This window comes from Apteryx mantelli, chromosome Z (assembly GCF_036417845.1).
Source record: "Apteryx mantelli isolate bAptMan1 chromosome Z, bAptMan1.hap1, whole genome shotgun sequence".
NCBI classification, from domain to species: domain Eukaryota; kingdom Metazoa; phylum Chordata; class Aves; order Apterygiformes; family Apterygidae; genus Apteryx; species Apteryx mantelli.
In genome coordinates, this window is record NC_090020.1 from 2,302,787 (window position 1) to 2,370,499 (window position 67,713).

The following is a 67,713-nucleotide window of genomic DNA, read 5'->3' on the forward strand; positions in this document are numbered from 1 at the left end:
GCGGCCAATGGTATCCTGGGTTGAATTAGGAAGAGCATTGCCAGCAGATTGTGGGAGGTAATTCCTCCTCTTTACTCAGCCCTGGTGAGGCCACATCTGGAGTACTGTGTCCAATTCTGGGCTCCCCAGTTAAAAAAAAAAGACATGGACCTGCTAGAGCAAGTCCAGTGAAAGCCTACTAAGAGGATTAAGGGACTGGAGCATCTCTCACATGAGCAGAGGCTGAGGGAACTGGGACTGCTTAGCCCAGAGAAAAGAAGGCTGAGGGGGGATCTTATCAATGCTTTTAAATAGCTGAAGCGAGAATGTAAAGAGGACAAAGGCAGACTCTTTTTGATGGTGTCCAGTGACAGGATGAGAGGCAGTGGACACAAACTGAAACACAGGAAGTTTTGTCTGAACATGAGGAAAAACTTCTTCACTGTGTGGGTGACTGAGCACTGGAACCGGTTGCCTGGAGAGGTTGTGGAGTCTCTATTCTTGGAGATACTCAAAAGTCGTTTAGATAGGGTCCTGGGCAAAGTCTCTTAGAGGTCCCTTCCAATGTCAACTGTTCTGTGATTCTGTTTTCCTTTTCACTGTAAGGAAAACATTCCTATTTATTCTGCAGTCAGCAAATGCCATGAGACCATGCACTGATGACCATCCCTTTGAAAGATGAATGATTCCTTGTTCTCAGTGTGTATTGGGTGTTCTTCCCTTGAAAATAGATACCTTCAGCAAGAACTACTGTGAAGCAGGAACAGCCTTTCTTGTTACTATGGTATCCTCTTTGTGAAGGTCAGAGCCCCTAAAATCTGCATCAGTGATGATGGGATGAGGTCCAGTCAGTTCTGCAGCAGGTATCTTTCCTTTTTCCAGAATCTACTGGACTTAGAGAAATCTGCTATGAAACAAGGCCAGGCAGTGGCAAAAAAACAGTAAGTATCAGAAATTTATTAACACATTAGAGCTTGAGACATGACTCAAGCCAAGATGATGACTAAGATCGGGCGGAATCCAGTGATTAGAGGGAGGCATATGGGCATTCCTTTTAATTGACAGCACCTTTTTCCCTGGGTAGCAGCTTATTTGGGATAACTTTGGATTCTCAGCATGGAACCAGCCTGGATTCACACCATGTCTGTTCATGAGGTCAGACCTACCATGTTTTTTTCTAAGTGGCTCCATAAGCCTTTACCTAAGAGAACAATAGACGGATCTTTCTCTGTAGCACATATAGCAGTGGCACATTCTGAAAGCTGGATGAAGTGCTTTATGGATTACTGCTGGAACTGACTAAAGAATTACTTTCTTGTTCCCAAAGAAAAATGTTGCTTTTCTTTAATGTTTGATTTATATTCTAAATAGAAACTGGAAAAACGTGACTGAAAACCAGACAAGTTTGGTGTTATAAAGTCTGTGAGGGTCTCCCGGGGGGGGGGGGGGGGGGCTGCAGTTTTGCCTCCACATGTCTGCTACTCTTCATGACACAGGCTTTTTTTTCCTGTGATTCCACTGCTGTGTAAAACACGGGCTGAGAGAGAATGGTATCGGAAAGCTTGGTGTTGGAGCATCACAGAAAATGTGCAGAGACTTGCCCATCACAGTGAGTGAAGGCAAGAGGTACCTGAAACATGCTTCCCATCAAATATTCTGGTGGCATTTGCTCACTGCAGAGTTCCAGATTGAACTGAAACAGTTTGGGGATGAAAACCTAGACTTTCAAGTTGGGGGGGGGGGTGTATGCACATGTGTGCATATGTTTTGGTTTGGGGTTTTTTTTTGTAATGATGTCTTGAAATTTTGCATAAAAAGTATGTATGTGATAGAGCAATATAAACTTTAGATGATGCGACACACGGTGTGCACATTGGGTGGAGCTATCCCCCGTGCACCTGGTGCTGTAATAAAGAGAATGCCTGCTTCTTAATATTGCATTGGTGTTAAGGAGTTTTTCTCCCAATTTTGGTGACAGTGTCAGCTTCTATATATAAAAACTGGATTTCTTACTTCTTTGTTTTTAAAACATTGGGTAATTTACAATGATCACATTCAAATAGGAAATGAACATGAAAGGAAAGATTAGTCAGCTGGCCTGAGCAGAGTAGGTCTTTGCACTATAAATTTTGAAGGTGGAGAAGGATTACCCTTTCCAGATTTGACCAATACCTTCTCTCATGCTATAAAGATTAGATGCGTGAAGACTATCTGTGATGTGCAAGAGTCATCTGGTCCAATCAAGGGGTCCATCGCCTATGTGCACCAGTGCACTTTGCTCTATCATATACATATGCATTAAATTTCCAAGAATGATTATACATATTCATTCTATTTCCTAGAACTAATTACTACATTTACATAATCATTATGCATGCGGTCTGAGTCTCTGGGGGTCTCTAGTGGTCTCTGAAGAGGTGCCACTCAGTGTCTTCCCATGAACTTTGCTCTACCTTTCCATACATGGTCTCAACTTGGCTTGCCTCCTTGTCTGAGGAAAGCTGTCTCAGTCCTAATCTTGGCTCCAGCTAGCTTCTGCTGGTTTGTCTGTACCTTCTCAGGATGTATCAGTCCCAGTTGCACCTGTGTCCTTGGGAATGTTTGTCTGAGGCTCCTGCTCAGACTCCTTCTTGTCCGAGCTGGTAACAGTTACCCCCCCCCCCCCCCCAAAAACACCTTTGAGACTCCTTCTTGTCTGGGGCCTTTTGGTAACATCACTGTTGTCTCTGGCACTGCTGACATTCACCTCTTAGTTTCATTAACCCAAGCTTTTCTCCACATGGGAGACAGCAGAAGTCTGGCAGGACTTTGCCACCCTGCATAAACCTCAGAATCACTAGTCTATCAAGGAGCCAAGAGATCCTTGAAATGCCAGCAACGCCCATGCCCGAAGCTGCCACACCTCTGAGCCAGCAGCAGCAGGCACTACTCAGAGGTGGAAACTGCTGCTGGCCCCGTTCCTGTTAGCTGCAGGGCTGACATCTCTGGCCCTGACAATGAAAATGCCCCACTGTAGACAGAGAAGGTCCATGGGGGACTTTGCCTTCGTTTATGGGATTAAAGTAGCTTTGTTGCTCCAAGGACTGGATGGTTGACCTTGCTCCTTTGAACTTACTTCCTGCTCAGCCCTGATAGACTGTCATGGACTCAGCTTGTCTGCCGGGGAGCTTGCCTCCTACACCAGTGTTGCCTCATGAGCCTATTCATAAGGATTTAATGATATTTATTTTGCCATCCATCTCAGTTTCTCCTTTGATCCACTCTTGGTCCCTCAGCTGCTAAAGATGCCTAAGTCCAGGATTTAAATGTAGAGTTTCTGAATATTTTCCTCACTTCAGTCCTTCCAACTAGAGGCAGGATGCAAGAATTCTATGGCCTTTTTTGACTGTTCTCCTCTGTTTTCTGCTCCATTGGATGAGAACTGAGCTTTTATCTTTTTTCCTACACACATGCCCACCTCCATGAACAATGAGTCGCAGATATGGGAAGTGGCATCTCTCCTCAGATGCATTGACTCTGTCATAGTAAAAGTTTTAGGCCTCTCATTGCTTCCTGTCTGCAAATGAGAAACATAAAGGTTTAATGACTGGCCATAGAAGCACAAATGCTGCCATCATAGACCAAATAGGCCTCAATGAGGTTCTTTCAAATTACAGGTGACAACAATAACCAGCCTTCTAAGCACAGAGCATCAGTCTGGTATTCTTAGGGCTAATAGCACGGGCATTCACATGGGGTGGACTGACAGTCACATCATTCATCACTTCTTGCTAAAGCTGTTGCTATGAGATATACCACCTTCCTACTAGAAGCAGAAGGTGGGGGGGGGTTACCATGAGGAGGGGTACAATGGAAGGAACTTCAAATGATCCTTCAGTGACAGCCAGTCTGCAACCAGCTGCAAAGTGCAACAGATAGAATCTCTCCTGGCCTGATATGGCTGACACCAGGAAAGCTGTGTCTCCACTGATACTGTACGGAGCCATACACTCATGGCCAAATGCTAAGTGACAACTCTCTGAAAAAGACAGTGTAGGACATTCAGTCAAGATGATAACCTTTCTTAAAGAACAAAGGTATGTTTCAGATCTCCAGTCTGTTACATCATCTATAGATGAAAAACCTGGGGGGAAAAAAAAAGAGAAAAAGAAACACAGTATGCTGACCTAACTTACAGTCTTACTGAAGAAAGTATTCACAACCTGATATGAGGCCCTAGACAAACAACACTGGAGTCATGGAGCCAGAAGGGGAAGGATCTCGTGTTAACACTTCACAGAAGAGGCTTAGGTAGGTGTATCTTGGGTGGAAGAAATTGTCTTTTATTACTGTGGGGTCTTCTACCAGTCCCTGGTCCACACAGAAGTTCATCTCAACCACGGCCAGCACAAGGGAAATTGTTATTCCTTCTGCCTGGTATGAGGCAGGCTACCACCTGTACTGCTGAGTGCAGTCTGGGCTCCCCAGATCAAGGAGGAAGTGGAGAGGGGTCAGTGCAGGGCTACCAAGGTAGGCAGGGGTCAGGAGCGCACGTACAATTGTTACCAAAGGCCCGATTTCAGTGACACAATGAGGAGAGGCAGAGGGAAGTGGATCCTATTAGTCTGTCAAGGGGGGATCTAACAGTAGCCCACAACTACCTGAAGGGCATTCAGAGCCAAACCCTTCTCAGTAGTGTCAAGTGATACAAGGGGAAACAGCACAAGCTGCAGTTTGGCAGGTTCAGGTGGGTATCTCAGCGAATATTTTGCCCAAGAGGATAGTGCAGCCCTGGAGCAGGTCACCAGGAAAGGGGAGTGTCTTCATTCATGGGGGGGTTTCCAAGACTTGGCTAGACAAAGTAAGGGCTGCCCCGATCTGGTCCAGTTCTGAGCAGGAGGTTGGGCTGGAGACTTCCAGAGCTTTCTTCCACCAGCACTTCTGGGACTCAGTGACATCAGACACCATTCTCCTCAGTCTTGTTTGCCATTTGTGCTCATCAGAAGAGAAACTAGCAGCTTCTTTTTGTACCCTGAACTGTACTATTTGTGATTGTCCTAGAAAAGAAAAGGCAAAGGTAAATCCAAAGTGAACAAAAAGCCTCCTAAATGTCAAAATCCTTCAGCCCCATTGTGCAAAGGGCCTGGCAAGCAGTAGAGTGTGGGCTTTATATCAGCTGCTTTGAGAGAGACAATCCAGAAAAGTCCCCGGCTCAGGATTCCAGCAGTGAGTTAGAAACATGTTAATATCACTGTGTAGATTCCTAACTTTGTGAAAACCTACTAGCTTGAAAAGGTGAAGTCAGCTGAGGCATCAGAGAAACCCAAACCTCTTATCTTATGATTTTAAGCGTTAACTTTGGGATGTCTCATACATTATCAGGGCTAAAGTTATTTTGGGTAAATAATACAGCTTGATCTAGCTTTTTCTTTCAGGCTTTGTGGCAGTTCTTCCCTGAGAGCTGATGTTATTACTCAAGGAAATATTTTGGCAACCTATACAAATCTATGTTAGGATTCATGTCACTGTACTTTTTATATATATATATATATCCCTGCTCTGTATCTTGCTAAACCTGTGCAGAGCTCATTCCACAGAATACAAAATCTGTGCCTTTATTTTTGTTGGTTCAATCCTCTGGAACCATCTTCAATTTCTCTATCATTTATCTGCACAGACACATTCCTGAGTGTGATGAACTTCCAGATCTGCTCTATACCAGTTTACACAGAGCACCATACAGTTCAAAGTATTTGTTTCACCAGAAAAACTAAAAACTCTGTGAGCGTCATGACCAACTGTTGACATGGGAACCAGGAAAAGATCTGGTTGCAGAAGCTGTCAATTGCACAGAACCTGGGGAGGGAGATAAGAGTTTAGTTGCAAATGTGAGACAAAGCACAACACGCTCTGATTTGATTCTTACACTTTTCTTCCACTCTCTTCCCCAATCAAATCAGCTCAGGACATCCTCAGGTAGCAGTTTTCTGGCTCAGAAAAGTTGCTTCACACAAGAAATCTGCAGCAGAAAATGCCAAGCACAGAGACAAGCCTCAGGATTGTTAAAAATTCTGCTTGAATTTTAATAACTTTGAGAAGGATTTGATGTTTAAGTTCCAATCATCCAATTTAAGCAATGCATGCTTACTAATTAGTTAAAAATACTATTTGAACAATTTTAAACTTAGGATCAGTACAGACACCTCTGAATATGATATCAGCCTTGGAGCGTTCAGAATGTATTTTCTCATCTGAATTCAACACCTGGGGATGGAATGAAACTAGAATCACTTTGAAATTATCCATGAAAAACTTTTTTTGAGGAAGAATAGAATTTTCAACCAGATGATTTCTTTCCTGAAAACTACTTTTTATGCAAAATTTCAAGACATCATTACAAAAAAAAACCCCAAACCAAAACATATGCACACATGTGCACACACACAAACACACACCCCCCCAACTTGAAAGTCTAGGTTTTCATCCCCAAACTGTTTCAGTTCAATCTGGAACTCTGCAGTGAGCAAATGCCACCAGAATATTTGATGGGAAGCATGGTTCAGGTACCTCTTGCCTTCACTCACTGTGATGGGCAAGTCTCTGCACATTTTCTGTGATGCTCCAACACCAAGCTTTCCAATACCATTCTCTCTCAGCCCGTGTTTTACACAGCAGTGGAATCACAGGAAAAAAAAGCCTGTGTCATGAAGAGTAGCAGACATGTGGAGGCAAAACTGCAGCCCCCCCCCGGGAGACCCTCACAGACTTTATAACACCAAACTTGTCTGGTTTTCAGTCACGTTTTTCCAGTTTCTATTTAGAATATAAATCAAACATTAAAGAAAAGCAACATTTTTCTTTGGGAACAAGAAAGTAATTCTTTAGTCAGTTCCAGCAGTAATCCATAAAGCCAAAGCTGGAGACTTGAATGAAGAGTAGGTCAGAACCTTCTCTAACCCACACAACACAGCTCCTTACAGAGGAACTGGGTCATGCAAAGGCAGGGGGCAACGGGGGGGGGGAGAGGGCGGTAAGGGGAGGAAAGGGGCATAAGCTTGTGTCCAGCTTACTTCCTGACACAAAGGATCAACCCCCCCCTTGTTTCACCCCTGCCTGAAAGGGCTATTCTGATTATTCAGGCTGCCCTTCAGTGTAAGAGAAGCAGTGCATTCATGCCCTGATTACATTTGAGTGAACAATTACACAAAGCATCTGGTGATCTCTCTTTGGCACACGGTGAAATAGCTTGGGTTTCCCTACTTGCAGAAGTAACACTCTAATGTTTAGTAGCAACCTATGACTAAGCTGCGTTAGACTTCAACTGGAAGGTGAACAGTGAGATTGCCCAGTCCAATACTAAGAAAAGCCATTATATACACCCACAGACAGCAGAGAGGAAGTCTAACTTGATTTGAAATAACAAGTTGAGCTACTAAAATGATAGGCACAAATATCTGAATGGACAGCTCTGTTAAGGTTGGACTTAAGGTTCTCTGAGCCCTGTCTCTGTCTTGAAAAAGAAAAAAAAAAAGAAACAGCTTTTTTTTTAGTTTTTGCAGTTCATCAACTCTCAAAATAACATTTCAGAGGTTAATGCAAATGTCTTGAAAAAATTAGAGCCAGTTCCGTAGCTTTATTTCTGTTTCTTTTATTAAGATGATTCTGTGAGTTGAATGCAGTATGATTCTCAGCATAACAAACCCAAGGGAGTATGTGGTTTTCCACTCTAATAACTTAGATGCAGTTTTTTGAGAAAAATCTCAAGGTTACATGTCCTACCTTTGCTCTTTTCTATCATTGTGACTGAAGAGAATGAAGCTGGATAAAGAGCTCCAAAGTTTACACGACAAAATTTAATGTTTACTAGTACAAGGAGCTGATCCTAAATCCACAGGCTTGATTTCTGTGCAGTTCTGGGTATGTTCACTAAGCTAAACATCCAGTGTAATAGGCAATGGTGTTCTTTAAGGAGCCAAAGCAAAACCTGTGGAATGATAATGCAATCCAGTTGCAAGAGAGATTGTTTTTTCACCCCTCAGAACTAATCCACTCACATTTATAAAAGGCTGTTCCAGATAAGAAATGACCAAGTGTTGGTTGAGCTAATCAATGATTGACATTGTCAAAACATACTCTGAATTTTAAAAATATTGTTTACAAACAATATGTTTACAAACTCTCTATAAAGTTTCTGCATGGAAATCTGGGGAGAAAGACATTTTGACACTTATAGAGCAAATCTTGTGACAGCCTGTTCCCTGGGATGGGCATTTGGCAATTGTTCATGTATCTGTGACTGAGAGTGTCTGTACCAGCAACTGGAGCAGGGCTGTGAGCCTTGGATGCTCATATGTCCACATGCTGGTATCTGAGGAAACCTTGTTTTCAGGAAGCAGATACTGGCTAAATTGTCTAAGGCCAGCTATTAGAGGCATCCGTAATGTATATATGCATATATTATCCATTATGGATCTTCATACCAATCAGAAAGAGAGAGGAACAGAATGAGGCTGTTGCCACTGTTTATGTTTGCGTTCCTCGTGTATCCTCTTGCTGGTTGGCCGTGTATATGTGCATATGTATGCTGTATACATGTGTTTGCCTATTCGGAAAACATGCTCAGCCTCACTACTGGTTGGACCAGGGGGCATTGAGCTGAGGAAGACATTTCTCTACCAGGCTTTGAGATTCATCCACTTTCTAACATAAATGAGCTTAGGAAAGCTGGCAGATCTTTAAGGGAAACCTTCTCCCAGGGCAAGAATGATCTATCCCAATACTCAGGAAAATAAGTCATATCAAGATACTAAGCAGAGAATTTATCAGAAAGCTCGTCCAAAAAGACATTATAGAGGAGATTAAAACAAGGATGAGCTAGAAAGGAGGAATATAAAAACATTTCCAGGCATGCCGGAATGATTTTTGGCAAGCAAAAGTTTAACTAAAGTTGATTCTTGCAAGGGACATCAAGGGCAAAAAGATCTTCTAACACTGCATTAATAGTAAAATGCCAAAAGAAGAAGATATAGTACTGTTGCTGAATGAGGTAAGTGATTCAGTGGCACTGAACACAGATACAGTTGAGATAGTGCCTTCTTTGTCTTAATGTTCAGAAAAAAAAGGGTTTCCCAGGCCTCTCTGCTTAGAAAAACATGCTGGAAGTGGATGAAGGTCAAGTCAAACACTAGTTAAGAGAACTCAACCTGTACAAGTTCCTGGGACCAGAGAGGCTGCATCCAAGGGTACTGAGAGACATGGGCAGTGTTACAGCAAGGCCATCATTGCCATCATTGGAAAGTCATGGAAATCAGAGGAAATGCTGTATCCATCTTCAAAACAGGCAAAAAGGATGTTCCCAGAAATTACAGGATGGTCAGCCTCCCCTAGGTCCCTAGGAAAATCATGGAATGAGTCCTCTTGAAACACATTTCTGGGTGTAGGAGGGAGAAAAAGGTGAGTAGGAATAGCCAGCACAGATTTACCATGAAATTTAAATAATTCTTTGCCACTCTTACTGCCTCCTGTCATAAAAGAACTAGGTCTATGGACAAGGGGAGAGGAGTGCATATCATTTATCTCTACCTTAAAATGGCTTTTAACACACTCTCTTTCCATATTCTTGAATCCAGGTTGGGAAGTTATGGTCTAGATCAGTGGACAACTAGACAGGCAAAAACCTGACTGGATAGTGGGGCTCAGAGGGTAGTGCTTAATGGGTCGCACTCCAGTGCGTATGCAAGGTAGACTACCACAGTGGTCTTTCCTGGGATCTGTCCTGTTCAACATCTTTATCAACAAAATAGATGAAACAACAGAGAGCACTTTTGACAGGTTTCCAGATGACACCAAATTAGGGGGACTAGTCAAAGGCAGGGCTGTCAGGCAGACAGATCTAGGCAGGCTGGAGGAATGAACCAAAGGAATCATATGAAATTCAATATGGACAATGCAAAGCCTCAGTGCGGGGGCCTGGCTGACACACATGGAGTACAGCCTCCCGTTTTAAGCCCCCCCCCCCGCCCCCAGATACAAGGAGCACTTCAATAAATGGAAGCAAGTTCAGTGGAGGGCTACCAAGATGGTCAGGTGTCCCAAGCACATGCCCTGTGAGAAGAGACTGAGGGAACTGTGCTTATTCAGCCTGGAGAAAAGTCAGTGAAGGGGGTTAATAGCAGCCTTAAAATAGCTACAAAGAGCTTATCAAGAAGATGGAGAAGGGCTCTTCACAGCTGTGCATGGAAGAAGAATGAAAGACAACAAGCATAAGATGAAAAAAGAGAGATTCTAACTGGTTATAAGGCAACACCTTTTCCATAAGGATAGTCAAGCAGTGAAACAGGCTGCCCAGAGACATTGTGTAGTCTCGATCCTTGGAGGCTTTCAAAATCTGACTGGATAAGACCTGAATAAAATGGTATGACCTCATAGTTGGCTTTACTTTGAGCAGGAGGTTGACTAGAGATCTCCCAGTATCCCCTTCATCCCTCCCAAGGTCCTAGGATACTATGATAAGAGAAAAACCTCCTCCCTATGATAGTTCTTGCAACTCTTAGACAAGACTCAGGGAAGTGGGGAAATATCAATTCTTAAAGATTTTCCCAGATTTATTTTTGGGATGAGCCCTGCTTGGAGCAGACAGTTTGACTGGGGATCTCCAGAGGCTCCTTCCCATCTTTTAACCTTCTGGGATTCTACAATATCACTTCAGGTCTGAGGGTGGTATCGCTCTCTAATGTGTACCTGAGTTTTTGGCGTTATTCAGTCGGCTTAGGCCCTTGGCTCCTCTACTTGTCATCAGACTGAGGCCTGCTTAGCTTCTTCCAATTTGATTTTTGACATATGCTTCCTGACAGTCTTCCCCACAGCTTACAGAGTCTTGACACATTTCCTATAAATGAAGAGATAGCCTGTAAGAGAGGAAAGTACACAACTATCTCCATCCTTCTACCATGTGTAGTTAGCTCTCTTGTAGTGTCACAAAGGGACTTTCAAACTCTGTTCATCACTTACTGAGGATTCCCCAGAAAGGAGTGACTTCCAAGTGGTGTAATGCTGATGCAGAGACCTTGTCATGTGTCCTCCCCACACTTTAATTGAGCAAGTCTGTACCAGAAGAAATGAGACTGAAGATCAGGGTCACCAGCACTGGGGCCAGGGAGAGTTGTAGAAGGGAAGAGGATGCCTGAAGAAAGGAAGGTATCTGGGAGGTAGTATTCAGAAAGACAGAGAGAGGCACAGAGGAATCAGATCCTCACTCAAAGTATCTGTGGCCACCATGCTAGCAACAGTCTGGCACAACAGTATCTGCAGTCTCCCACAGAGAGGGGGATTTAGAGGGGAATGAGCTGGCTTCAGATAGGGGAATAGTATCCTTTCTGTGACAGGCAGAACTTGCCCAGATGGGAGCTGCGCAGCACAGCATACTCTGCAGATACCAAAGACACCAGTGGAGCAGCCACTAGCCCCGCTGTATGTCATCTCTTGGCACCCAGGGTTTGAAAGCAGTATTCTCCTAGCTGATAAAATGCCCAATCTCCTGGCTTGCCTGCTTCTTTCTTCTTTACACTTTCCTCTTCTTCCCCAATACTTTGCTACCACCACAAGTTAGTGCCAATGTCCATATAGTAGCACTATGATGTTGAAGCAAACTTCAGAGCTGAAGAAAAAAACTTACAGTTTGCTGCCTCCTCGCAAATAACACTACTGAGAATTTCTGATCTTGGTGCTGTGCCTTCTCCACTACTTACTACCTCACTGATCTCAGAGTATTTAGGGATAGTCATCTGTTCTGCTTCTCACAAGTTAGAAGTGATTTGTCTCTCACATTCAACAGAAAGGTCAGTGCCACAGGGGTGATTCATCCCTACTATTCTAGGAGCAGGATGACACAGTAACATATCTAACCTAAGTGGAGCATGGATGACCAGAGCCTACTATGTGAAGGACTTCACAGGCTGCCTTTATCATAGAAACCAAGAAGTATAGCCACAAAGGGATCTCTGGAAATCGCCAGTCCAAATACCTGCTCAGAGCAGGACTGTCCTCGTCCAGTACTACGTCAGGACAACCCTAGCTTTGTTTAGCTGAAGCTTGGAAACCCCCAAGGATGGAGAACCTCTCCCCCACCCCACCCCTGCAACATGCTTTCTGATGACCTGTCCCAGAGCTGCACCACTTTCCAGGGCAAAGAGCTTCCTCCAGTGTCCCACCTGAACCTCCCAAGCCATATCTTATCACTATTGTCCTTTTTTGTACCATTTGTACGTCTGAGAAAAGACTGATTCTGTTTTCATTGAGACTGCTCTTCAGATGGCTGTGCGCTTTTGTTAGATTCCCACTGGTCTCTTCCTCACCAGATTAATTAAGTCTAGAACCCACTGCCTCTCCTTATTGGCGATGTACCCCAAGGTCCCCTGCTCAGCCTGGTAGCCCTGTGTTGGTCCTCTCTATTTTCTCCTTCCAGCAGCATCACAGTCTGACATCAGTTGATGCTACTTTATCCTTAATTTCCAGGTACCTCAGTTCCCAGCCCTCAGAACATGACAATTCTCTGCCACACTTGAATATTGGCAAGAAAACATGTGCAAGGAGTTCAGTTGATAAGGCAGTAAAGTCAATAGCAAGCATATCAAGGTGGAAGTTAGGATTTCTTTGTTCAATGTTTACATCAGAATGTGCCCATGAACATGTAAAGACCAGTTACTAGGTTATAGCAGAACAAAACTTTCACCATTCTGTCAGACAGTGACCGATCACAGATACTAGAAAGGAGAAAGAGGACTATTTGACAACAGATGTACAGAGTTTGGCTGAAGTTCTCCTGCAGATGGTCTTCTCTGCAAACATTTAGAAGCAAGCAGACTGTAGCCAATACAACTTTTTTTTTAATAAGTTCATGCCTGTGCTTTTCGTTTTGCTGAGAAAGAAAAAAACAAGCTTTCTGTAAAGCTAACCAAAAGACCCTGATTAGAAGACCCTGATTTAGAAAATTACTTCTAATCTAAAGTTACTTAGAAAGCAGGAACTGTGATTTTTGTAGGACACATTCAAAAATTAACTCAGCAGATTTAGCAGATTGTCTTCACTAAGCAATTATCTTCTTAACAGGAGAAAAATCAAAGTGCAAATGCCTTGCAGATGGTCTCCGTATTTTGATGCAGATCTGTATCTACACATAGACTTTGAATGTTACCTCAAACAACAGATTATTTATACAACACAAAAGACACATACAAGGAGCCTGAAAGTGCAAATCTGGGAAACTCCACTGCCAACCCCCCCCCCCCCCAGTACCTATAAAGATTGCAAAGTGATAACCTTATTTTCTCCTATCACAATGTCTACCAAGCAGAGGTGACTAAAATATTTGGGGTAGCATAAATTTTACACATAATATCCTTCTATACTGAAGTGTCCCGGTGTAATGTAAGCTTAATGAAAATATATCTGGTTCTTTCATCTGTCACCTCAAAGTGCAGATATAACACCAAATCCTTCAGCAAAAGCAACATTATGGCCCATACTCTCACTGCCAGGAACTGTCCCAGACAACTGATATTTCATAGAGATCCATTGACCTGCCTATGTTCGTGGCTCCCCTGCCTTCTTCTCTATCCCCCAGTCAATCAGCTGACGCCATGGGTTAGTTCAGCTAACTCTCTGGTGTAATCTCAGTCCCAAGACTGGGCTAGAGCCACTAGAGAAACATTTAAGCACAACTGAAAGATTCCTACTGAGACTTTTTCATAATCTCTGCTAATCTCCACAGCTTCCTTCTTGTCTATGCATGTCTAGATTCAGCTTTCTGCTAACAGGACTTGATAGAGTTCTGCTTGGAGAGAACTTTGTTATCTTTTGTAAATTTGCAAGGATTATGATCTACCTGGCAGGATAGGACAAACCGTTCAGACCTTTCACTAGAATTTGTGGGGTTTTGTCAAAATGATGTTTTCTATCAAAATGATATCTAACATTATGGCCAATATGATCCAGCAAAGGCATACATTCAAAACCTCCATTAATGAGGGCTCACAACAAAATTACTTTGGCCTGTATACTTGCTTTGGGCATGGCCTTCAACCCTAAACCTCTCAACCTAACTTCAACCCAATACCTCTCAAGATCCCATCCAAAGGCTATATATGCTTGTGAATCAACATGAGGAAAACATAATGCATCATATTAAAAAAAACACTATAGACAGAAGTAAAACAACCCACTGTAATCCACTGGGATGAATATAGCAGGCAATATTTGAAGCAGATGAAGGCCTGAGCTCTCTCTTGTTAAAGTCAATAAAAATTAAAATGACTTCATTCAGGCCTCAACTGCCCTTCACCCATGCCTGCTATATCTATAGCATCTTACAGCCAAATGCTGGTAAGCAAGACAAAGCATTGATGACTTATTGTGCTGGAAGTCTCTCTGTCAATTCTCAGTGATATTTGTGATAAGTTGAAAGGTATTCATGTTCATTAGGGAGAGCTCAATATTTAGCCGAAGGAAAAAAATATGCAGAAATGAGAAGGAAGAAAAATGGAGGAGGAAACTATTCTGAATTAGGCATACAACCATCTTAAGAATAGTTGCAAAATTAGGGTTTGTTAAGAAATCAGCATAGTTACTAGATGAATTTTCACTCTAAAAAACCCTTTTTCCTGGACTAGGAGCTTATTTAGGAGAACAAATTTCAGTCTATTCAGAAAACTGATAGGTAGTAGTTCCCATGGAAAGGAATTCTGAAATGCAAAACTTAGGAAAGCGGGCATGTTTTTAAGGACAACTTCCTCTGAATGCAAGAATGGTCCAGGCAAATACTTAAGAAATCAAATAGACATAGCAGAGGACAGGCTTGGCTAAGCAGGAAACTCATGACAGCTATATCTAGAGGTGCTGAGACAGCTAATCGTAAGTACAGTCTGCTCATAATGGTCTGAGGATACTTTTGGCCTGGAGAGAGAAGAAGAGAATCCATGGGCTAGGGACCTAGAAGGAAGGGGGGGGGTCCAAGAGAGCTGGTTAATATTCAAGCATCACTTCCTCCAGGTTCAAGAGCAGTGTGTCCCTATGAGTAGGAATTTAAACAAAGGAGGCAGGAGACCTGCATGGACGAGCAAGGAACTCCTGGAAAAACTCAGAAGAAGGAAGTGCATAGAATGTGGGAAGAGGGACAGGCCACTTGGAAGGAATTTAGGGACATCGTCCGAGTATGCAGGGATGCGACGAGGAAGGTCAAGGCCCATTTGGAATTAAATCTGTCAAGGGATGCCAAGGACAACAAGAAGGGCTTCTTCAAATGCATCAGTAGCAAAAGGAAGACTAGGGAAAATGTGGGCCCATTGCTGAATGGGGTGGGTGCCCTGGTGACAAAGGATGCAGAGATGGCAGAGTTACTGAATGCCTTCCTTGCTTCAGTCTTTACTGCTCAGGCCAGCCCTCAGGAACCCCAGACCCTGGAGGCAAGAGTGAAAGTCTGGAGAAGGGAAGACTTCCCCTTGGGCGAGGAGGATCAGGTTAGAGCTCATTTAGGCAAACTTGACACCCACAAATCCATGGGCCCCGATGGGATGCACCCACGAGTGCTGCGGGAGCTGGCGGATGTTATTGCTAGGCCACTCTCCATCATCTTGGAAAGGTCATGGAGAACAGGAGAGGTGCCTGAACACTGGAAGAAAGCCAGTGTCACCCCAATCTTCAAAAAGGGCAAGAAGGAGGATCCGGGAAACTACAGGCCACTCAACCTCACCACCATCCCAGGAAAGGTGATGGAGCAGCTCATCCTGGAGGCCATCTCCAAGCATGTGGAGGAAAAGAAGGTGATCAGGAGTAGCCAGCATGGCTTCCCCAAGGGGAAATCATGCCTAACCAATCTGATAGCCTTCTATGATGGAATGACTGGCTGGGTAGATGAGGGGAGAACAGTGGATGTTGTCTACCTTGCCTTCAGCAAGGCTTTTGACACTGTCTCCCATAACATCCTCATAGACAAGCTCAGGAAGTGTGGGCTAGATGAATGGACAGTGAGGTGGATTGAGAACTGGCTGGACGGCAGAGCTCAGAGGGTTGTGACCAGTGGCACAAATTCCAGCTGGAGACCATTAGTCATTAGTGATGACCTCCAGGGATCAATACGCGGTCCAATACTGTTTAACACCTTTATTAGCAACCTGAGTAATGGGACTGAATGCACCCTCAATAATTTGCCAATGCTACAAAACAGGGAGGAGGGGCTGATAAACCAGAGGGCTGTCCTGCCACTCAGAGGGACCTGGACAGGCTGGAGAAATGGCTGGATGTGAACCATATGAAATTCAAAAAAGGGAAGTGCAAAGTCCTGCCCATGGGGAGGAATAGCCCACCAGGACAGACTGGGGGCTGACAAGATTGAGAACAGCTTTGCAGAGAAGGACCTGGGAGTGCTGCTGGACAAGAAGTTGATCATGAGCCAGCAATGTTGCCTTGTGGCAAAGAAGGCTGAAGATATCCTGGGCTGCACTAGCAAGAGTTTTGCCAGTAACTCAAGGGAGTGGAGTTTCTTGTCACACCAATCTAGTATCGGGGGGCTCCTGAGAAAAGGTCTAGTCCCATGGTTCACTGTTCAGGGCAAAGCACAGGCTGAAAATGCAGCTGCATCTCGTCCCTGTGGGGGGGGGAGATGAGCCTTGACTTCTTCCTGCTTCAGGGTCAGGTGCCCCCAAACCACTGAGAGAAAAACCCCCAGAGCATTATTTACCTTCTTGGTTTAGAGTCACAGCACGTCACATCTTCATCCTTTGTTCCAGACACATATTCACAGAAGGGTTGAGGTTGGAAGGGACCTCTGGAGATCATCTAGTTCAATGCTCAAGCATGGTCACCTACAGCACATTGCACAGGATCGTGTCCAGATGGGTTTTGAATATCTCCAGAGAAGGAGACTCCACAGTCTCTCTGGGCAAACTGGTCCAGTGCTCTCTCACCCTCACATTGAAGAAGTTTTTCCTTATATTCAGATGAAACTGTCTGTGTTCCAGTTTGTGCCTGTTGCCTCACATCCTGTTGCTGGGCACCACTGAAAAGAGTCTGGTTCCATCCTTTTGACACCCTCCCTTCTGATATTTGTATACAAAAGATCCCCTTTCAGTCTTCTCTTTTCCAGGCTAAACAGGCCCAGCTCTCTCAGTCTTTCCTCATAAGAGAGATGCTCCAGTCCCCTAATCATCTTTGTAGCCCTTCGTTGGACTTGCTCCAGTAGTGCCACATCCCTCTTGTACTGGGGAGCCCAGAACTGGACACAGTACTCCAGATGGGGCCTCACCAGGGCAGAGAAAAGGGGAGGATCACCTCCCTTGACCTGCTGGCAACACTCTTCCTGATGCATCCCAGGATACCATTGGCCTTCTTGACCACAAGGGCACATTGCTGCCTCATGCTTAACTTGGCGTCCACCAGCACTCCCAGGCTGATCACAACCCTCTGAGCCCTGCCAGCCAGTTCTCAATCCACCTCACTGTCCATTCATCTAGCCCACACTTCCTGAGCTTGTCTGTGAGGATGTTATGGGAGACAGTGTCAAAAGCCTTGCTGAAGGCAAGGTAGACAACATCCACTGTTCTCCCCTCATCTACCCAGCCAGTCATTCCATCATAGAAGGCTATCAGATTGGTTAGGCATGATTTCCCCTTGGGGAAGCCATGCTGGCTACTCCTGATCACCTTCTTTTCCTCCACATGCTTGGAGATGGCCTCCAGGATGAGCTGCTCCATCACCTTTCCTGGGATGGTGGTGAGGTTGAGTGGCCTGTAGTTTCCCGGATCCTCCTTCTTGCCCTTTTTGAAGATTGGGGTGACACTGGCTTTCTTCCAGTGTTCAGGCACCTCTCCTGTTCTCCATGACCTTTCCAAGATGATGGAGAGTGGCCTAGCAATAACATCCGCCAGCTCCCGCAGCACTCGTGGGTGCATCCCATCGGGGCCCATGGATTTGTGGGTGTCAAGTTTGCCTAAATGAGCTCTAACCTGATCCTCCTCGCCCAAGGGGAAGTCTTCCCTTCTCCAGACTTTCACTCTTGCCTCCAGGGTCTGGGATTCCTGAGGGCTGGCCTGAGCAGTAAAGACTGAAGCAAAGAAGGCATTCAGTAACTCTGCCATCTCTGCATCCTTTGTCACCAGGGCACCCACCCCATTCAGCAATGGGCCCACATTTTCCCTAGTCTTCCTTTTGCTACTGATGCATTTGAAGAAGCCCTTCTTGTTGTCCTTGGCATCCCTTGACAGATTTAATTCCAAATGGGCCTTGACCTTCCTCGTCGCATCCCTGCATACTCGGACGATGTCCCTAAATTCCTTCCAAGTGGCCTGTCCCTCTTCCCACATTCTATGCACTTCCTTCTTCTGAGTTTTTCCAGGAGTTCCTTGCTCGTCCATGCAGGTCTCCTGCCTCCTTTGTTTAAATTCCTACTCATAGGGACACACTGCTCTTGAGCTTGGAGGAAGTGATGCTTGAATATTAACCAGCTCTCTTGGACCCCCCTTCCTTCTAGGTCCCTAGCCCATGGGATTCCTCCAAGTAGGTCCCTGAAGAGGCCAAAGTTTGCTCTCTTGAAGTCAACGGTTGCGATCCTACTTAGTGCCCTGCTTCCTCCTCGCAGGATCCTCAACTCCACCATCTCATGGTCACTGCAGCCAAGGCTGCCCCCGACCTTCACATCTCCAACCAGCCCTTCTTTGTTTGTTAGTACGAGGTGCAGCAGCACACCTCTCCTTGCTGGTTCCTCCACCACCTGTGTCAAAAAGTTATCATCAGTGCTCTGCAGGAACCTCTGAGACTGTTTGTGCCTAGCTGTGTTGTGTTTCCAGCAGATATCAGGGTGGTTGAAGTCCCCCATGAGAACCAGGGCCTGTGATCGTGAGGCTACTTCCATTTGTTTGTAGAAGGCCTCATTGACTTCCTCTTCCTGATCAGGTGGCGTGTACTAAACACCCACCACAGTGTCCCCCATGCTAGCCTGCCCTTTAAGCCTTACCCATAAGCTCTCAACTCGCTCTTCATCCACCCCTAGGCAGAGCTCAATACATTCCAGTTGCTCTCTCACACAAAAAGCAACTCCACCACCTCTCCTTCCTGGCCCATCTTTTCTAAAAAGCATGTAGCCATCCATGACAGCACTCCAGTCATGCGAACTATCTCACCATGTCTCTGTAATTGCAATGAGATTATGACCCTACGACTGCACACAGATCTCTAATTCTTCCTGTTTACTCCCCATGCTGTGTGCATTGGTGTTACAGGCATTTCAGAGAGGTGATGGAGCATGCACGTTTTCCAGGAGGGATTCAAGAGGATACACTATAGCCATGTGCTGTGCACACTTCCCTGCCTGCATACACCCACTGGAGGCATCCCAACTTGAGCCGTATTTTGCCGACTACCCTGTCTCTATAACTCTCTCCTTCCCCCACCTTTCCTAGTTTAAAGCCCTCCTTACCAGGTTGGCCAGCCTGTTGGCAAAGACATGCGTGCCCTGCTTGGTGAGGTGGATCCCATCTCTCCCCATCAGTTGTCAGTCTTCAAATAGGGTCCCATGGTCGTAGAAGCCAAAACCCTGTTGCCAACACCAGTGGTGCAGCCAGTTGTTAACTTGGAAAAGCCACCTCCTCCTCCTCACATCCATCCCCTCACTGGCAGGATTGAGGAGAAAATGACCTGGGCTCCCAGACCCTTGACCACCATCTCCGGAGCTCTGAAATTCTGTTTGCTGGTCTCCAGTTTGCCCTTGGCATCATTAGTGCCCACATGGAAGAGCAGCAGAAGGGTAATAGTCTGAGGAGCAGACAAGCCTTGGCAGGCTTTGCATGACATCTCATATTCGAGCCCCTGGCAGGCAACAAACCTCTCTAGATAAGTGCCTCCATCCCCTGCAGCAGGAAGTCACCCACAACAATCACCCACCGCTTCTTCTGGGTGTTCCGGCAAGGCACAGAGTCTGTCAACCCAGTTACTTCCCTTGCAGCCTTGCCCATCTCCTCCTCATCCTGGAGGGCACTAAACCTGTTCTTCAAATGCAAATCTTTGGGAGGAGTAGGAGCCTTTCTCCTCCTACAAGAAGTGACCAGCTTCCAGCCTTCTTCTACAGTGTTATGTACCATTTCACATAGCACAGAGCCCTCTAGCAACTCCACTGCGGTGGGGGCTTGAGACTCCTGAAGCTGGAAAGTCTCCGAGAATACCCTGTCTATCTCCCATCTCATCCTCTCAGATGCTCTGCAGCCTGCTGACCTCTTCCCGTAACTCCCTTACCTGACAACACAACTCATCAACAGCAGCACACCTCCTGCAGGAGAACTGACTGCCAGCCCAGGCCTCATGGAAAGGCCCCAAGCACTCCCTGCAACCTGAGACCTGTAGAGCTGCATCAGCTGTCAGAGGGTCTGTCTGGATCCAAGCCTCTGATGCAGCTGATGCAGCGACTCCAATGGCTACTGGGGAACGTGCTCTTCGGCTTGTCATGACCATACCGGAGGAAGCATACACCACCGGGATCAGAAATGAAAGTGCCTTTTTGCTGCGCAAACTGCTGCATCTCTTCACTGCATGCTAGGCCTGGCTTTTATATAGGCCACTCCCTAGCACTGACCCACAGGGCGCTTGTCCCACCCTAATCAAGGGCCACCTGGATCAAAGACCCCAAATCCCTCTGATCAGGGGCAACCAAGAGAGTTCAGCAGCAGCAGCTGTACCCAGCCAGAGCTAGATGCCACTGCTGAATACGGTCTTGCCTGGGCCATTACAGCCTCTCCTTTGGCAGGGGACTTTGCATCCTGGAGGGTCTGGAGGTGGCAGCTGAGCCACAGAAGGAACATGCATTCAGGGCCTGGCTGGCACAGCTGGCAGCCAGCCTGGGAGTCCCGGAGGGGAAGTTCTTAGGGCCTGAGCAAAATACTGGCTGGCAGAAGACTAGCCGCTGACAGGTGCCAATCATGGCTACATGCAACAGCCATCTGGAGAGCAATGTAGAAAGCCAATGAGGACAGTGGTAACACCGTACTGCCAACCTCCCCACCATTTACTACTGAACAACCTGTCCCCTGCCTGCACAAGGCCTGCACCAAGCACTGCAGCACGAGAGGCATTTTCTTCAAGGACAAGTACACAGAGGGGGGGGGACCTCAGCTGTGCTCACTTTGGGCATCACCACTCATTCCAGGGATTCTGCACCAAAGCTGGACTAGGTACATGCATAAGCAGAGCAGGAGCTGATGTTGGACTGAAGTCTCATGGCTTCTCCAGTGATGCAGGAAAGATATCCATTAAAAAAATAGGCAGGGACACATGCTCTCATGCTAATTGATGGGAAGATTGGGCTCTGTAATCTCAAGGAGTAGCTGCCTGCCCATGTGGAGGGAGATGTTGTGAGGAACATCCTGTTGCACTACAGAACCAGCCACCAGGTGAAGCTCTGGGTGCAAAGGATCAGAGATGTCTGGGTACTGCCAATGAGACATTGTGTCTTTCTAAGGATTCACTAAAGAATAGTTTCTTTTGAAACTCCAGTTCCAAATCCATTCCTGTAAACCTTTTGCATATTACTGGATAATCACTGTTGTTGAGGGTGTTTTTTTCTATTTTGTTTGTATGTATAAATTATCCACCAATCTGGAGGTCACAATGGAGACATCTGTGATGTTGCTGAAGGGAGCTGAAAGACTAGAGGGGCCTGGAGGCATCAGCCGCTTCATCTGCTTGCAGTAACTGAGTTTGTCGATACGCTTGTTCCTGTGGCTGCAGTTGGGAGGGGGGCTCTTGTTCTCACTCTAGAGTGTAAAACCCTAGGCAAAGTGATTGCTGAGATGAGGTGCTGGGGAGGTGCTCCCTTGGTCTTTTGGAAGAACTAGAGGTGAAAGTTTTTTCCTTCTTTTTTGGGAACAAGTTCCTGAAATGAAGAAGGAAATACAAGTGTCTAGAATGATGTCTGTGAGTCTGTTCTGCACCCTTCAATGTCCCAACATTTCTGCTTATAGGTGACTAATTTCAAGTCCCTTTGTACTTCCTTTTCCTCCTTTGTAAAACTGAATCAATATTGTTGCACCTTCTTGTCTTCAATGCTTTGCTGGACAGCTCCTTTGCTCACATCAATCAATGCACTACCAAAAGTTCCAATTTGACCTCAGGAGTGGTCATCAACAGGGACTACAGTGGGCCTTCTCCTTCTGTTGCAATAGATTTACACAGGAAACTGTATCATGATGGGTCAACTTTACCATACCCTGGGAAGGAGACGATCCTGTTCTACAGCACAACCTTATTTCATCTCTTTACTGGGATGACAGTAAACAGGAACTGCAAGGGCATTTCCACCCTGCTCTCAGGTGCAGTGAATGCACTCCCTTGCTACAGCTGGCTGCCTGCCTCATGTTTCCTTCCAGGATTTATCAAGTACCGCAGATTTACTGGTTCTGGTAGATTGAACCAAATGAAACAATGTGTCACAAGGGGACCCTTAAACATAACATGCAGGTTTAAAAGATGGAAAGGAACTGGTGCATTCCTCTTTCAGCCTAGCTTGGAAGATGAAGCATTGTATTTAAGAGTGATTGTCTAGTTCAACGAAGAGACTCTGAGAATTTTTGGACTGAAGGAATCTATCACAGGGCAGGGAGTGGAGGGAGAAAAAATACACGGCAGGCATGTCAACTTGAGCGTGTGTCTGTGGGAAAGCTGAACATTGTACTCCTAAGGGGCAGAGGTCCAGCAAAACGGAGAGAGAGATTGAGATATGCAGGGCAATGAGGAGAATGCAGGCATGCAGCTGCAAGCATTGCTTGTATAGTACTCTCCTCTATGAGGCTTGGATGGTGGGGTGGGCGTTTGATGAGGACGGAATTCCTAGTAGTAAGGTGAGATAGGCGTGGTTTGAGGGCGGGAAGGTGAGCAGGGCCCATGTTGTGGGGCTGCCCTAGGCAGGTGGAGGCAAGGTCGGCTTGTGCAGGGGTCTTGACGGTGAGTCCGTCATGGTCGGGAAGCCCTTGAAGCAGGCTGGGACTGCGAGCAGTGAGGAGAGAGTAGAGCTGTTGTAGCTTTTGGGTAAGAGGCGGCCTGGAGAAAAGTGTCGGGCAGTAAGAAGGAGAGCAGGGCAGAAGTTGCAGAGGTGCCCTAGGCAGGTGGAGGCCAGCTTGGCTGGTGCAGAAGTCGTGACTTTGTGTCTCTAAGGGTGGGGAAGGTGCTGTAGCAAGCTAGCAGTCCCTGCAGTGTGGTGAGAGGAGGCATAGTGTAAGTGTTGTGAGGTCAGAAAGGCAAGTGTGACGTGCTGTGGGGCTGCCCTAGGCAGGTGGAGGCAAGGTCGGCTTGTGCAGAGGTCTTGACGGTGAGTCCGTCATGGTCGGGAAGCCCTTGAAGCAGGCTGGGACTGCGAGCAGTGAGGTGAGAGTAGGTGTGGTGTAAAGTGTTGTGAGGGCAGGAAGGTGAGCATGAGACATGTTGTGGGGCTGCCGCAGGCAGGTGGATGCCAGCTGTCTGTGTGAGCCTGTGTGAGTAGTCGTCTTTGCTTTGAGAGTGGCTTTGAGGAGGAGGCTTTTCCTCGAAGTGGCGCAGCTAGCAGGTAGCTGTGAGTAGGTGTGGTGGAAGTGTTGGGAGAGGAGGAAGGTGAGCAGCGCAGGTGTTGTGGGTGTGCCCTAGGCAGGTGTCGGCAATGTTTGCAGCACTGAGTCGTGGCCTGGGAGCCCTGGGTGGTGGGGGAGTGGCTTTATGAGGGTGGTCCTGCTAGGAGTAAAGTGTGAGCAGGCGTGGTGCAAGTTTTGGGAGGGGAGGAATGTGAGCCTGGTGGGTGTTGTGGGGCTGCAGCAGGAATGGAGCCGCAAGCTTTGCTTGCGCAGTGCTCCTCTGTGGGAGGCCTGTGTGGTGGGCTGGGCGTTTGATGAGGATGGCACTGGTGAGAGTAGGAGTGGTGTAAAGTGTTGTGAGGGCAGGAAGGTGAGCAGGGCCCATGTTGTGGGGCTGCCCTAGGCAGGTGGAGGCAAGGTCAGCTTGTGCAGAGGTCTTGACGGTGAGTCCGTCCTGGTCGGGAAGCCCTTGAAGCAGGCTGGGACTGCGAGCAGTGAGGAGAGAGTAGAGCTGTTGTAGCTTTTGGGTAAGAGGCGGCCTGGAGAAAAGTGTCGGGCAGTAAGAAGGAGAGCAGGGCAGAAGTTGCAGAGGTGCCCTAGGCAGGTGGAGGCCAGCTTGGCTGGTGCAGAAGTCGTGACTTTGTGTCTCTAAGGGTGGGGAAGGTGCTGTAGCAAGCTAGCAGTCCCTGCAGTGTGGTGAGAGGAGGCATAGTGTAAGTGTTGTGAGGTCAGAAAGGCAAGTGTGACGTGCTGTGGGGCTGCCCTAGGCAGGTGGAGGCAAGGTCGGCTTGTGCAGAGGTCTTGACGGTGAGTCCGTCATGGTCGGGAAGCCCTTGAAGCAGGCTGGGACTGCGAGCAGTGAGGTGAGAGTAGGTGTGGTGTAAAGTGTTGTGAGGGCAGGAAGGTGAGCATGAGACATGTTGTGGGGCTTCCGCAGGCAGGTGGATGCCAGCTGTCTGTGTGAGCCTGTGTGAGTAGTCGTCTTTGCTTTGAGAGTGGCTTTGAGGAGGAGGCTTTTCCTCGAAGTGGTGCAGCTAGCAGGTAGCTGTGAGTAGGTGTGGTGGAAGTGTTGGGAGAGGAGGAAGGTGAGCAGCGCAGGTGTTGTGGGTGTGCCCTAGGCAGGTGTCGGCAATGTTTGCAGCACTGAGTCGTGGCCTGGGAGCCCTGGGTGGTGGGGGAGTGGCTTTATGAGGGTGGTCCTGCTAGGAGTAAAGTGTGAGCAGGCGTGGTGCAAGTTTTGGGAGGGGAGGAATGTGAGCCTGGTGGGTGTTGTGGGGCTGCGGCAGGAATGGAGCCGCAAGCTTTGCTTGCGCAGTGCTCGTCTGTGGGAGGCCTGTGTGGTGGGCTGGGCGTTTGATGAGGATGGCACTGGTGAGAGTAGGAGTGGTGTAAAGTGTTGTGAGGGCAGGAAGGTGAGCAGGGCCCATGTTGTGGGGCTGCCCTAGGCAGGTGGAGGCAAGGTCAGCTTGTGCAGAGGTCTTGACGGTGAGTCCGTCCTGGTCGGGAAGCCCTTGAAGCAGGCTGGGACTGCGAGCAGTGAGGAGAGAGTAGAGCTGTTGTAGCTTTTGGGTAAGAGGCGGCCTGGAGAAAAGTGTCGGGCAGTAAGAAGGAGAGCAGGGCAGAAGTTGCAGAGGTGCCCTAGGCAGGTGGAGGCCAGCTTGGCTGGTGCAGAAGTCGTGACTTTGTGTCTCTAAGGGTGGGGAAGGTGCTGTAGCAAGCTAGCAGTCCCTGCAGTGTGGTGAGAGGAGGCATAGTGTAAGTGTTGTGAGGTCAGAAAGGCAAGTGTGACGTGCTGTGGGGCTGCCCTAGGCAGGTGGAGGCAAGGTCGGCTTGTGCAGAGGTCTTGACGGTGAGTCCGTCCTGGTCGGGAAGCCCTTGAAGCAGGCTGGGACTGCGAGCAGTGAGGTGAGAGTAGGTGTGGTGTAAAGTGTTGTGAGGGCAGGAAGGTGAGCATGAGACATGTTGTGGGGCTGCCGCAGGCAGGTGGATGCCAGCTGTCTGTGTGAGCCTGTGTGAGTAGTCGTCTTTGCTTTGAGAGTGGCTTTGAGGAGGAGGCTTTTCCTCGAAGTGGCGCAGCTAGCAGGTAGCTGTGAGTAGGTGTGGTGGAAGTGTTGGGAGAGGAGGAAGGTGAGCAGCGCAGGTGTTGTGGGTGTGCCCTAGGCAGGTGTCGGCAATGTTTGCAGCACTGAGTCGTGGCCTGGGAGCCCTGGGTGGTGGGGGAGTGGCTTTATGAGGGTGGTCCTGCTAGGAGTAAAGTGTGAGCAGGCGTGGTGCAAGTTTTGGGAGGGGAGGAATGTGAGCCTGGTGGGTGTTGTGGGGCTGCAGCAGGAATGGAGCCGCAAGCTTTGCTTGCGCAGTGCTCCTCTGTGGGAGGCCTGTGTGGTGGGCTGGGCGTTTGATGAGGATGGCACTGGTGAGAGTAGGAGTGGTGTAAAGTGTTGTGAGGGCAGGAAGGTGAGCAGGGCCCATGTTGTGGGGCTGCCCTAGGCAGGTGGAGGCAAGGTCAGCTTGTGCAGAGGTCTTGACGGTGAGTCCGTCCTGGTCGGGAAGCCCTTGAAGCAGGCTGGGACTGCGAGCAGTGAGGAGAGAGTAGAGCTGTTGTAGCTTTTGGGTAAGAGGCGGCCTGGAGAAAAGTGTCGGGCAGTAAGAAGGAGAGCAGGGCAGAAGTTGCAGAGGTGCCCTAGGCAGGTGGAGGCCAGCCTGGCTGGTGCAGAAGTCGTGACTTTGTGTCTCTAAGGGTGGGGAAGGTGCTGTAGCAAGCTAGCAGTCCCTGCAGTGTGGTGAGAGGAGGCATAGTGTAAGTGTTGTGAGGTCAGAAAGGCAAGTGTGACGTGCTGTGGGGCTGCCCTAGGCAGGTGGAGGCAAGGTCGGCTTGTGCAGAGGTCTTGACGGTGAGTCCGTCCTGGTCGGGAAGCCCTTGAAGCAGGCTGGGACTGCGAGCAGTGAGGTGAGAGTAGGTGTGGTGTAAAGTGTTGTGAGGGCAGGAAGGTGAGCATGAGACATGTTGTGGGGCTTCCGCAGGCAGGTGGATGCCAGCTGTCTGTGTGAGCCTGTGTGAGTAGTCGTCTTTGCTTTGAGAGTGGCTTTGAGGAGGAGGCTTTTCCTCGAAGTGGCGCAGCTAGCAGGTAGCTGTGAGTAGGTGTGGTGGAAGTGTTGGGAGAGGAGGAAGGTGAGCAGCGCAGGTGTTGTGGGTGTGCCCTAGGCAGGTGTCGGCAATGTTTGCAGCACTGAGTCGTGGCCTGGGAGCCCTGGGTGGTGGGGGAGTGGCTTTATGAGGGTGGTCCTGCTAGGAGTAAAGTGTGAGCAGGCGTGGTGCAAGTTTTGGGAGGGGAGGAATGTGAGCCTGGTGGGTGTTGTGGGGCTGCGGCAGGAATGGAGCCGCAAGCTTTGCTTGCGCAGTGCTCCTCTGTGGGAGGCCTGTGTGGTGGGCTGGGCGTTTGATGAGGATGGCACTGGTGAGAGTAGGAGTGGTGTAAAGTGTTGTGAGGGCAGGAAGGTGAGCAGGGCCCATGTTGTGGGGCTGCCCTAGGCAGGTGGAGGCAAGGTCAGCTTGTGCAGAGGTCTTGACGGTGAGTCCGTCCTGGTCGGGAAGCCCTTGAAGCAGGCTGGGACTGCGAGCAGTGAGGAGAGAGTAGAGCTGTTGTAGCTTTTGGGTAAGAGGCGGCCTGGAGAAAAGTGTCGGGCAGTAAGAAGGAGAGCAGGGCAGAAGTTGCAGAGGTGCCCTAGGCAGGTGGAGGCCAGCCTGGCTGGTGCAGAAGTCGTGACTTTGTGTCTCTAAGGGTGGGGAAGGTGCTGTAGCAAGCTAGCAGTCCCTGCAGTGTGGTGAGAGGAGGCATAGTGTAAGTGTTGTGAGGTCAGAAAGGCAAGTGTGACGTGCTGTGGGGCTGCCCTAGGCAGGTGGAGGCAAGGTCGGCTTGTGCAGAGGTCTTGCCGGTGAGTCCGTCCTGGTCGGGAAGCCCTTGAAGCAGGCTGGGACTGCGAGCAGTGAGGAGAGAGTAGAGCTGTTGTAGCTTTTGGGTAAGAGGCGGCCTGGAGAAAAGTGTCGGGCAGTAAGAAGGAGAGCAGGGCAGAAGTTGCAGAGGTGCCCTAGGCAGGTGGAGGCCAGCTTGGCTGGTGCAGAAGTCGTGACTTTGTGTCTCTAAGGGTGGGGAAGGTGCTGTAGCAAGCTAGCAGTCCCTGCAGTGTGGTGAGAGGAGGCATAGTGTAAGTGTTGTGAGGTCAGAAAGGCAAGTGTGACGTGCTGTGGGGCTGCCCTAGGCAGGTGGAGGCAAGGTCGGCTTGTGCAGAGGTCTTGACGGTGAGTCCGTCCTGGTCGGGAAGCCCTTGAAGCAGGCTGGGACTGCGAGCAGTGAGGTGAGAGTAGGTGTGGTGTAAAGTGTTGTGAGGGCAGGAAGGTGAGCATGAGACATGTTGTGGGGCTGCCGCAGGCAGGTGGATGCCAGCTGTCTGTGTGAGCCTGTGTGAGTAGTCGTCTTTGCTTTGAGAGTGGCTTTGAGGAGGAGGCTTTTCCTCGAAGTGGCGCAGCTAGCAGGTAGCTGTGAGTAGGTGTGGTGGAAGTGTTGGGAGAGGAGGAAGGTGAGCAGCGCAGGTGTTGTGGGTGTGCCCTAGGCAGGTGTCGGCAATGTTTGCAGCACTGAGTCGTGGCCTGGGAGCCCTGGGTGGTGGGGGAGTGGCTTTATGAGGGTGGTCCTGCTAGGAGTAAAGTGTGAGCAGGCGTGGTGCAAGTTTTGGGAGGGGAGGAATGTGAGCCTGGTGGGTGTTGTGGGGCTGCAGCAGGAATGGAGCCGCAAGCTTTGCTTGCGCAGTGCTCCTCTGTGGGAGGCCTGTGTGGTGGGCTGGGCGTTTGATGAGGATGGCACTGGTGAGAGTAGGAGTGGTGTAAAGTGTTGTGAGGGCAGGAAGGTGAGCAGGGCCCATGTTGTGGGGCTGCCCTAGGCAGGTGGAGGCAAGGTCAGCTTGTGCAGAGGTCTTGACGGTGAGTCCGTCCTGGTCGGGAAGCCCTTGAAGCAGGCTGGGACTGCGAGCAGTGAGGAGAGAGTAGAGCTGTTGTAGCTTTTGGGTAAGAGGCGGCCTGGAGAAAAGTGTCGGGCAGTAAGAAGGAGAGCAGGGCAGAAGTTGCAGAGGTGCCCTAGGCAGGTGGAGGCCAGCCTGGCTGGTGCAGAAGTCGTGACTTTGTGTCTCTAAGGGTGGGGAAGGTGCTGTAGCAAGCTAGCAGTCCCTGCAGTGTGGTGAGAGGAGGCATAGTGTAAGTGTTGTGAGGTCAGAAAGGCAAGTGTGACGTGCTGTGGGGCTGCCCTAGGCAGGTGGAGGCAAGGTCAGCTTGTGCAGAGGTCTTGCCGGTGAGTCCGTCCTGGTCGGGAAGCCCTTGAAGCAGGCTGGGACTGCGAGCAGTGAGGAGAGAGTAGAGCTGTTGTAGCTTTTGGGTAAGAGGCGGCCTGGAGAAAAGTGTCGGGCAGTAAGAAGGAGAGCAGGGCAGAAGTTGCAGAGGTGCCCTAGGCAGGTGGAGGCCAGCTTGGCTGGTGCAGAAGTCGTGACTTTGTGTCTCTAAGGGTGGGGAAGGTGCTGTAGCAAGCTAGCAGTCCCTGCAGTGTGGTGAGAGGAGGCATAGTGTAAGTGTTGTGAGGTCAGAAAGGCAAGTGTGACGTGCTGTGGGGCTGCCCTAGGCAGGTGGAGGCAAGGTCGGCTTGTGCAGAGGTCTTGACGGTGAGTCCGTCATGGTCGGGAAGCCCTTGAAGCAGGCTGGGACTGCGAGCAGTGAGGTGAGAGTAGGTGTGGTGTAAAGTGTTGTGAGGACAGGAAGGTGAGCATGAGACATGTTGTGGGGCTGCCGCAGGCAGGTGGATGCCAGCTGTCTGTGTGAGCCTGTGTGAGTAGTCGTCTTTGCTTTGAGAGTGGCTTTGAGGAGGAGGCTTTTCCTCGAAGTGGCGCAGCTAGCAGGTAGCTGTGAGTAGGTGTGGTGGAAGTGTTGGGAGAGGAGGAAGGTGAGCAGCGCAGGTGTTGTGGGTGTGCCCTAGGCAGGTGTCGGCAATGTTTGCAGCACTGAGTCGTGGCCTGGGAGCCCTGGGTGGTGGGGGAGTGGCTTTATGAGGGTGGTCCTGCTAGGAGTAAAGTGTGAGCAGGCGTGGTGCAAGTTTTGGGAGGGGAGGAATGTGAGCCTGGTGGGTGTTGTGGGGCTGCGGCAGGAATGGAGCCGCAAGCTTTGCTTGCGCAGTGCTCCTCTGTGGGAGGCCTGTGTGGTGGGCTGGGCGTTTGATGAGGATGGCACTGGTGAGAGTAGGAGTGGTGTAAAGTGTTGTGAGGGCAGGAAGGTGAGCAGGGCCCATGTTGTGGGGCTGCCCTAGGCTGGTGGAGGCAAGGTCAGCTTGTGCAGAGGTCTTGACGGTGAGTCCGTCCTGGTCGGGAAGCCCTTGAAGCAGGCTGGGACTGCGAGCAGTGAGGAGAGAGTAGAGCTGTTGTAGCTTTTGGGTAAGAGGCGGCCTGGAGAAAAGTGTCGGGCAGTAAGAAGGAGAGCAGGGCAGAAGTTGCAGAGGTGCCCTAGGCAGGTGGAGGCCAGCCTGGCTGGTGCAGAAGTCGTGACTTTGTGTCTCTAAGGGTGGGGAAGGTGCTGTAGCAAGCTAGCAGTCCCTGCAGTGTGGTGAGAGGAGGCATAGTGTAAGTGTTGTGAGGTCAGAAAGGCAAGTGTGACGTGCTGTGGGGCTGCCCTAGGCAGGTGGAGGCAAGGTCGGCTTGTGCAGAGGTCTTGACGGTGAGTCCGTCATGGTCGGGAAGCCCTTGAAGCAGGCTGGGACTGCGAGCAGTGAGGTGAGAGTAGGTGTGGTGTAAAGTGTTGTGAGGGCAGGAAGGTGAGCATGAGACATGTTGTGGGGCTGCCGCAGGCAGGTGGATGCCAGCTGTCTGTGTGAGCCTGTGTGAGTAGTCGTCTTTGCTTTGAGAGTGGCTTTGAGGAGGAGGCTTTTCCTCGAAGTGGCGCAGCTAGCAGGTAGCTGTGAGTAGGTGTGGTGGAAGTGTTGGGAGAGGAGGAAGGTGAGCAGCGCAGGTGTTGTGGGTGTGCCCTAGGCAGGTGTCGGCAATGTTTGCAGCACTGAGTCGTGGCCTGGGAGCCCTGGGTGGTGGGGGAGTGGCTTTATGAGGGTGGTCCTGCTAGGAGTAAAGTGTGAGCAGGCGTGGTGCAAGTTTTGGGAGGGGAGGAATGTGAGCCTGGTGGGTGTTGTGGGGCTGCGGCAGGAATGGAGCCGCAAGCTTTGCTTGCGCAGTGCTCCTCTGTGGGAGGCCTGTGTGGTGGGCTGGGCGTTTGATGAGGATGGCACTGGTGAGAGTAGGAGTGGTGTAAAGTGTTGTGAGGGCAGGAAGGTGAGCAGGGCCCATGTTGTGGGGCTGCCCTAGGCAGGTGGAGGCAAGGTCAGCTTGTGCAGAGGTCTTGACGGTGAGTCCGTCCTGGTCGGGAAGCCCTTGAAGCAGGCTGGGACTGCGAGCAGTGAGGAGAGAGTAGAGCTGTTGTAGCTTTTGGGTAAGAGGCGGCCTGGAGAAAAGTGTCGGGCAGTAAGAAGGAGAGCAGGGCAGAAGTTGCAGAGGTGCCCTAGGCAGGTGGAGGCCAGCCTGGCTGGTGCAGAAGTCGTGACTTTGTGTCTCTAAGGGTGGGGAAGGTGCTGTAGCAAGCTAGCAGTCCCTGCAGTGTGGTGAGAGGAGGCATAGTGTAAGTGTTGTGAGGTCAGAAAGGCAAGTGTGACGTGCTGTGGGGCTGCCCTAGGCAGGTGGAGGCAAGGTCGGCTTGTGCAGAGGTCTTGACGGTGAGTCCGTCATGGTCGGGAAGCCCTTGAAGCAGGCTGGGACTGCGAGCAGTGAGGTGAGAGTAGGTGTGGTGTAAAGTGTTGTGAGGGCAGGAAGGTGAGCAGGGCCCATGTTGTGGGGCTGCCCTAGGCAGGTGGAGGCAAGGTCAGCTTGTGCAGAGGTCTTGACGGTGAGTCCGTCCTGGTCGGGAAGCCCTTGAAGCAGGCTGGGACTGCGAGCAGTGAGGAGAGAGTAGAGCTGTTGTAGCTTTTGGGTAAGAGGCGGCCTGGAGAAAAGTGTCGGGCAGTAAGAAGGAGAGCAGGGCAGAAGTTGCAGAGGTGCCCTAGGCAGGTGGAGGCCAGCCTGGCTGGTGCAGAAGTCGTGACTTTGTGTCTCTAAGGGTGGGGAAGGTGCTGTAGCAAGCTAGCAGTCCCTGCAGTGTGGTGAGAGGAGGCATAGTGTAAGTGTTGTGAGGTCAGAAAGGCAAGTGTGACGTGCTGTGGGGCTGCCCTAGGCAGGTGGAGGCAAGGTCGGCTTGTGCAGAGGTCTTGACGGTGAGTCCGTCATGGTCGGGAAGCCCTTGAAGCAGGCTGGGACTGCGAGCAGTGAGGTGAGAGTAGGTGTGGTGTAAAGTGTTGTGAGGGCAGGAAGGTGAGCATGAGACATGTTGTGGGGCTGCCGCAGGCAGGTGGATGCCAGCTGTCTGTGTGAGCCTGTGTGAGTAGTCGTCTTTGCTTTGAGAGTGGCTTTGAGGAGGAGGCTTTTCCTCGAAGTGGCGCAGCTAGCAGGTAGCTGTGAGTAGGTGTGGTGGAAGTGTTGGGAGAGGAGGAAGGTGAGCAGCGCAGGTGTTGTGGGTGTGCCCTAGGCAGGTGTCGGCAATGTTTGCAGCACTGAGTCGTGGCCTGGGAGCCCTGGGTGGTGGGGGAGTGGCTTTATGAGGGTGGTCCTGCTAGGAGTAAAGTGTGAGCAGGCGTGGTGCAAGTTTTGGGAGGGGAGGAATGTGAGCCTGGTGGGTGTTGTGGGGCTGCGGCAGGAATGGAGCCGCAAGCTTTGCTTGCGCAGTGCTCCTCTGTGGGAGGCCTGTGTGGTGGGCTGGGCGTTTGATGAGGATGGCACTGGTGAGAGTAGGAGTGGTGTAAAGTGTTGTGAGGGCAGGAAGGTGAGCAGGGCCCATGTTGTGGGGCTGCCCTAGGCAGGTGGAGGCAAGGTCAGCTTGTGCAGAGGTCTTGACGGTGAGTCCGTCCTGGTCGGGAAGCCCTTGAAGCAGGCTGGGACTGCGAGCAGTGAGGAGAGAGTAGAGCTGTTGTAGCTTTTGGGTAAGAGGCGGCCTGGAGAAAAGTGTCGGGCAGTAAGAAGGAGAGCAGGGCAGAAGTTGCAGAGGTGCCCTAGGCAGGTGGAGGCCAGCCTGGCTGGTGCAGAAGTCGTGACTTTGTGTCTCTAAGGGTGGGGAAGGTGCTGTAGCAAGCTAGCAGTCCCTGCAGTGTGGTGAGAGGAGGCATAGTGTAAGTGTTGTGAGGTCAGAAAGGCAAGTGTGACGTGCTGTGGGGCTGCCCTAGGCAGGTGGAGGCAAGGTCGGCTTGTGCAGAGGTCTTGACGGTGAGTCCGTCATGGTCGGGAAGCCCTTGAAGCAGGCTGGGACTGCGAGCAGTGAGGTGAGAGTAGGTGTGGTGTAAAGTGTTGTGAGGGCAGGAAGGTGAGCAGGGCCCATGTTGTGGGGCTGCCCTAGGCAGGTGGAGGCAAGGTCAGCTTGTGCAGAGGTCTTGACGGTGAGTCCGTCCTGGTCGGGAAGCCCTTGAAGCAGGCTGGGACTGCGAGCAGTGAGGAGAGAGTAGAGCTGTTGTAGCTTTTGGGTAAGAGGCGGCCTGGAGAAAAGTGTCGGGCAGTAAGAAGGAGAGCAGGGCAGAAGTTGCAGAGGTGCCCTAGGCAGGTGGAGGCCAGCCTGGCTGGTGCAGAAGTCGTGACTTTGTGTCTCTAAGGGTGGGGAAGGTGCTGTAGCAAGCTAGCAGTCCCTGCAGTGTGGTGAGAGGAGGCATAGTGTAAGTGTTGTGAGGTCAGAAAGGCAAGTGTGACGTGCTGTGGGGCTGCCCTAGGCAGGTGGAGGCAAGGTCGGCTTGTGCAGAGGTCTTGACGGTGAGTCCGTCATGGTCGGGAAGCCCTTGAAGCAGGCTGGGACTGCGAGCAGTGAGGTGAGAGTAGGTGTGGTGTAAAGTGTTGTGAGGGCAGGAAGGTGAGCAGGGCCCATGTTGTGGGGCTGCCCTAGGCAGGTGGAGGCAAGGTCAGCTTGTGCAGAGGTCTTGACGGTGAGTCCGTCCTGGTCGGGAAGCCCTTGAAGCAGGCTGGGACTGCGAGCAGTGAGGAGAGAGTAGAGCTGTTGTAGCTTTTGGGTAAGAGGCGGCCTGGAGAAAAGTGTCGAGCAGTAAGAAGGAGAGCAGGGCAGAAGTTGCAGAGGTGCCCTAGGCAGGTGGAGGCCAGCCTGGCTGGTGCAGAAGTCGTGACTTTGTGTCTCTAAGGGTGGGGAAGGTGCTGTAGCAAGCTAGCAGTCCCTGCAGTGTGGTGAGAGGAGGCATAGTGTAAGTGTTGTGAGGTCAGAAAGGCAAGTGTGACGTGCTGTGGGGCTGCCCTAGGCAGGTGGAGGCAAGGTCGGCTTGTGCAGAGGTCTTGACGGTGAGTCCGTCATGGTCGGGAAGCCCTTGAAGCAGGCTGGGACTGCGAGCAGTGAGGTGAGAGTAGGTGTGGTGTAAAGTGTTGTGAGGGCAGGAAGGTGAGCATGAGACATGTTGTGGGGCTGCCGCAGGCAGGTGGATGCCAGCTGTCTGTGTGAGCCTGTGTGAGTAGTCGTCTTTGCTTTGAGAGTGGCTTTGAGGAGGAGGCTTTTCCTCGAAGTGGTGCAGCTAGCAGGTAGCTGTGAGTAGGTGTGGTGGAAGTGTTGGGAGAGGAGGAAGGTGAGCAGCGCAGGTGTTGTGGGTGTGCCCTAGGCAGGTGTCGGCAATGTTTGCAGCACTGATTCGTGGCCTGGGAGCCCTGGGTGGTGGGGGAGTGGCTTTATGAGGGTGGTCCTGCTAGGAGTAAAGTGTGAGCAGGCGTGGTGCAAGTTTTGGGAGGGGAGGAATGTGAGCCTGGTGGGTGTTGTGGGGCTGCGGCAGGAATGGAGCCGCAAGCTTTGCTTGCGCAGTGCTCGTCTGTGGGAGGCCTGTGTGGTGGGCTGGGCGTTTGATGAGGATGGCACTGGTGAGAGTAGGAGTGGTGTAAAGTGTTGTGAGGGCAGGAAGGTGAGCAGGGCCCATGTTGTGGGGCTGCCCTAGGCAGGTGGAGGCAAGGTCAGCTTGTGCAGAGGTCTTGACGGTGAGTCCGTCCTGGTCAGGAAGCCCTTGAAGCAGGCTGGGACTGCGAGCAGTGAGGAGAGAGTAGAGCTGTTGTAGCTTTTGGGTAAGAGGCGGCCTGGAGAAAAGTGTCGGGCAGTAAGAAGGAGAGCAGGGCAGAAGTTGCAGAGGTGCCCTAGGCAGGTGGAGGCCAGCCTGGCTGGTGCAGAAGTCGTGACTTTGTGTCTCTAAGGGTGGGGAAGGTGCTGTAGCAAGCTAGCAGTCCCTGCAGTGTGGTGAGAGGAGGCATAGTGTAAGTGTTGTGAGGTCAGAAAGGCAAGTGTGACGTGCTGTGGGGCTGCCCTAGGCAGGTGGAGGCAAGGTCGGCTTGTGCAGAGGTCTTGACGGTGAGTCCGTCATGGTCGGGAAGCCCTTGAAGCAGGCTGGGACTGCGAGCAGTGAGGAGAGAGTAGAGCTGTTGTAGCTTTTGGGTAAGAGGCGGCCTGGAGAAAAGTGTCGGGCAGTAAGAAGGAGAGCAGGGCAGAAGTTGCAGAGGTGCCCTAGGCAGGTGGAGGCCAGCTTGGCTGGTGCAGAAGTCGTGACTTTGTGTCTCTAAGGGTGGGGAAGGTGCTGTAGCAAGCTAGCAGTCCCTGCAGTGTGGTGAGAGGAGGCATAGTGTAAGTGTTGTGAGGTCAGAAAGGCAAGTGTGACGTGCTGTGGGGCTGCCCTAGGCAGGTGGAGGCAAGGTCGGCTTGTGCAGAGGTCTTGACGGTGAGTCCGTCCTGGTCGGGAAGCCCTTGAAGCAGGCTGGGACTGCGAGCAGTGAGGTGAGAGTAGGTGTGGTGTAAAGTGTTGTGAGGGCAGGAAGGTGAGCATGAGACATGTTGTGGGGCTGCCGCAGGCAGGTGGATGCCAGCTGTCTGTGTGAGCCTGTGTGAGTAGTCGTCTTTGCTTTGAGAGTGGCTTTGAGGAGGAGGCTTTTCCTCGAAGTGGCGCAGCTAGCAGGTAGCTGTGAGTAGGTGTGGTGGAAGTGTTGGGAGAGGAGGAAGGTGAGCAGCGCAGGTGTTGTGGGTGTGCCCTAGGCAGGTGTCGGCAATGTTTGCAGCACTGAGTCGTGGCCTGGGAGCCCTGGGTGGTGGGGGAGTGGCTTTATGAGGGTGGTCCTGCTAGGAGTAAAGTGTGAGCAGGCGTGGTGCAAGTTTTGGGAGGGGAGGAATGTGAGCCTGGTGGGTGTTGTGGGGCTGCAGCAGGAATGGAGCCGCAAGCTTTGCTTGCGCAGTGCTCCTCTGTGGGAGGCCTGTGTGGTGGGCTGGGCGTTTGATGAGGATGGCACTGGTGAGAGTAGGAGTGGTGTAAAGTGTTGTGAGGGCAGGAAGGTGAGCAGGGCCCATGTTGTGGGGCTGCCCTAGGCAGGTGGAGGCAAGGTCAGCTTGTGCAGAGGTCTTGACGGTGAGTCCGTCCTGGTCGGGAAGCCCTTGAAGCAGGCTGGGACTGCGAGCAGTGAGGTGAGAGTAGGTGTGGTGTAAAGTGTTGTGAGGGCAGGAAGGTGAGCATGAGACATGTTGTGGGGCTGCCGCAGGCAGGTGGATGCCAGCTGTCTGTGTGAGCCTGTGTGAGTAGTCGTCTTTGCTTTGAGAGTGGCTTTGAGGAGGAGGCTTTTCCTCGAAGTGGCGCAGCTAGCAGGTAGCTGTGAGTAGGTGTGGTGGAAGTGTTGGGAGAGGAGGAAGGTGAGCAGCGCAGGTGTTGTGGGTGTGCCCTAGGCAGGTGTCGGCAATGTTTGCAGCACTGAGTCGTGGCCTGGGAGCCCTGGGTGGTGGGGGAGTGGCTTTATGAGGGTGGTCCTGCTAGGAGTAAAGTGTGAGCAGGCGTGGTGCAAGTTTTGGGAGGGGAGGAATGTGAGCCTGGTGGGTGTTGTGGGGCTGCGGCAGGAATGGAGCCGCAAGCTTTGCTTGCGCAGTGCTCGTCTGTGGGAGGCCTGTGTGGTGGGCTGGGCGTTTGATGAGGATGGCACTGGTGAGAGTAGGAGTGGTGTAAAGTGTTGTGAGGGCAGGAAGGTGAGCAGGGCCCATGTTGTGGGGCTGCCCTAGGCAGGTGGAGGCAAGGTCAGCTTGTGCAGAGGTCTTGACGGTGAGTCCGTCCTGGTCGGGAAGCCCTTGAAGCAGGCTGGGACTGCGAGCAGTGAGGAGAGAGTAGAGCTGTTGTAGCTTTTGGGTAAGAGGCGGCCTGGAGAAAAGTGTCGGGCAGTAAGAAGGAGAGCAGGGCAGAAGTTGCAGAGGTGCCCTAGGCAGGTGGAGGCCAGCCTGGCTGGTGCAGAAGTCGTGACTTTGTGTCTCTAAGGGTGGGGAAGGTGCTGTAGCAAGCTAGCAGTCCCTGCAGTGTGGTGAGAGGAGGCATAGTGTAAGTGTTGTGAGGTCAGAAAGGCAAGTGTGACGTGCTGTGGGGCTGCCCTAGGCAGGTGGAGGCAAGGTCGGCTTGTGCAGAGGTCTTGACGGTGAGTCCGTCATGGTCGGGAAGCCCTTGAAGCAGGCTGGGACTGCGAGCAGTGAGGTGAGAGTAGGTGTGGTGTAAAGTGTTGTGAGGGCAGGAAGGTGAGCATGAGACATGTTGTGGGGCTGCCGCAGGCAGGTGGATGCCAGCTGTCTGTGTGAGCCTGTGTGAGTAGTCGTCTTTGCTTTGAGAGTGGCTTTGAGGAGGAGGCTTTTCCTCGAAGTGGCGCAGCTAGCAGGTAGCTGTGAGTAGGTGTGGTGGAAGTGTTGGGAGAGGAGGAAGGTGAGCAGCGCAGGTGTTGTGGGTGTGCCCTAGGCAGGTGTCGGCAATGTTTGCAGCACTGAGTCGTGGCCTGGGAGCCCTGGGTGGTGGGGGAGTGGCTTTATGAGGGTGGTCCTGCTAGGAGTAAAGTGTGAGCAGGCGTGGTGCAAGTTTTGGGAGGGGAGGAATGTGAGCCTGGTGGGTGTTGTGGGGCTGCGGCAGGAATGGAGCCGCAAGCTTTGCTTGCGCAGTGCTCCTCTGTGGGAGGCCTGTGTGGTGGGCTGGGCGTTTGATGAGGATGGCACTGGTGAGAGTAGGAGTGGTGTAAAGTGTTGTGAGGGCAGGAAGGTGAGCAGGGCCCATGTTGTGGGGCTGCCCTAGGCAGGTGGAGGCAAGGTCAGCTTGTGCAGAGGTCTTGACGGTGAGTCCGTCCTGGTCGGGAAGCCCTTGAAGCAGGCTGGGACTGCGAGCAGTGAGGAGAGAGTAGAGCTGTTGTAGCTTTTGGGTAAGAGGCGGCCTGGAGAAAAGTGTCGGGCAGTAAGAAGGAGAGCAGGGCAGAAGTTGCAGAGGTGCCCTAGGCAGGTGGAGGCCAGCTTGGCTGGTGCAGAAGTCGTGACTTTGTGTCTCTAAGGGTGGGGAAGGTGCTGTAGCAAGCTAGCAGTCCCTGCAGTGTGGTGAGAGGAGGCATAGTGTAAGTGTTGTGAGGTCAGAAAGGCAAGTGTGACGTGCTGTGGGGCTGCCCTAGGCAGGTGGAGGCAAGGTCGGCTTGTGCAGAGGTCTTGACGGTGAGTCCGTCATGGTCGGGAAGCCCTTGAAGCAGGCTGGGACTGCGAGCAGTGAGGTGAGAGTAGGTGTGGTGTAAAGTGTTGTGAGGGCAGGAAGGTGAGCATGAGACATGTTGTGGGGCTGCCGCAGGCAGGTGGATGCCAGCTGTCTGTGTGAGCCTGTGTGAGTAGTCGTCTTTGCTTTGAGAGTGGCTTTGAGGAGGAGGCTTTTCCTCGAAGTGGCGCAGCTAGCAGGTAGCTGTGAGTAGGTGTGGTGGAAGTGTTGGGAGAGGAGGAAGGTGAGCAGCGCAGGTGTTGTGGGTGTGCCCTAGGCAGGTGTCGGCAATGTTTGCAGCACTGAGTCGTGGCCTGGGAGCCCTGGGTGGTGGGGGAGTGGCTTTATGAGGGTGGTCCTGCTAGGAGTAAAGTGTGAGCAGGCGTGGTGCAAGTTTTGGGAGGGGAGGAATGTGAGCCTGGTGGGTGTTGTGGGGCTGCGGCAGGAATGGAGCCGCAAGCTTTGCTTGCGCAGTGCTCCTCTGTGGGAGGCCTGTGTGGTGGGCTGGGCGTTTGATGAGGATGGCACTGGTGAGAGTAGGAGTGGTGTAAAGTGTTGTGAGGGCAGGAAGGTGAGCAGGGCCCATGTTGTGGGGCTGCCCTAGGCAGGTGGAGGCAAGGTCAGCTTGTGCAGAGGTCTTGACGGTGAGTCCGTCCTGGTCGGGAAGCCCTTGAAGCAGGCTGGGACTGCGAGCAGTGAGGAGAGAGTAGAGCTGTTGTAGCTTTTGGGTAAGAGGCGGCCTGGAGAAAAGTGTCGGGCAGTAAGAAGGAGAGCAGGGCAGAAGTTGCAGAGGTGCCCTAGGCAGGTGGAGGCCAGCCTGGCTGGTGCAGAAGTCGTGACTTTGTGTCTCTAAGGGTGGGGAAGGTGCTGTAGCAAGCTAGCAGTCCCTGCAGTGTGGTGAGAGGAGGCATAGTGTAAGTGTTGTGAGGTCAGAAAGGCAAGTGTGACGTGCTGTGGGGCTGCCCTAGGCAGGTGGAGGCAAGGTCGGCTTGTGCAGAGGTCTTGACGGTGAGTCCGTCCTGGTCGGGAAGCCCTTGAAGCAGGCTGGGACTGCGAGCAGTGAGGAGAGAGTAGAGCTGTTGTAGCTTTTGGGTAAGAGGCGGCCTGGAGAAAAGTGTCGGGCAGTAAGAAGGAGAGCAGGGCAGAAGTTGCAGAGGTGCCCTAGGCAGGTGGAGGCCAGCTTGGCTGGTGCAGAAGTCGTGACTTTGTGTCTCTAAGGGTGGGGAAGGTGCTGTAGCAAGCTAGCAGTCCCTGCAGTGTGGTGAGAGGAGGCATAGTGTAAGTGTTGTGAGGTCAGAAAGGCAAGTGTGACGTGCTGTGGGGCTGCCCTAGGCAGGTGGAGGCAAGGTCGGCTTGTGCAGAGGTCTTGACGGTGAGTCCGTCCTGGTCGGGAAGCCCTTGAAGCAGGCTGGGACTGCGAGCAGTGAGGTGAGAGTAGGTGTGGTGTAAAGTGTTGTGAGGGCAGGAAGGTGAGCATGAGACATGTTGTGGGGCTGCCGCAGGCAGGTGGATGCCAGCTGTCTGTGTGAGCCTGTGTGAGTAGTCGTCTTTGCTTTGAGAGTGGCTTTGAGGAGGAGGCTTTTCCTCGAAGTGGCGCAGCTAGCAGGTAGCTGTGAGTAGGTGTGGTGGAAGTGTTGGGAGAGGAGGAAGGTGAGCAGCGCAGGTGTTGTGGGTGTGCCCTAGGCAGGTGTCGGCAATGTTTGCAGCACTGAGTCGTGGCCTGGGAGCCCTGGGTGGTGGGGGAGTGGCTTTATGAGGGTGGTCCTGCTAGGAGTAAAGTGTGAGCAGGCGTGGTGCAAGTTTTGGGAGGGGAGGAATGTGAGCCTGGTGGGTGTTGTGGGGCTGCGGCAGGAATGGAGCCGCAAGCTTTGCTTGCGCAGTGCTCCTCTGTGGGAGGCCTGTGTGGTCGGCTGGGCGTTTGATGAGGATGGCACTGGTGAGAGTAGGAGTGGTGTAAAGTGTTGTGAGGGCAGGAAGGTGAGCAGGGCCCATGTTGTGGGGCTGCCCTAGGCAGGTGGAGGCAAGGTCAGCTTGTGCAGAGGTCTTGACGGTGAGTCCGTCCTGGTCGGGAAGCCCTTGAAGCAGGCTGGGACTGCGAGCAGTGAGGAGAGAGTAGAGCTGTTGTAGCTTTTGGGTAAGAGGCGGCCTGGAGAAAAGTGTCGGGCAGTAAGAAGGAGAGCAGGGCAGAAGTTGCAGAGGTGCCCTAGGCAGGTGGAGGCCAGCTTGGCTGGTGCAGAAGTCGTGACTTTGTGTCTCTAAGGGTGGGGAAGGTGCTGTAGCAAGCTAGCAGTCCCTGCAGTGTGGTGAGAGGAGGCATAGTGTAAGTGTTGTGAGGTCAGAAAGGCAAGTGTGACGTGCTGTGGGGCTGCCCTAGGCAGGTGGAGGCAAGGTCGGCTTGTGCAGAGGTCTTGACGGTGAGTCCGTCCTGGTCGGGAAGCCCTTGAAGCAGGCTGGGACTGCGAGCAGTGAGGTGAGAGTAGGTGTGGTGTAAAGTGTTGTGAGGGCAGGAAGGTGAGCATGAGACATGTTGTGGGGCTGCCGCAGGCAGGTGGATGCCAGCTGTCTGTGTGAGCCTGTGTGAGTAGTCGTCTTTGCTTTGAGAGTGGCTTTGAGGAGGAGGCTTTTCCTCGAAGTGGCGCAGCTAGCAGGTAGCTGTGAGTAGGTGTGGTGGAAGTGTTGGGAGAGGAGGAAGGTGAGCAGCGCAGGTGTTGTGGGTGTGCCCTAGGCAGGTGTCGGCAATGTTTGCAGCACTGAGTCGTGGCCTGGGAGCCCTGGGTGGTGGGGGAGTGGCTTTATGAGGGTGGTCCTGCTAGGAGTAAAGTGTGAGCAGGCGTGGTGCAAGTTTTGGGAGGGGAGGAATGTGAGCCTGGTGGGTGTTGTGGGGCTGCGGCAGGAATGGAGCCGCAAGCTTTGCTTGCGCAGTGCTCGTCTGTGGGAGGCCTGTGTGGTGGGCTGGGCGTTTGATGAGGATGGCACTGGTGAGAGTAGGAGTGGTGTAAAGTGTTGTGAGGGCAGGAAGGTGAGCAGGGCCCATGTTGTGGGGCTGCCCTAGGCAGGTGGAGGCAAGGTCAGCTTGTGCAGAGGTCTTGACGGTGAGTCCGTCCTGGTCGGGAAGCCCTTGAAGCAGGCTGGGACTGCGAGCAGTGAGGAGAGAGTAGAGCTGTTGTAGCTTTTGGGTAAGAGGCGGCCTGGAGAAAAGTGTCGGGCAGTAAGAAGGAGAGCAGGGCAGAAGTTGCAGAGGTGCCCTAGGCAGGTGGAGGCCAGCCTGGCTGGTGCAGAAGTCGTGACTTTGTGTCTCTAAGGGTGGGGAAGGTGCTGTAGCAAGCTAGCAGTCCCTGCAGTGTGGTGAGAGGAGGCATAGTGTAAGTGTTGTGAGGTCAGAAAGGCAAGTGTGACGTGCTGTGGGGCTGCCCTAGGCAGGTGGAGGCAAGGTCGGCTTGTGCAGAGGTCTTGACGGTGAGTCCGTCCTGGTCGGGAAGCCCTTGAAGCAGGCTGGGACTGCGAGCAGTGAGGAGAGAGTAGAGCTGTTGTAGCTTTTGGGTAAGAGGCGGCCTGGAGAAAAGTGTCGGGCAGTAAGAAGGAGAGCAGGGCAGAAGTTGCAGAGGTGCCCTAGGCAGGTGGAGGCCAGCTTGGCTGGTGCAGAAGTCGTGACTTTGTGTCTCTAAGGGTGGGGAAGGTGCTGTAGCAAGCTAGCAGTCCCTGCAGTGTGGTGAGAGGAGGCATAGTGTAAGTGTTGTGAGGTCAGAAAGGCAAGTGTGACGTGCTGTGGGGCTGCCCTAGGCAGGTGGAGGCAAGGTCGGCTTGTGCAGAGGTCTTGACGGTGAGTCCGTCATGGTCGGGAAGCCCTTGAAGCAGGCTGGGACTGCGAGCAGTGAGGTGAGAGTAGGTGTGGTGTAAAGTGTTGTGAGGGCAGGAAGGTGAGCATGAGACATGTTGTGGGGCTGCCGCAGGCAGGTGGATGCCAGCTGTCTGTGTGAGCCTGTGTGAGTAGTCGTCTTTGCTTTGAGAGTGGCTTTGAGGAGGAGGCTTTTCCTCGAAGTGGCGCAGCTAGCAGGTAGCTGTGAGTAGGTGTGGTGGAAGTGTTGGGAGAGGAGGAAGGTGAGCAGCGCAGGTGTTGTGGGTGTGCCCTAGGCAGGTGTCGGCAATGTTTGCAGCACTGAGTCGTGGCCTGGGAGCCCTGGGTGGTGGGGGAGTGGCTTTATGAGGGTGGTCCTGCTAGGAGTAAAGTGTGAGCAGGCGTGGTGCAAGTTTTGGGAGGGGAGGAATGTGAGCCTGGTGGGTGTTGTGGGGCTGCGGCAGGAATGGAGCCGCAAGCTTTGCTTGCGCAGTGCTCGTCTGTGGGAGGCCTGTGTGGTGGGCTGGGCGTTTGATGAGGATGGCACTGGTGAGAGTAGGAGTGGTGTAAAGTGTTGTGAGGGCAGGAAGGTGAGCAGGGCCCATGTTGTGGGGCTGCCCTAGGCAGGTGGAGGCAAGGTCAGCTTGTGCAGAGGTCTTGACGGTGAGTCCGTCCTGGTCGGGAAGCCCTTGAAGCAGGCTGGGACTGCGAGCAGTGAGGAGAGAGTAGAGCTGTTGTAGCTTTTGGGTAAGAGGCGGCCTGGAGAAAAGTGTCGGGCAGTAAGAAGGAGAGCAGGGCAGAAGTTGCAGAGGTGCCCTAGGCAGGTGGAGGCCAGCTTGGCTGGTGCAGAAGTCGTGACTTTGTGTCTCTAAGGGTGGGGAAGGTGCTGTAGCAAGCTAGCAGTCCCTGCAGTGTGGTGAGAGGAGGCATAGTGTAAGTGTTGTGAGGTCAGAAAGGCAAGTGTGACGTGCTGTGGGGCTGCCCTAGGCAGGTGGAGGCAAGGTCGGCTTGTGCAGAGGTCTTGACGGTGAGTCCGTCATGGTCGGGAAGCCCTTGAAGCAGGCTGGGACTGCGAGCAGTGAGGTGAGAGTAGGTGTGGTGTAAAGTGTTGTGAGGGCAGGAAGGTGAGCATGAGACATGTTGTGGGGCTGCCGCAGGCAGGTGGATGCCAGCTGTCTGTGTGAGCCTGTGTGAGTAGTCGTCTTTGCTTTGAGAGTGGCTTTGAGGAGGAGGCTTTTCCTCGAAGTGGCGCAGCTAGCAGGTAGCTGTGAGTAGGTGTGGTGGAAGTGTTGGGAGAGGAGGAAGGTGAGCAGCGCAGGTGTTGTGGGTGTGCCCTAGGCAGGTGTCGGCAATGTTTGCAGCACTGAGTCGTGGCCTGGGAGCCCTGGGTGGTGGGGGAGTGGCTTTATGAGGGTGGTCCTGCTAGGAGTAAAGTGTGAGCAGGCGTGGTGCAAGTTTTGGGAGGGGAGGAATGTGAGCCTGGTGGGTGTTGTGGGGCTGCGGCAGGAATGGAGCCGCAAGCTTTGCTTGCGCAGTGCTCCTCTGTGGGAGGCCTGTGTGGTGGGCTGGGCGTTTGATGAGGATGGCACTGGTGAGAGTAGGAGTGGTGTAAAGTGTTGTGAGGGCAGGAAGGTGAGCAGGGCCCATGTTGTGGGGCTGCCCTAGGCAGGTGGAGGCAAGGTCAGCTTGTGCAGAGGTCTTGACGGTGAGTCCGTCCTGGTCGGGAAGCCCTTGAAGCAGGCTGGGACTGCGAGCAGTGAGGAGAGAGTAGAGCTGTTGTAGCTTTTGGGTAAGAGGCGGCCTGGAGAAAAGTGTCGGGCAGTAAGAAGGAGAGCAGGGCAGAAGTTGCAGAGGTGCCCTAGGCAGGTGGAGGCCAGCTTGGCTGGTGCAGAAGTCGTGACTTTGTGTCTCTAAGGGTGGGGAAGGTGCTGTAGCAAGCTAGCAGTCCCTGCAGTGTGGTGAGAGGAGGCATAGTGTAAGTGTTGTGAGGTCAGAAAGGCAAGTGTGACGTGCTGTGGGGCTGCCCTAGGCAGGTGGAGGCAAGGTCGGCTTGTGCAGAGGTCTTGACGGTGAGTCCGTCATGGTCGGGAAGCCCTTGAAGCAGGCTGGGACTGCGAGCAGTGAGGTGAGAGTAGGTGTGGTGTAAAGTGTTGTGAGGGCAGGAAGGTGAGCATGAGACATGTTGTGGGGCTGCCGCAGGCAGGTGGATGCCAGCTGTCTGTGTGAGCCTGTGTGAGTAGTCGTCTTTGCTTTGAGAGTGGCTTTGAGGAGGAGGCTTTTCCTCGAAGTGGCGCAGCTAGCAGGTAGCTGTGAGTAGGTGTGGTGGAAGTGTTGGGAGAGGAGGAAGGTGAGCAGCGCAGGTGTTGTGGGTGTGCCCTAGGCAGGTGTCGGCAATGTTTGCAGCACTGAGTCGTGGCCTGGGAGCCCTGGGTGGTGGGGGAGTGGCTTTATGAGGGTGGTCCTGCTAGGAGTAAAGTGTGAGCAGGCGTGGTGCAAGTTTTGGGAGGGGAGGAATGTGAGCCTGGTGGGTGTTGTGGGGCTGCGGCAGGAATGGAGCCGCAAGCTTTGCTTGCGCAGTGCTCGTCTGTGGGAGGCCTGTGTGGTGGGCTGGGCGTTTGATGAGGATGGCACTGGTGAGAGTAGGAGTGGTGTAAAGTGTTGTGAGGGCAGGAAGGTGAGCAGGGCCCATGTTGTGGGGCTGCCCTAGGCTGGTGGAGGCAAGGTCAGCTTGTGCAGAGGTCTTGACGGTGAGTCCGTCCTGGTCGGGAAGCCCTTGAAGCAGGCTGGGACTGCGAGCAGTGAGGAGAGAGTAGAGCTGTTGTAGCTTTTGGGTAAGAGGCGGCCTGGAGAAAAGTGTCGGGCAGTAAGAAGGAGAGCAGGGCAGAAGTTGCAGAGGTGCCCTAGGCAGGTGGAGGCCAGCCTGGCTGGTGCAGAAGTCGTGACTTTGTGTCTCTAAGGGTGGGGAAGGTGCTGTAGCAAGCTAGCAGTCCCTGCAGTGTGGTGAGAGGAGGCATAGTGTAAGTGTTGTGAGGTCAGAAAGGCAAGTGTGACGTGCTGTGGGGCTGCCCTAGGCAGGTGGAGGCAAGGTCGGCTTGTGCAGAGGTCTTGACGGTGAGTCCGTCCTGGTCGGGAAGCCCTTGAAGCAGGCTGGGACTGCGAGCAGTGAGGAGAGAGTAGAGCTGTTGTAGCTTTTGGGTAAGAGGCGGCCTGGAGAAAAGTGTCGGGCAGTAAGAAGGAGAGCAGGGCAGAAGTTGCAGAGGTGCCCTAGGCAGGTGGAGGCCAGCTTGGCTGGTGCAGAAGTCGTGACTTTGTGTCTCTAAGGGTGGGGAAGGTGCTGTAGCAAGCTAGCAGTCCCTGCAGTGTGGTGAGAGGAGGCATAGTGTAAGTGTTGTGAGGTCAGAAAGGCAAGTGTGACGTGCTGTGGGGCTGCCCTAGGCAGGTGGAGGCAAGGTCGGCTTGTGCAGAGGTCTTGACGGTGAGTCCGTCATGGTCGGGAAGCCCTTGAAGCAGGCTGGGACTGCGAGCAGTGAGGTGAGAGTAGGTGTGGTGTAAAGTGTTGTGAGGGCAGGAAGGTGAGCATGAGACATGTTGTGGGGCTGCCGCAGGCAGGTGGATGCCAGCTGTCTGTGTGAGCCTGTGTGAGTAGTCGTCTTTGCTTTGAGAGTGGCTTTGAGGAGGAGGCTTTTCCTCGAAGTGGCGCAGCTAGCAGGTAGCTGTGAGTAGGTGTGGTGGAAGTGTTGGGAGAGGAGGAAGGTGAGCAGCGCAGGTGTTGTGGGTGTGCCCTAGGCAGGTGTCGGCAATGTTTGCAGCACTGAGTCGTGGCCTGGGAGCCCTGGGTGGTGGGGGAGTGGCTTTATGAGGGTGGTCCTGCTAGGAGTAAAGTGTGAGCAGGCGTGGTGCAAGTTTTGGGAGGGGAGGAATGTGAGCCTGGTGGGTGTTGTGGGGCTGCGGCAGGAATGGAGCCGCAAGCTTTGCTTGCGCAGTGCTCCTCTGTGGGAGGCCTGTGTGGTGGGCTGGGCGTTTGATGAGGATGGCACTGGTGAGAGTAGGAGTGGTGTAAAGTGTTGTGAGGGCAGGAAGGTGAGCAGGGCCCATGTTGTGGGGCTGCCCTAGGCTGGTGGAGGCAAGGTCAGCTTGTGCAGAGGTCTTGACGGTGAGTCCGTCCTGGTCGGGAAGCCCTTGAAGCAGGCTGGGACTGCGAGCAGTGAGGAGAGAGTAGAGCTGTTGTAGCTTTTGGGTAAGAGGCGGCCTGGAGAAAAGTGTCGGGCAGTAAGAAGGAGAGCAGGGCAGAAGTTGCAGAGGTGCCCTAGGCAGGTGGAGGCCAGCTTGGCTGGTGCAGAAGTCGTGACTTTGTGTCTCTAAGGGTGGGGAAGGTGCTGTAGCAAGCTAGCAGTCCCTGCAGTGTGGTGAGAGGAGGCATAGTGTAAGTGTTGTGAGGTCAGAAAGGCAAGTGTGACGTGCTGTGGGGCTGCCCTAGGCAGGTGGAGGCAAGGTCGGCTTGTGCAGAGGTCTTGACGGTGAGTCCGTCATGGTCGGGAAGCCCTTGAAGCAGGCTGGGACTGCGAGCAGTGAGGAGAGAGTAGAGCTGTTGTAGCTTTTGGGTAAGAGGCCCCTGGAGAAAAGTGTCGGGCAGTAAGAAGGAGAGCAGGGCAGAAGTTGCAGAGGTGCCCTAGGCAGGTGGAGGCCAGCTTGGCTGGTGCAGAAGTCGTGACTTTGTGTCTCTAAGGGTGGGGAAGGTGCTGTAGCAAGCTAGCAGTCCCTGCAGTGTGGTGAGAGGAGGCATAGTGTAAGTGTTGTGAGGTCAGAAAGGCAAGTGTGGCGTGCTGTGGGGCTGCCCTAGGCAGGTGGAGGCAAGGTCGGCTTGTGCAGAGGTCTTGACGGTGAGTCCGTCATGGTCGGGAAGCCCTTGAAGCAGGCTGGGACTGCGAGCAGTGAGGTGAGAGTAGGTGTGGTGTAAAGTGTTGTGAGGGCAGGAAGGTGAGCATGAGACATGTTGTGGGGCTGCCGCAGGCAGGTGGATGCCAGCTGTCTGTGTGAGCCTGTGTGAGTAGTCGTCTTTGCTTTGAGAGTGGCTTTGAGGAGGAGGCTTTTCCTCGAAGTGGCGCAGCTAGCAGGTAGCTGTGAGTAGGTGTGGTGGAAGTGTTGGGAGAGGAGGAAGGTGAGCAGCGCAGGTGTTGTGGGTGTGCCCTAGGCAGGTGTCGGCAATGTTTGCAGCACTGAGTCGTGGCCTGGGAGCCCTGGGTGGTGGGGGAGTGGCTTTATGAGGGTGGTCCTGCTAGGAGTAAAGTGTGAGCAGGCGTGGTGCAAGTTTTGGGAGGGGAGGAATGTGAGCCTGGTGGGTGTTGTGGGGCTGCGGCAGGAATGGAGCCGCAAGCTTTGCTTGCGCAGTGCTCGTCTGTGGGAGGCCTGTGTGGTGGGCTGGGCGTTTGATGAGGATGGCACTGGTGAGAGTAGGAGTGGTGTAAAGTGTTGTGAGGGCAGGAAGGTGAGCAGGGCCCATGTTGTGGGGCTGCCCTAGGCTGGTGGAGGCAAGGTCAGCTTGTGCAGAGGTCTTGACGGTGAGTCCGTCCTGGTCGGGAAGCCCTTGAAGCAGGCTGGGACTGCGAGCAGTGAGGAGAGAGTAGAGCTGTTGTAGCTTTTGGGTAAGAGGCGGCCTGGAGAAAAGTGTCGGGCAGTAAGAAGGAGAGCAGGGCAGAAGTTGCAGAGGTGCCCTAGGCAGGTGGAGGCCAGCTTGGCTGGTGCAGAAGTCGTGACTTTGTGTCTCTAAGGGTGGGGAAGGTGCTGTAGCAAGCTAGCAGTCCCTGCAGTGTGGTGAGAGGAGGCATAGTGTAAGTGTTGTGAGGTCAGAAAGGCAAGTGTGACGTGCTGTGGGGCTGCCCTAGGCAGGTGGAGGCAAGGTCGGCTTGTGCAGAGGTCTTGACGGTGAGTCCGTCCTGGTCGGGAAGCCCTTGAAGCAGGCTGGGACTGCGAGCAGTGAGGAGAGAGTAGAGCTGTTGTAGCTTTTGGGTAAGAGGCCCCTGGAGAAAAGTGTCGGGCAGTAAGAAGGAGAGCAGGGCAGAAGTTGCAGAGGTGCCCTAGGCAGGTGGAGGCCAGCTTGGCTGGTGCAGAAGTCGTGACTTTGTGTCTCTAAGGGTGGGGAAGGTGCTGTAGCAAGCTAGCAGTCCCTGCAGTGTGGTGAGAGGAGGCATAGTGTAAGTGTTGTGAGGTCAGAAAGGCAAGTGTGACGTGCTGTGGGGCTGCCCTAGGCAGGTGGAGGCAAGGTCGGCTTGTGCAGAGGTCTTGACGGTGAGTCCGTCATGGTCGGGAAGCCCTTGAAGCAGGCTGGGACTGCGAGCAGTGAGGTGAGAGTAGGTGTGGTGTAAAGTGTTGTGAGGGCAGGAAGGTGAGCATGAGACATGTTGTGGGGCTGCCGCAGGCAGGTGGATGCCAGCTGTCTGTGTGAGCCTGTGTGAGTAGTCGTCTTTGCTTTGAGAGTGGCTTTGAGGAGGAGGCTTTTCCTCGAAGTGGCGCAGCTAGCAGGTAGCTGTGAGTAGGTGTGGTGGAAGTGTTGGGAGAGGAGGAAGGTGAGCAGCGCAGGTGTTGTGGGTGTGCCCTAGGCAGGTGTCGGCAATGTTTGCAGCACTGAGTCGTGGCCTGGGAGCCCTGGGTGGTGGGGGAGTGGCTTTATGAGGGTGGTCCTGCTAGGAGTAAAGTGTGAGCAGGCGTGGTGCAAGTTTTGGGAGGGGAGGAATGTGAGCCTGGTGGGTGTTGTGGGGCTGCGGCAGGAATGGAGCCGCAAGCTTTGCTTGCGCAGTGCTCCTCTGTGGGAGGCCTGTGTGGTGGGCTGGGCGTTTGATGAGGATGGCACTGGTGAGAGTAGGAGTGGTGTAAAGTGTTGTGAGGGCAGGAAGGTGAGCAGGGCCCATGTTGTGGGGCTGCCCTAGGCAGGTGGAGGCAAGGTCAGCTTGTGCAGAGGTCTTGACGGTGAGTCCGTCCTGGTCGGGAAGCCCTTGAAGCAGGCTGGGACTGCGAGCAGTGAGGAGAGAGTAGAGCTGTTGTAGCTTTTGGGTAAGAGGCGGCCTGGAGAAAAGTGTCGGGCAGTAAGAAGGAGAGCAGGGCAGAAGTTGCAGAGGTGCCCTAGGCAGGTGGAGGCCAGCTTGGCTGGTGCAGAAGTCGTGACTTTGTGTCTCTAAGGGTGGGGAAGGTGCTGTAGCAAGCTAGCAGTCCCTGCAGTGTGGTGAGAGGAGGCATAGTGTAAGTGTTGTGAGGTCAGAAAGGCAAGTGTGACGTGCTGTGGGGCTGCCCTAGGCAGGTGGAGGCAAGGTCGGCTTGTGCAGAGGTCTTGACGGTGAGTCCGTCCTGGTCGGGAAGCCCTTGAAGCAGGCTGGGACTGCGAGCAGTGAGGTGAGAGTAGGTGTGGTGTAAAGTGTTGTGAGGGCAGGAAGGTGAGCATGAGACATGTTGTGGGGCTGCCGCAGGCAGGTGGATGCCAGCTGTCTGTGTGAGCCTGTGTGAGTAGTCGTCTTTGCTTTGAGAGTGGCTTTGAGGAGGAGGCTTTTCCTCGAAGTGGCGCAGCTAGCAGGTAGCTGTGAGTAGGTGTGGTGGAAGTGTTGGGAGAGGAGGAAGGTGAGCAGCGCAGGTGTTGTGGGTGTGCCCTAGGCAGGTGTCGGCAATGTTTGCAGCACTGAGTCGTGGCCTGGGAGCCCTGGGTGGTGGGGGAGTGGCTTTATGAGGGTGGTCCTGCTAGGAGTAAAGTGTGAGCAGGCGTGGTGCAAGTTTTGGGAGGGGAGGAATGTGAGCCTGGTGGGTGTTGTGGGGCTGCGGCAGGAATGGAGCCGCAAGCTTTGCTTGCGCAGTGCTCCTCTGTGGGAGGCCTGTGTGGTGGGCTGGGCGTTTGATGAGGATGGCACTGGTGAGAGTAGGAGTGGTGTAAAGTGTTGTGAGGGCAGGAAGGTGAGCAGGGCCCATGTTGTGGGGCTGCCCTAGGCTGGTGGAGGCAAGGTCAGCTTGTGCAGAGGTCTTGACGGTGAGTCCGTCCTGGTCGGGAAGCCCTTGAAGCAGGCTGGGACTGCGAGCAGTGAGGAGAGAGTAGAGCTGTTGTAGCTTTTGGGTAAGAGGCGGCCTGGAGAAAAGTGTCGGGCAGTAAGAAGGAGAGCAGGGCAGAAGTTGCAGAGGTGCCCTAGGCAGGTGGAGGCCAGCTTGGCTGGTGCAGAAGTCGTGACTTTGTGTCTCTAAGGGTGGGGAAGGTGCTGTAGCAAGCTAGCAGTCCCTGCAGTGTGGTGAGAGGAGGCATAGTGTAAGTGTTGTGAGGTCAGAAAGGCAAGTGTGACGTGCTGTGGGGCTGCCCTAGGCAGGTGGAGGCAAGGTCGGCTTGTGCAGAGGTCTTGACGGTGAGTCCGTCCTGGTCGGGAAGCCCTTGAAGCAGGCTGGGACTGCGAGCAGTGAGGTGAGAGTAGGTGTGGTGTAAAGTGTTGTGAGGGCAGGAAGGTGAGCATGAGACATGTTGTGGGGCTGCCGCAGGCAGGTGGATGCCAGCTGTCTGTGTGAGCCTGTGTGAGTAGTCGTCTTTGCTTTGAGAGTGGCTTTGAGGAGGAGGCTTTTCCTCGAAGTGGCGCAGCTAGCAGGTAGCTGTGAGTAGGTGTGGTGGAAGTGTTGGGAGAGGAGGAAGGTGAGCAGCGCAGGTGTTGTGGGTGTGCCCTAGGCAGGTGTCGGCAATGTTTGCAGCACTGAGTCGTGGCCTGGGAGCCCTGGGTGGTGGGGGAGTGGCTTTATGAGGGTGGTCCTGCTAGGAGTAAAGTGTGAGCAGGCGTGGTGCAAGTTTTGGGAGGGGAGGAATGTGAGCCTGGTGGGTGTTGTGGGGCTGCGGCAGGAATGGAGCCGCAAGCTTTGCTTGCGCAGTGCTCGTCTGTGGGAGGCCTGTGTGGTGGGCTGGGCGTTTGATGAGGATGGCACTGGTGAGAGTAGGAGTGGTGTAAAGTGTTGTGAGGGCAGGAAGGTGAGCAGGGCCCATGTTGTGGGGCTGCCCTAGGCAGGTGGAGGCAAGGTCAGCTTGTGCAGAGGTCTTGACGGTGAGTCCGTCCTGGTCGGGAAGCCCTTGAAGCAGGCTGGGACTGCGAGCAGTGAGGAGAGAGTAGAGCTGTTGTAGCTTTTGGGTAAGAGGCGGCCTGGAGAAAAGTGTCGGGCAGTAAGAAGGAGAGCAGGGCAGAAGTTGCAGAGGTGCCCTAGGCAGGTGGAGGCCAGCTTGGCTGGTGCAGAAGTCGTGACTTTGTGTCTCTAAGGGTGGGGAAGGTGCTGTAGCAAGCTAGCAGTCCCTGCAGTGTGGTGAGAGGAGGCATAGTGTAAGTGTTGTGAGGTCAGAAAGGCAAGTGTGACGTGCTGTGGGGCTGCCCTAGGCAGGTGGAGGCAAGGTCGGCTTGTGCAGAGGTCTTGACGGTGAGTCCGTCCTGGTCGGGAAGCCCTTGAAGCAGGCTGGGACTGCGAGCAGTGAGGAGAGAGTAGAGCTGTTGTAGCTTTTGGGTAAGAGGCCCCTGGAGAAAAGTGTCGGGCAGTAAGAAGGAGAGCAGGGCAGAAGTTGCAGAGGTGCCCTAGGCAGGTGGAGGCCAGCTTGGCTGGTGCAGAAGTCGTGACTTTGTGTCTCTAAGGGTGGGGAAGGTGCTGTAGCAAGCTAGCAGTCCCTGCAGTGTGGTGAGAGGAGGCATAGTGTAAGTGTTGTGAGGTCAGAAAGGCAAGTGTGACGTGCTGTGGGGCTGCCCTAGGCAGGTGGAGGCAAGGTCAGCTTGTGCAGAGGTCTTGACGGTGAGTCCGTCATGGTCGGGAAGCCCTTGAAGCAGGCTGGGACTGCGAGCAGTGAGGTGAGAGTAGGTGTGGTGTAAAGTGTTGTGAGGGCAGGAAGGTGAGCATGAGACATGTTGTGGGGCTGCCGCAGGCAGGTGGATGCCAGCTGTCTGTGTGAGCCTGTGTGAGTAGTCGTCTTTGCTTTGAGAGTGGCTTTGAGGAGGAGGCTTTTCCTCGAAGTGGCGCAGCTAGCAGGTAGCTGTGAGTAGGTGTGGTGGAAGTGTTGGGAGAGGAGGAAGGTGAGCAGCGCAGGTGTTGTGGGTGTGCCCTAGGCAGGTGTCGGCAATGTTTGCAGCACTGAGTCGTGGCCTGGGAGCCCTGGGTGGTGGGGGAGTGGCTTTATGAGGGTGGTCCTGCTAGGAGTAAAGTGTGAGCAGGCGTGGTGCAAGTTTTGGGAGGGGAGGAATGTGAGCCTGGTGGGTGTTGTGGGGCTGCGGCAGGAATGGAGCCGCAAGCTTTGCTTGCGCAGTGCTCCTCTGTGGGAGGCCTGTGTGGTGGGCTGGGCGTTTGATGAGGATGGCACTGGTGAGAGTAGGAGTGGTGTAAAGTGTTGTGAGGGCAGGAAGGTGAGCAGGGCCCATGTTGTGGGGCTGCCCTAGGCTGGTGGAGGCAAGGTCAGCTTGTGCAGAGGTCTTGACGGTGAGTCCGTCCTGGTCGGGAAGCCCTTGAAGCAGGCTGGGACTGCGAGCAGTGAGGAGAGAGTAGAGCTGTTGTAGCTTTTGGGTAAGAGGCGGCCTGGAGAAAAGTGTCGGGCAGTAAGAAGGAGAGCAGGGCAGAAGTTGCAGAGGTGCCCTAGGCAGGTGGAGGCCAGCTTGGCTGGTGCAGAAGTCGTGACTTTGTGTCTCTAAGGGTGGGGAAGGTGCTGTAGCAAGCTAGCAGTCCCTGCAGTGTGGTGAGAGGAGGCATAGTGTAAGTGTTGTGAGGTCAGAAAGGCAAGTGTGACGTGCTGTGGGGCTGCCCTAGGCAGGTGGAGGCAAGGTCGGCTTGTGCAGAGGTCTTGACGGTGAGTCCGTCCTGGTCGGGAAGCCCTTGAAGCAGGCTGGGACTGCGAGCAGTGAGGTGAGAGTAGGTGTGGTGTAAAGTGTTGTGAGGGCAGGAAGGTGAGCATGAGACATGTTGTGGGGCTGCCGCAGGCAGGTGGATGCCAGCTGTCTGTGTGAGCCTGTGTGAGTAGTCGTCTTTGCTTTGAGAGTGGCTTTGAGGAGGAGGCTTTTCCTCGAAGTGGCGCAGCTAGCAGGTAGCTGTGAGTAGGTGTGGTGGAAGTGTTGGGAGAGGAGGAAGGTGAGCAGCGCAGGTGTTGTGGGTGTGCCCTAGGCAGGTGTCGGCAATGTTTGCAGCACTGAGTCGTGGCCTGGGAGCCCTGGGTGGTGGGGGAGTGGCTTTATCAGGGTGGTCCTGCTAGGAGTAAAGTGTGAGCAGGCGTGGTGCAAGTTTTGGGAGGGGAGGAATGTGAGCCTGGTGGGTGTTGTGGGGCTGCGGCAGGAATGGAGCCGCAAGCTTTGCTTGCGCAGTGCTCCTCTGTGGGAGGCCTGTGTGGTGGGCTGGGCGTTTGATGAGGATGGCACTGGTGAGAGTAGGAGTGGTGTAAAGTGTTGTGAGGGCAGGAAGGTGAGCAGGGCCCATGTTGTGGGGCTGCCCTAGGCAGGTGGAGGCAAGGTCAGCTTGTGCAGAGGTCTTGACGGTGAGTCCGTCCTGGTCGGGAAGCCCTTGAAGCAGGCTGGGACTGCGAGCAGTGAGGAGAGAGTAGAGCTGTTGTAGCTTTTGGGTAAGAGGCGGCCTGGAGAAAAGTGTCGGGCAGTAAGAAGGAGAGCAGGGCAGAAGTTGCAGAGGTGCCCTAGGCAGGTGGAGGCCAGCTTGGCTGGTGCAGAAGTCGTGACTTTGTGTCTCTAAGGGTGGGGAAGGTGCTGTAGCAAGCTAGCAGTCCCTGCAGTGTGGTGAGAGGAGGCATAGTGTAAGTGTTGTGAGGTCAGAAAGGCAAGTGTGACGTGCTGTGGGGCTGCCCTAGGCAGGTGGAGGCAAGGTCGGCTTGTGCAGAGGTCTTGACGGTGAGTCCGTCATGGTCGGGAAGCCCTTGAAGCAGGCTGGGACTGCGAGCAGTGAGGTGAGAGTAGGTGTGGTGTAAAGTGTTGTGAGGGCAGGAAGGTGAGCATGAGACATGTTGTGGGGCTGCCGCAGGCAGGTGGATGCCAGCTGTCTGTGTGAGCCTGTGTGAGTAGTCGTCTTTGCTTTGAGAGTGGCTTTGAGGAGGAGGCTTTTCCTCGAAGTGGCGCAGCTAGCAGGTAGCTGTGAGTAGGTGTGGTGGAAGTGTTGGGAGAGGAGGAAGGTGAGCAGCGCAGGTGTTGTGGGTGTGCCCTAGGCAGGTGTCGGCAATGTTTGCAGCACTGAGTCGTGGCCTGGGAGCCCTGGGTGGTGGGGGAGTGGCTTTATGAGGGTGGTCCTGCTAGGAGTAAAGTGTGAGCAGGCGTGGTGCAAGTTTTGGGAGGGGAGGAATGTGAGCCTGGTGGGTGTTGTGGGGCTGCGGCAGGAATGGAGCCGCAAGCTTTGCTTGCGCAGTGCTCCTCTGTGGGAGGCCTGTGTGGTGGGCTGGGCGTTTGATGAGGATGGCACTGGTGAGAGTAGGAGTGGTGTAAAGTGTTGTGAGGGCAGGAAGGTGAGCAGGGCCCATGTTGTGGGGCTGCCCTAGGCAGGTGGAGGCAAGGTCAGCTTGTGCAGAGGTCTTGACGGTGAGTCCGTCCTGGTCGGGAAGCCCTTGAAGCAGGCTGGGACTGCGAGCAGTGAGGAGAGAGTAGAGCTGTTGTAGCTTTTGGGTAAGAGGCGGCCTGGAGAAAAGTGTCGGGCAGTAAGAAGGAGAGCAGGGCAGAAGTTGCAGAGGTGCCCTAGGCAGGTGGAGGCCAGCTTGGCTGGTGCAGAAGTCGTGACTTTGTGTCTCTAAGGGTGGGGAAGGTGCTGTAGCAAGCTAGCAGTCCCTGCAGTGTGGTGAGAGGAGGCATAGTGTAAGTGTTGTGAGGTCAGAAAGGCAAGTGTGACGTGCTGTGGGGCTGCCCTAGGCAGGTGGAGGCAAGGTCGGCTTGTGCAGAGGTCTTGACGGTGAGTCCGTCCTGGTCGGGAAGCCCTTGAAGCAGGCTGGGACTGCGAGCAGTGAGGAGAGAGTAGAGCTGTTGTAGCTTTTGGGTAAGAGGCGGCCTGGAGAAAAGTGTCGGGCAGTAAGAAGGAGAGCAGGGCAGAAGTTGCAGAGGTGCCCTAGGCAGGTGGAGGCCAGCTTGGCTGGTGCAGAAGTCGTGACTTTGTGTCTCTAAGGGTGGGGAAGGTGCTGTAGCAAGCTAGCAGTCCCTGCAGTGTGGTGAGAGGAGGCATAGTGTAAGTGTTGTGAGGTCAGAAAGGCAAGTGTGACGTGCTGTGGGGCTGCCCTAGGCAGGTGGAGGCAAGGTCGGCTTGTGCAGAGGTCTTGACGGTGAGTCCGTCCTGGTCGGGAAGCCCTTGAAGCAGGCTGGGACTGCGAGCAGTGAGGTGAGAGTAGGTGTGGTGTAAAGTGTTGTGAGGGCAGGAAGGTGAGCATGAGACATGTTGTGGGGCTGCCGCAGGCAGGTGGATGCCAGCTGTCTGTGTGAGCCTGTGTGAGTAGTCGTCTTTGCTTTGAGAGTGGCTTTGAGGAGGAGGCTTTTCCTCGAAGTGGCGCAGCTAGCAGGTAGCTGTGAGTAGGTGTGGTGGAAGTGTTGGGAGAGGAGGAAGGTGAGCAGCGCAGGTGTTGTGGGTGTGCCCTAGGCAGGTGTCGGCAATGTTTGCAGCACTGAGTCGTGGCCTGGGAGCCCTGGGTGGTGGGGGAGTGGCTTTATGAGGGTGGTCCTGCTAGGAGTAAAGTGTGAGCAGGCGTGGTGCAAGTTTTGGGAGGGGAGGAATGTGAGCCTGGTGGGTGTTGTGGGGCTGCGGCAGGAATGGAGCCGCAAGCTTTGCTTGCGCAGTGCTCCTCTGTGGGAGGCCTGTGTGGTGGGCTGGGCGTTTGATGAGGATGGCACTGGTGAGAGTAGGAGTGGTGTAAAGTGTTGTGAGGGCAGGAAGGTGAGCAGGGCCCATGTTGTGGGGCTGCCCTAGGCAGGTGGAGGCAAGGTCAGCTTGTGCAGAGGTCTTGACGGTGAGTCCGTCCTGGTCGGGAAGCCCTTGAAGCAGGCTGGGACTGCGAGCAGTGAGGAGAGAGTAGAGCTGTTGTAGCTTTTGGGTAAGAGGCGGCCTGGAGAAAAGTGTCGGGCAGTAAGAAGGAGAGCAGGGCAGAAGTTGCAGAGGTGCCCTAGGCAGGTGGAGGCCAGCTTGGCTGGTGCAGAAGTCGTGACTTTGTGTCTCTAAGGGTGGGGAAGGTGCTGTAGCAAGCTAGCAGTCCCTGCAGTGTGGTGAGAGGAGGCATAGTGTAAGTGTTGTGAGGTCAGAAAGGCAAGTGTGACGTGCTGTGGGGCTGCCCTAGGCAGGTGGAGGCAAGGTCGGCTTGTGCAGAGGTCTTGACGGTGAGTCCGTCATGGTCGGGAAGCCCTTGAAGCAGGCTGGGACTGCGAGCAGTGAGGAGAGAGTAGAGCTGTTGTAGCTTTTGGGTAAGAGGCCCCTGGAGAAAAGTGTCGGGCAGTAAGAAGGAGAGCAGGGCAGAAGTTGCAGAGGTGCCCTAGGCAGGTGGAGGCCAGCTTGGCTGGTGCAGAAGTCGTGACTTTGTGTCTCTAAGGGTGGGGAAGGTGCTGTAGCAAGCTAGCAGTCCCTGCAGTGTGGTGAGAGGAGGCATAGTGTAAGTGTTGTGAGGTCAGAAAGGCAAGTGTGACGTGCTGTGGGGCTGCCCTAGGCAGGTGGAGGCAAGGTCAGCTTGTGCAGAGGTCTTGACGGTGAGTCCGTCCTGGTCGGGAAGCCCTTGAAGCAGGCTGGGACTGCGAGCAGTGAGGTGAGAGTAGGTGTGGTGTAAAGTGTTGTGAGGGCAGGAAGGTGAGCATGAGACATGTTGTGGGGCTGCCGCAGGCAGGTGGATGCCAGCTGTCTGTGTGAGCCTGTGTGAGTAGTCGTCTTTGCTTTGAGAGTGGCTTTGAGGAGGAGGCTTTTCCTCGAAGTGGCGCAGCTAGCAGGTAGCTGTGAGTAGGTGTGGTGGAAGTGTTGGGAGAGGAGGAAGGTGAGCAGCGCAGGTGTTGTGGGTGTGCCCTAGGCAGGTGTCGGCAATGTTTGCAGCACTGAGTCGTGGCCTGGGAGCCCTGGGTGGTGGGGGAGTGGCTTTATGAGGGTGGTCCTGCTAGGAGTAAAGTGTGAGCAGGCGTGGTGCAAGTTTTGGGAGGGGAGGAATGTGAGCCTGGTGGGTGTTGTGGGGCTGCGGCAGGAATGGAGCCGCAAGCTTTGCTTGCGCAGTGCTCCTCTGTGGGAGGCCTGTGTGGTGGGCTGGGCGTTTGATGAGGATGGCACTGGTGAGAGTAGGAGTGGTGTAAAGTGTTGTGAGGGCAGGAAGGTGAGCAGGGCCCATGTTGTGGGGCTGCCCTAGGCAGGTGGAGGCAAGGTCAGCTTGTGCAGAGGTCTTGACGGTGAGTCCGTCCTGGTCGGGAAGCCCTTGAAGCAGGCTGGGACTGCGAGCAGTGAGGAGAGAGTAGAGCTGTTGTAGCTTTTGGGTAAGAGGCGGCCTGGAGAAAAGTGTCGGGCAGTAAGAAGGAGAGTAGGGCAGAAGTTGCAGAGGTGCCCTAGGCAGGTGGAGGCCAGCTTGGCTGGTGCAGAAGTCGTGACTTTGTGTCTCTAAGGGTGGGGAAGGTGCTGTAGCAAGCTAGCAGTCCCTGCAGTGTGGTGAGAGGAGGCATAGTGTAAGTGTTGTGAGGTCAGAAAGGCAAGTGTGACGTGCTGTGGGGCTGCCCTAGGCAGGTGGAGGCAAGGTCGGCTTGTGCAGAGGTCTTGACGGTGAGTCCGTCCTGGTCGGGAAGCCCTTGAAGCAGGCTGGGACTGCGAGCAGTGAGGAGAGAGTAGAGCTGTTGTAGCTTTTGGGTAAGAGGCCCCTGGAGAAAAGTGTCGGGCAGTAAGAAGGAGAGCAGGGCAGAAGTTGCAGAGGTGCCCTAGGCAGGTGGAGGCCAGCTTGGCTGGTGCAGAAGTCGTGACTTTGTGTCTCTAAGGGTGGGGAAGGTGCTGTAGCAAGCTAGCAGTCCCTGCAGTGTGGTGAGAGGAGGCATAGTGTAAGTGTTGTGAGGTCAGAAAGGCAAGTGTGACGTGCTGTGGGGCTGCCCTAGGCAGGTGGAGGCAAGGTCGGCTTGTGCAGAGGTCTTGACGGTGAGTCCGTCATGGTCGGGAAGCCCTTGAAGCAGGCTGGGACTGCGAGCAGTGAGGTGAGAGTAGGTGTGGTGTAAAGTGTTGTGAGGGCAGGAAGGTGAGCATGAGACATGTTGTGGGGCTGCCGCAGGCAGGTGGATGCCAGCTGTCTGTGTGAGCCTGTGTGAGTAGTCGTCTTTGCTTTGAGAGTGGCTTTGAGGAGGAGGCTTTTCCTCGAAGTGGCGCAGCTAGCAGGTAGCTGTGAGTAGGTGTGGTGGAAGTGTTGGGAGAGGAGGAAGGTGAGCAGCGCAGGTGTTGTGGGTGTGCCCTAGGCAGGTGTCGGCAATGTTTGCAGCACTGAGTCGTGGCCTGGGAGCCCTGGGTGGTGGGGGAGTGGCTTTATGAGGGTGGTCCTGCTAGGAGTAAAGTGTGAGCAGGCGTGGTGCAAGTTTTGGGAGGGGAGGAATGTGAGCCTGGTGGGTGTTGTGGGGCTGCGGCAGGAATGGAGCCGCAAGCTTTGCTTGCGCAGTGCTCGTCTGTGGGAGGCCTGTGTGGTGGGCTGGGCGTTTGATGAGGATGGCACTGGTGAGAGTAGGAGTGGTGTAAAGTGTTGTGAGGGCAGGAAGGTGAGCAGGGCCCATGTTGTGGGGCTGCCCTAGGCAGGTGGAGGCAAGGTCAGCTTGTGCAGAGGTCTTGACGGTGAGTCCGTCCTGGTCGGGAAGCCCTTGAAGCAGGCTGGGACTGCGAGCAGTGAGGAGAGAGTAGAGCTGTTGTAGCTTTTGGGTAAGAGGCGGCCTGGAGAAAAGTGTCGGGCAGTAAGAAGGAGAGCAGGGCAGAAGTTGCAGAGGTGCCCTAGGCAGGTGGAGGCCAGCTTGGCTGGTGCAGAAGTCGTGACTTTGTGTCTCTAAGGGTGGGGAAGGTGCTGTAGCAAGCTAGCAGTCCCTGCAGTGTGGTGAGAGGAGGCATAGTGTAAGTGTTGTGAGGTCAGAAAGGCAAGTGTGACGTGCTGTGGGGCTGCCCTAGGCAGGTGGAGGCAAGGTCGGCTTGTGCAGAGGTCTTGACGGTGAGTCCGTCATGGTCGGGAAGCCCTTGAAGCAGGCTGGGACTGCGAGCAGTGAGGTGAGAGTAGGTGTGGTGTAAAGTGTTGTGAGGGCAGGAAGGTGAGCATGAGACATGTTGTGGGGCTGCCGCAGGCAGGTGGATGCCAGCTGTCTGTGTGAGCCTGTGTGAGTAGTCGTCTTTGCTTTGAGAGTGGCTTTGAGGAGGAGGCTTTTCCTCGAAGTGGCGCAGCTAGCAGGTAGCTGTGAGTAGGTGTGGTGGAAGTGTTGGGAGAGGAGGAAGGTGAGCAGCGCAGGTGTTGTGGGTGTGCCCTAGGCAGGTGTTGGCAATGTTTGCAGCACTGAGTCGTGGCCTGGGAGCCCTGGGTGGTGGGGGAGTGGCTTTATGAGGGTGGTCCTGCTAGGAGTAAAGTGTGAGCAGGCGTGGTGCAAGTTTTGGGAGGGGAGGAATGTGAGCCTGGTGGGTGTTGTGGGGCTGCGGCAGGAATGGAGCCGCAAGCTTTGCTTGCGCAGTGCTCCTCTGTGGGAGGCCTGTGTGGTGGGCTGGGCGTTTGATGAGGATGGCACTGGTGAGAGTAGGAGTGGTGTAAAGTGTTGTGAGGGCAGGAAGGTGAGCAGGGCCCATGTTGTGGGGCTGCCCTAGGCAGGTGGAGGCAAGGTCAGCTTGTGCAGAGGTCTTGACGGTGAGTCCGTCCTGGTCGGGAAGCCCTTGAAGCAGGCTGGGACTGCGAGCAGTGAGGAGAGAGTAGAGCTGTTGTAGCTTTTGGGTAAGAGGCGGCCTGGAGAAAAGTGTCGGGCAGTAAGAAGGAGAGCAGGGCAGAAGTTGCAGAGGTGCCCTAGGCAGGTGGAGGCCAGCTTGGCTGGTGCAGAAGTCGTGACTTTGTGTCTCTAAGGGTGGGGAAGGTGCTGTAGCAAGCTAGCAGTCCCTGCAGTGTGGTGAGAGGAGGCATAGTGTAAGTGTTGTGAGGTCAGAAAGGCAAGTGTGACGTGCTGTGGGGCTGCCCTAGGCAGGTGGAGGCAAGGTCGGCTTGTGCAGAGGTCTTGACGGTGAGTCCGTCCTGGTCGGGAAGCCCTTGAAGCAGGCTGGGACTGCGAGCAGTGAGGAGAGAGTAGAGCTGTTGTAGCTTTTGGGTAAGAGGCGGCCTGGAGAAAAGTGTCGGGCAGTAAGAAGGAGAGCAGGGCAGAAGTTGCAGAGGTGCCCTAGGCAGGTGGAGGCCAGCTTGGCTGGTGCAGAAGTCGTGACTTTGTGTCTCTAAGGGTGGGGAAGGTGCTGTAGCAAGCTAGCAGTCCCTGCAGTGTGGTGAGAGGAGGCATAGTGTAAGTGTTGTGAGGTCAGAAAGGCAAGTGTGACGTGCTGTGGGGCTGCCCTAGGCAGGTGGAGGCAAGGTCGGCTTGTGCAGAGGTCTTGACGGTGAGTCCGTCCTGGTCGGGAAGCCCTTGAAGCAGGCTGGGACTGCGAGCAGTGAGGTGAGAGTAGGTGTGGTGTAAAGTGTTGTGAGGGCAGGAAGGTGAGCATGAGACATGTTGTGGGGCTGCCGCAGGCAGGTGGATGCCAGCTGTCTGTGTGAGCCTGTGTGAGTAGTCGTCTTTGCTTTGAGAGTGGCTTTGAGGAGGAGGCTTTTCCTCGAAGTGGCGCAGCTAGCAGGTAGCTGTGAGTAGGTGTGGTGGAAGTGTTGGGAGAGGAGGAAGGTGAGCAGCGCAGGTGTTGTGGGTGTGCCCTAGGCAGGTGTCGGCAATGTTTGCAGCACTGAGTCGTGGCCTGGGAGCCCTGGGTGGTGGGGGAGTGGCTTTATGAGGGTGGTCCTGCTAGGAGTAAAGTGTGAGCAGGCGTGGTGCAAGTTTTGGGAGGGGAGGAATGTGAGCCTGGTGGGTGTTGTGGGGCTGCGGCAGGAATGGAGCCGCAAGCTTTGCTTGCGCAGTGCTCCTCTGTGGGAGGCCTGTGTGGTGGGCTGGGCGTTTGATGAGGATGGCACTGGTGAGAGTAGGAGTGGTGTAAAGTGTTGTGAGGGCAGGAAGGTGAGCAGGGCCCATGTTGTGGGGCTGCCCTAGGCAGGTGGAGGCAAGGTCAGCTTGTGCAGAGGTCTTGACGGTGAGTCCGTCCTGGTCGGGAAGCCCTTGAAGCAGGCTGGGACTGCGAGCAGTGAGGAGAGAGTAGAGCTGTTGTAGCTTTTGGGTAAGAGGCGGCCTGGAGAAAAGTGTCGGGCAGTAAGAAGGAGAGCAGGGCAGAAGTTGCAGAGGTGCCCTAGGCAGGTGGAGGCCAGCTTGGCTGGTGCAGAAGTCGTGACTTTGTGTCTCTAAGGGTGGGGAAGGTGCTGTAGCAAGCTAGCAGTCCCTGCAGTGTGGTGAGAGGAGGCATAGTGTAAGTGTTGTGAGGTCAGAAAGGCAAGTGTGACGTGCTGTGGGGCTGCCCTAGGCAGGTGGAGGCAAGGTCGGCTTGTGCAGAGGTCTTGACGGTGAGTCCGTCATGGTCGGGAAGCCCTTGAAGCAGGCTGGGACTGCGAGCAGTGAGGTGAGAGTAGGTGTGGTGTAAAGTGTTGTGAGGGCAGGAAGGTGAGCATGAGACATGTTGTGGGGCTGCCGCAGGCAGGTGGATGCCAGCTGTCTGTGTGAGCCTGTGTGAGTAGTCGTCTTTGCTTTGAGAGTGGCTTTGAGGAGGAGGCTTTTCCTCGAAGTGGCGCAGCTAGCAGGTAGCTGTGAGTAGGTGTGGTGGAAGTGTTGGGAGAGGAGGAAGGTGAGCAGCGCAGGTGTTGTGGGTGTGCCCTAGGCAGGTGTTGGCAATGTTTGCAGCACTGAGTCGTGGCCTGGGAGCCCTGGGTGGTGGGGGAGTGGCTTTATGAGGGTGGTCCTGCTAGGAGTAAAGTGTGAGCAGGCGTGGTGCAAGTTTTGGGAGGGGAGGAATGTGAGCCTGGTGGGTGTTGTGGGGCTGCGGCAGGAATGGAGCCGCAAGCTTTGCTTGCGCAGTGCTCCTCTGTGGGAGGCCTGTGTGGTGGGCTGGGCGTTTGATGAGGATGGCACTGGTGAGAGTAGGAGTGGTGTAAAGTGTTGTGAGGGCAGGAAGGTGAGCAGGGCCCATGTTGTGGGGCTGCCCTAGGCAGGTGGAGGCAAGGTCAGCTTGTGCAGAGGTCTTGACGGTGAGTCCGTCCTGGTCGGGAAGCCCTTGAAGCAGGCTGGGACTGCGAGCAGTGAGGAGAGAGTAGAGCTGTTGTAGCTTTTGGGTAAGAGGCGGCCTGGAGAAAAGTGTCGGGCAGTAAGAAGGAGAGCAGGGCAGAAGTTGCAGAGGTGCCCTAGGCAGGTGGAGGCCAGCTTGGCTGGTGCAGAAGTCGTGACTTTGTGTCTCTAAGGGTGGGGAAGGTGCTGTAGCAAGCTAGCAGTCCCTGCAGTGTGGTGAGAGGAGGCATAGTGTAAGTGTTGTGAGGTCAGAAAGGCAAGTGTGACGTGCTGTGGGGCTGCCCTAGGCAGGTGGAGGCAAGGTCGGCTTGTGCAGAGGTCTTGACGGTGAGTCCGTCCTGGTCGGGAAGCCCTTGAAGCAGGCTGGGACTGCGAGCAGTGAGGAGAGAGTAGAGCTGTTGTAGCTTTTGGGTAAGAGGCGGCCTGGAGAAAAGTGTCGGGCAGTAAGAAGGAGAGTAGGGCAGAAGTTGCAGAGGTGCCCTAGGCAGGTGGAGGCCAGCCTGGCTGGTGCAGAAGTCGTGACTTTGTGTCTCTAAGGGTGGGGAAGGTGCTGTAGCAAGCTAGCAGTCCCTGCAGTGTGGTGAGAGGAGGCATAGTGTAAGTGTTGTGAGGTCAGAAAGGCAAGTGTGACGTGCTGTGGGGCTGCCCTAGGCAGGTGGAGGCAAGGTCGGCTTGTGCAGAGGTCTTGACGGTGAGTCCGTCCTGGTCGGGAAGCCCTTGAAGCAGGCTGGGACTGCGAGCAGTGAGGTGAGAGTAGGTGTGGTGTAAAGTGTTGTGAGGGCAGGAAGGTGAGCATGAGACATGTTGTGGGGCTGCCGCAGGCAGGTGGATGCCAGCTGTCTGTGTGAGCCTGTGTGAGTAGTCGTCTTTGCTTTGAGAGTGGCTTTGAGGAGGAGGCTTTTCCTCGAAGTGGCGCAGCTAGCAGGTAGCTGTGAGTAGGTGTGGTGGAAGTGTTGGGAGAGGAGGAAGGTGAGCAGCGCAGGTGTTGTGGGTGTGCCCTAGGCAGGTGTCGGCAATGTTTGCAGCACTGAGTCGTGGCCTGGGAGCCCTGGGTGGTGGGGGAGTGGCTTTATGAGGGTGGTCCTGCTAGGAGTAAAGTGTGAGCAGGCGTGGTGCAAGTTTTGGGAGGGGAGGAATGTGAGCCTGGTGGGTGTTGTGGGGCTGCGGCAGGAATGGAGCCGCAAGCTTTGCTTGCGCAGTGCTCCTCTGTGGGAGGCCTGTGTGGTGGGCTGGGCGTTTGATGAGGATGGCACTGGTGAGAGTAGGAGTGGTGTAAAGTGTTGTGAGGGCAGGAAGGTGAGCAGGGCCCATGTTGTGGGGCTGCCCTAGGCAGGTGGAGGCAAGGTCAGCTTGTGCAGAGGTCTTGACGGTGAGTCCGTCCTGGTCGGGAAGCCCTTGAAGCAGGCTGGGACTGCGAGCAGTGAGGAGAGAGTAGAGCTGTTGTAGCTTTTGGGTAAGAGGCGGCCTGGAGAAAAGTGTCGGGCAGTAAGAAGGAGAGCAGGGCAGAAGTTGCAGAGGTGCCCTAGGCAGGTGGAGGCCAGCCTGGCTGGTGCAGAAGTCGTGACTTTGTGTCTCTAAGGGTGGGGAAGGTGCTGTAGCAAGCTAGCAGTCCCTGCAGTGTGGTGAGAGGAGGCATAGTGTAAGTGTTGTGAGGTCAGAAAGGCAAGTGTGACGTGCTGTGGGGCTGCCCTAGGCAGGTGGAGGCAAGGTCGGCTTGTGCAGAGGTCTTGACGGTGAGTCCGTCCTGGTCGGGAAGCCCTTGAAGCAGGCTGGGACTGCGAGCAGTGAGGTGAGAGTAGGTGTGGTGTAAAGTGTTGTGAGGGCAGGAAGGTGAGCATGAGACATGTTGTGGGGCTTCCGCAGGCAGGTGGATGCCAGCTGTCTGTGTGAGCCTGTGTGAGTAGTCGTCTTTGCTTTGAGAGTGGCTTTGAGGAGGAGGCTTTTCCTCGAAGTGGCGCAGCTAGCAGGTAGCTGTGAGTAGGTGTGGTGGAAGTGTTGGGAGAGGAGGAAGGTGAGCAGCGCAGGTGTTGTGGGTGTGCCCTAGGCAGGTGTCGGCAATGTTTGCAGCACTGAGTCGTGGCCTGGGAGCCCTGGGTGGTGGGGGAGTGGCTTTATGAGGGTGGTCCTGCTAGGAGTAAAGTGTGAGCAGGCGTGGTGCAAGTTTTGGGAGGGGAGGAATGTGAGCCTGGTGGGTGTTGTGGGGCTGCGGCAGGAATGGAGCCGCAAGCTTTGCTTGCGCAGTGCTCCTCTGTGGGAGGCCTGTGTGGTGGGCTGGGCGTTTGATGAGGATGGCACTGGTGAGAGTAGGAGTGGTGTAAAGTGTTGTGAGGGCAGGAAGGTGAGCAGGGCCCATGTTGTGGGGCTGCCCTAGGCTGGTGGAGGCAAGGTCAGCTTGTGCAGAGGTCTTGACGGTGAGTCCGTCCTGGTCGGGAAGCCCTTGAAGCAGGCTGGGACTGCGAGCAGTGAGGAGAGAGTAGAGCTGTTGTAGCTTTTGGGTAAGAGGCGGCCTGGAGAAAAGTGTCGGGCAGTAAGAAGGAGAGCAGGGCAGAAGTTGCAGAGGTGCCCTAGGCAGGTGGAGGCCAGCCTGGCTGGTGCAGAAGTCGTGACTTTGTGTCTCTAAGGGTGGGGAAGGTGCTGTAGCAAGCTAGCAGTCCCTGCAGTGTGGTGAGAGGAGGCATAGTGTAAGTGTTGTGAGGTCAGAAAGGCAAGTGTGACGTGCTGTGGGGCTGCCCTAGGCAGGTGGAGGCAAGGTCGGCTTGTGCAGAGGTCTTGACGGTGAGTCCGTCCTGGTCGGGAAGCCCTTGAAGCAGGCTGGGACTGCGAGCAGTGAGGTGAGAGTAGGTGTGGTGTAAAGTGTTGTGAGGGCAGGAAGGTGAGCATGAGACATGTTGTGGGGCTGCCGCAGGCAGGTGGATGCCAGCTGTCTGTGTGAGCCTGTGTGAGTAGTCGTCTTTGCTTTGAGAGTGGCTTTGAGGAGGAGGCTTTTCCTCGAAGTGGCGCAGCTAGCAGGTAGCTGTGAGTAGGTGTGGTGGAAGTGTTGGGAGAGGAGGAAGGTGAGCAGCGCAGGTGTTGTGGGTGTGCCCTAGGCAGGTGTCGGCAATGTTTGCAGCACTGAGTCGTGGCCTGGGAGCCCTGGGTGGTGGGGGAGTGGCTTTATGAGGGTGGTCCTGCTAGGAGTAAAGTGTGAGCAGGCGTGGTGCAAGTTTTGGGAGGGGAGGAATGTGAGCCTGGTGGGTGTTGTGGGGCTGCGGCAGGAATGGAGCCGCAAGCTTTGCTTGCGCAGTGCTCGTCTGTGGGAGGCCTGTGTGGTGGGCTGGGCGTTTGATGAGGATGGCACTGGTGAGAGTAGGAGTGGTGTAAAGTGTTGTGAGGGCAGGAAGGTGAGCAGGGCCCATGTTGTGGGGCTGCCCTAGGCTGGTGGAGGCAAGGTCAGCTTGTGCAGAGGTCTTGACGGTGAGTCCGTCCTGGTCGGGAAGCCCTTGAAGCAGGCTGGGACTGCGAGCAGTGAGGAGAGAGTAGAGCTGTTGTAGCTTTTGGGTAAGAGGCGGCCTGGAGAAAAGTGTCGGGCAGTAAGAAGGAGAGCAGGGCAGAAGTTGCAGAGGTGCCCTAGGCAGGTGGAGGCCAGCCTGGCTGGTGCAGAAGTCGTGACTTTGTGTCTCTAAGGGTGGGGAAGGTGCTGTAGCAAGCTAGCAGTCCCTGCAGTGTGGTGAGAGGAGGCATAGTGTAAGTGTTGTGAGGTCAGAAAGGCAAGTGTGACGTGCTGTGGGGCTGCCCTAGGCAGGTGGAGGCAAGGTCGGCTTGTGCAGAGGTCTTGACGGTGAGTCCGTCCTGGTCGGGAAGCCCTTGAAGCAGGCTGGGACTGCGAGCAGTGAGGTGAGAGTAGGTGTGGTGTAAAGTGTTGTGAGGGCAGGAAGGTGAGCATGAGACATGTTGTGGGGCTGCCGCAGGCAGGTGGATGCCAGCTGTCTGTGTGAGCCTGTGTGAGTAGTCGTCTTTGCTTTGAGAGTGGCTTTGAGGAGGAGGCTTTTCCTCGAAGTGGCGCAGCTAGCAGGTAGCTGTGAGTAGGTGTGGTGGAAGTGTTGGGAGAGGAGGAAGGTGAGCAGCGCAGGTGTTGTGGGTGTGCCCTAGGCAGGTGTCGGCAATGTTTGCAGCACTGAGTCGTGGCCTGGGAGCCCTGGGTGGTGGGGGAGTGGCTTTATGAGGGTGGTCCTGCTAGGAGTAAAGTGTGAGCAGGCGTGGTGCAAGTTTTGGGAGGGGAGGAATGTGAGCCTGGTGGGTGTTGTGGGGCTGCGGCAGGAATGGAGCCGCAAGCTTTGCTTGCGCAGTGCTCCTCTGTGGGAGGCCTGTGTGGTGGGCTGGGCGTTTGATGAGGATGGCACTGGTGAGAGTAGGAGTGGTGTAAAGTGTTGTGAGGGCAGGAAGGTGAGCAGGGCCCATGTTGTGGGGCTGCCCTAGGCTGGTGGAGGCAAGGTCAGCTTGTGCAGAGGTCTTGACGGTGAGTCCGTCCTGGTCGGGAAGCCCTTGAAGCAGGCTGGGACTGCGAGCAGTGAGGAGAGAGTAGAGCTGTTGTAGCTTTTGGGTAAGAGGCCCCTGGAGAAAAGTGTCGGGCAGTAAGAAGGAGAGCAGGGCAGAAGTTGCAGAGGTGCCCTAGGCAGGTGGAGGCCAGCTTGGCTGGTGCAGAAGTCGTGACTTTGTGTCTCTAAGGGTGGGGAAGGTGCTGTAGCAAGCTAGCAGTCCCTGCAGTGTGGTGAGAGGAGGCATAGTGTAAGTGTTGTGAGGTCAGAAAGGCAAGTGTGACGTGCTGTGGGGCTGCCCTAGGCAGGTGGAGGCAAGGTCGGCTTGTGCAGAGGTCTTGACGGTGAGTCCGTCCTGGTCGGGAAGCCCTTGAAGCAGGCTGGGACTGCGAGCAGTGAGGAGAGAGTAGAGCTGTTGTAGCTTTTGGGTAAGAGGCGGCCTGGAGAAAAGTGTCGGGCAGTAAGAAGGAGAGCAGGGCAGAAGTTGCAGAGGTGCCCTAGGCAGGTGGAGGCCAGCCTGGCTGGTGCAGAAGTCGTGACTTTGTGTCTCTAAGGGTGGGGAAGGTGCTGTAGCAAGCTAGCAGTCCCTGCAGTGTGGTGAGAGGAGGCATAGTGTAAGTGTTGTGAGGTCAGAAAGGCAAGTGTGACGTGCTGTGGGGCTGCCCTAGGCAGGTGGAGGCAAGGTCGGCTTGTGCAGAGGTCTTGACGGTGAGTCCGTCATGGTCGGGAAGCCCTTGAAGCAGGCTGGGACTGCGAGCAGTGAGGTGAGAGTAGGTGTGGTGTAAAGTGTTGTGAGGGCAGGAAGGTGAGCATGAGACATGTTGTGGGGCTGCCGCAGGCAGGTGGATGCCAGCTGTCTGTGTGAGCCTGTGTGAGTAGTCGTCTTTGCTTTGAGAGTGGCTTTGAGGAGGAGGCTTT